This window comes from Pimephales promelas, chromosome 10 (assembly GCF_988280905.1).
Source record: "Pimephales promelas chromosome 10, fPimPro1.hap1.1, whole genome shotgun sequence".
NCBI classification, from domain to species: domain Eukaryota; kingdom Metazoa; phylum Chordata; class Actinopteri; order Cypriniformes; family Leuciscidae; genus Pimephales; species Pimephales promelas.
The window spans coordinates 37,229,384-37,301,472 of record NC_142778.1 but is presented as its reverse complement, the minus strand read 5'-3'; the positions used below and the strand labels follow the sequence as shown (position 1 = coordinate 37,301,472).

At 37.4% G+C, this 72,089-nt stretch overlaps 4 protein-coding genes across 5 annotated transcripts in view; 1 reads left to right on the top strand and 3 right to left on the bottom strand.

Moving 5' to 3' along the window:
• Positions 1-731: 731 nt before the first annotated feature.
• On the bottom strand, positions 732-7,836 carry LOC120487642 (collagen and calcium-binding EGF domain-containing protein 1). The gene is made up of 11 exons (XM_089116654.1): positions 7,596-7,836; positions 7,072-7,152; positions 5,054-5,106; positions 4,624-4,758; positions 4,397-4,519; positions 4,113-4,240; positions 3,932-4,052; positions 3,751-3,863; positions 2,775-2,810; positions 2,643-2,678; positions 732-1,562 (listed from the first exon to the last, which is right to left on the bottom strand). The coding sequence occupies exons 1-11, from the start codon at positions 7,676-7,678 to the stop codon at positions 1,374-1,376; spliced, it is 1,098 nt and encodes a 365-aa protein (XP_088972780.1). The 5' UTR covers positions 7,679-7,836; the 3' UTR covers positions 732-1,373.
• A 6,712-nt stretch (positions 7,837-14,548) lies between these two features.
• On the bottom strand, positions 14,549-22,847 carry LOC120487647 (uncharacterized). Its single transcript, XM_039683892.2, has 5 exons — positions 22,291-22,847; positions 20,207-21,057; positions 17,647-17,815; positions 16,971-17,131; positions 14,549-16,163 (listed from the first exon to the last, which is right to left on the bottom strand). Exons 1-5 carry the CDS (start codon positions 22,307-22,309, stop codon positions 16,014-16,016), a joined length of 1,350 nt encoding a protein of 449 aa, XP_039539826.2. The 5' UTR covers positions 22,310-22,847; the 3' UTR covers positions 14,549-16,013.
• A 3,231-nt stretch (positions 22,848-26,078) lies between these two features.
• Positions 26,079-49,599, top strand: LOC120487662 (semaphorin-7A). Of its 2 annotated transcripts, none has more exons than XM_039683930.2 (14): positions 26,079-26,207; positions 31,112-31,242; positions 31,474-31,518; positions 32,185-32,280; positions 32,357-32,435; positions 34,858-34,950; positions 35,074-35,207; positions 38,214-38,377; positions 38,702-38,807; positions 41,020-41,194; positions 45,079-45,188; positions 45,883-46,028; positions 46,560-46,588; positions 47,668-49,599. In XM_039683930.2, exons 2-14 carry the CDS (start codon positions 31,183-31,185, stop codon positions 48,024-48,026), a joined length of 1,596 nt encoding a protein of 531 aa, XP_039539864.2. In that variant the 5' UTR covers positions 26,079-26,207; positions 31,112-31,182; the 3' UTR covers positions 48,027-49,599. The 2 variants fall into 2 exon arrangements, with proteins under 2 accessions (XP_039539864.2, XP_039539863.2); XM_039683929.2 differs by lacking the exon at positions 26,079-26,207 and adding an exon at positions 26,712-26,847.
• Positions 49,600-56,725: 7,126 nt separating this feature from the next.
• LOC120487663 (AT-rich interactive domain-containing protein 3B) overlaps positions 56,726-72,089 on the bottom strand; it is a 43,545-nt gene continuing 28,181 nt past the window's right edge. The window contains exons 5-9 of the mRNA XM_039683932.2: positions 62,199-62,382; positions 60,660-60,895; positions 58,495-58,821; positions 58,331-58,420; positions 56,726-58,008 (exon numbers count right to left, since the gene is read on the bottom strand). Of these exons, the coding sequence (XP_039539866.2) occupies positions 57,842-58,008; positions 58,331-58,420; positions 58,495-58,821; positions 60,660-60,895; positions 62,199-62,382 (1,004 nt within the window). The 3' untranslated portion in view covers positions 56,726-57,841. The remainder of the gene's footprint in view (positions 58,009-58,330; positions 58,421-58,494; positions 58,822-60,659; positions 60,896-62,198; positions 62,383-72,089) is intronic.

Below are 72,089 nucleotides of genomic sequence, written 5' to 3'. Positions count from 1 at the left end.
TTTAAATCGCAATTCTGACTTTTTTCTCAAAATTAAAACATTTAATTTTTTCTTGTAATTCAGACATTTTTTCGCATAATTCACTTTTTTTTTTTTTTTTTTTTGCAATTCGCAGTTTATTTCTCGGAATTCTGACCTTTTTCCTCGCAATTCGCAATTTTTTCCTCGGAATTCTCTCAATTCGCAATTTATTCTCGCAATTCTAACTTTTTTCCTCGAAAATCTTTTTTTTTCTGGTGCAACTTTCTCACTATTCTGACCGCATTTTTTCTTACAATTCGCATTTTTTTCTCGGATTATGTTTTTTTTTCTCGCAATTCACAATTTTTTTTTCTTTCTCAAATCATAACTTTTTTTTGTCATTTTTTTCTCACAATTACGACTTTTTTCTTAGCAATTCACATTTTTTTCTTGCAAGTTGCAATTCAGACTTTTTTCTCGCAATTCACATTTTTTTCTTACAATTCTGACTTTTTTTTCCTAATTCTGCTAATGGGGGGGGCATGAATGCCTTTGAAACAGTGATTTCGAGGCTCTGAAGATGTTTTCTGTCTTTCTGCGTTTTTCTGTCTACTTAACAATGCAACAGTGGGAACATTTTGTCCACACACAGACGCTCAGCGTGACGGGCGGATCAGCGAACACATTTCACTCCGTAATTGGACCCCAATACACCCCAATACACACTCCAGACTCACACAGCTTTCCTGCATCTGTACGTTAAAGAGGACCTGTGATGCTTTTCTCCATCTTCATCTCTTCAGTGTGTGATGAGGAGCTCCAGTTCTCCTCCTATATCAGAGTCAGTGTTTCTGAACTCCTGAAACGCCTCCATTGTAGTCTTGAGTTTCTTCGGGGAACACGTCACAATATTCCACACAGTTTTGACTTTTTTTCCTCACAATTAAGACTTTTATCCTCATAATTACGACTTTTTTCCTCTGACTTTTTTGCTCACAATTACGACTTTTTTGTTACGGCACACTATGTAGGATGCAATATTATAAAAAGGAGTATGCAACAATATTTAATTTTTTAAGCAAGTTTTAAGTAAAATTGCCTGAACTTTTGCAAGTCTAATAAAAAAACGAGTCAAGAGAGAGATGTTAAAAATATTGGAGTTCATTTGTGACAGAAAACGGAAGCTGAAGTTGAGCTTTACACAATCTCACACAGTGACTGTAATACAGAGATGAGTATGCACACTGTGCACTGTAAGAAGAGGAGTGTTATTCACATCGCTACTGTCTTTCAAGACTCATCTTACAGTCTTTTAGGTAAAGCATTCATTATGCATGCTTGATTTGATCATGTGAAGCATCTGATGATGTGAACTGTACATCACCCCCTGTTCAGGGTCATGTCTGATTGGCTCACGTGTTCGGGTTCAGCTCGCCCTGTCCTGACGCCCAGTCCTCAAGCTCCGCCTCTCCGCTGGTGATAATGGGCGTGTCCACCGACAGGCCACGCCTCTTCCCAAACACGCGCTCCTGCAGCTCGATGATGTCATGACGGATATCTGCCATCATCAGTAACAGGAAGTCGAAGGACCCTGGAGGCCCCTGAAGAGAGATGCAGTGTCTACATTTTATTCAGAATATTTCATAGTTTTTGTCCAACAGCAGCAGCAAAATTATTATTAATTATTAGTGTTGAAATGTCAGGTTTGATTCTTTGCTTCTGTGTGAGTGAAAGTCGCTGTGCGGGGTTAGCATTAATACCATAAAAAAAAAACATTTTGGCTACTTGAAATAAATTGTCATCTGAAATTAAATAAAATAGTTTAAAATATATATATTTTAGCTAGCTCCCAAGGATTTCTCATTAAGTTGATGTGCTAAAATAACAAAAATAAAATAAAATTAATAAAAACTATTTATTTATATACATTTATATATTTTTTTATATGTAGAAAATAAGAAAATATGAAAACTTAACAAAAATTTAAATAAAATATAAAAATAAAAACCAATTCAAACTATTAATAAAAACTAAACTGAAATAAATTAACATTAAACAAACATGTACGTTTAGTTTAACAATACACTAAAATAAACTAAAACTGAAATCAAATTAATATATAAATGTAATAAAAATGTATTGTAATAATATAAAACATAAATAACAACAAAATTACTAAAACTTTAACAAAAATTAAAATGAAAACAAAAAAATAAAAACTATAATAGTATCTCAATGATACTAAAATAAAGAGATCACGTCATCATTGCTGATTAATAAAAGGCCTAATCTAATAAATTAATAATAAACTTTTTTTTAAAACAATCTCTTATTATCTATAATGACTACATTCTTTTATTTTATTTACATTCATTCATTATTTTATTTAAATAATATATCATAAAATCATATATAAAAATGTATATAATAAATCTTAAATTGCATAAAAAGTATAAAGTTCACAACAAAAGACCAAAAAACTAAAAACAAAGAAACACTGAATGTACACAAATGTTAAATGAGTTTAGTTCAGTGCTTCAGCCCCAGCTGATTACATCAGTTTAATATTTCGCTTTAGAGCAAACCCTGACTCAGAACAATCAACACTGCAAACTGCACAAATATTGAACATTTCAAAATAATATCATAAATAATATTCCCGTGTGGAGTGAAGAACGTACCGGAGATCCTCTGGGTCCAGGAAAACCTCTGTCTCCCTGCAGAGAAACATTCAAACATCACCATTCATCTGAGACAACCAGAATCATCATCACAATGCCATCATAGTTTAACATGGAGTTCGAGACACATACCTTCTGTCCGTCTTTCCCCGGCGCTCCTGGAGATCCCTGTACACACACACACACACACACACACACACAGTAAACTCCCACAGAAAACTAATAAAGGAGACATGGACATCAACCCTGTAAAGCCTGATATATGATATAGACAACAAGTATCATATTTATTTCCTAACTCGTATGATCCAGGCTTTACAGGGTTAAATGTGGGTTAGATGTTCTGGTCCAGCATTGAGGACAGAGAGAACAAAATAAGACTCCTGGACTTTTCTCACACTTGAACCACAAATACACACAAAACATTGAATGAATTCGAGGAGTTTTGTGGTTTAAAGTTAAAAAGTAGCACACCCTTCACTCTCGGGTCAGTCTGAATGCTTCAGTTCACACCGAGAACACTAAACATGCTCAAAATTATAACTATTAATGCTAAAACTTTCCAAAACATGATTTTATACTGGCTTTCGGACCCAGCGGGACAGCTCCTCTGCTCATATAGAGATATAAGCCCATCTAGAGTCAGCAAAGATCATCTGTTATTATTATTATTCCACAAACACACTCAATCTAGGACATTTACAGCTGAATTATAAGGGTTATGAAACTTATAAAACTTAAACTTTGTTATTTATTAATTTAATGAGCGATCGTTTCACTTGATAAGACCCTTATTCATCGTCTGGAATCGTTTAAAGCCCTTTGAACAGTTTGCACTGAAACTGTCTTTTGGACCTTGAACCGTTTGGTCCCCATTGAAGTCCATTATATGGAGTAAAATCCTGGAATGTTTTCATTTCTTTTCGACTGAAGAAAGAAAGACATGGACATCTTGGATGACACGGGGGCGAGTAAATTATCAGCTAAAGTTTTTTCAAAAGTGAACTACTCCTTTAAGTTCACTTTGACCCCTGAGGAAAGGATGTGTGTTTGTAATGAAACTCCTCTGAGATCTGAGTGTGTGTGTGTGTGTGAGTGCCAGATTCACCTGCGGCCCCCGCCGGCCCGTCTGTGTGTGCTCCAGATGCGCTGCGGGCCCCACTGGACCCATGTCTCCTCTGGGCCCCTGTGGTCCCGCCGGCCCCTCGACCCCCCTCTCACCTGAAACACACCAACATGAGCTCAAACACTTCATCTAAGAGTGTGTGTGTGTGTGTGTGTGTGTGTACCTGGCAGACCAGGGGGTCCCGGAGGTCCAGCAGGTCCAGTGACGGTGACAGTATCAGGATTTTTCCCAGTTCTCTCGTGAGCCGGTTTGTGGCGGTTGCTTTCAGGACTGGGAGACAAACCCTGTGCAGAAGAGATGTGTTTAAGCTGATCAGCAGTGTGTGTGTGGTGTGTGTGTGTTACCTGTGCAGGTGTGTGTCCCAGCAGGAGTGTGATCTCCAGTAAACTGCTCCTCATGTTCATGAAGTCTCGACAGCTGAGAGAACATGATCCAGAGCTCATCTGAGTCTCAGACTTTACAGAGGAAATCACTGACACACACACACACACACACACACACACACACGACTGCACATATTAATATCAGGAGAAATAAAAGAGAAAAACTTTAATGTTTTTGAAATAAGTCTTCTGCTCACCAAGGTTGCATTTATTTGAGACACACACACACACACACACACACTTACAGACGCATGAGCGCTGATCTGCTGTCAGTGTGTATCCAGCATTACAGCTGCAACGGAAGCTTCCAGGAGTGTTTTCACACACATGTTCACACACATTGTTTGATTCCTCACACTCATCCACATCTGGACCACAGCGAGCGAGCGAGAGAGAGAGAGAGAGAGAGAGAGAGGTGGATGAGTGTGTGTGTGTGTGTGACCACAGCATGCTTCATCATGTGACTACTGACCGATGCAGTATGGGTGCAGGTGTTGGCGATGTCTCTCGCGGTGGAAGCGGTAACCATGGAAACACGTGCACAACACTCGCCCGAAGTTATCCGTGCACTGTTGCTCACAGGGAGAGCCGGCACACACATCCACACCTGCACACACACACAGGTAAAATAAATAATGCAATAAAATAAAATTAATAAATGTAAATAAACCAAAATAAAACGTAAAAAAAAAGAAACCCATAAAAAGAAACTAATAAATAGAAAACAAATAAACATGATAGAATAAATAAATGTAAATATATTTAGAAAATGTAAACATGAATAAAAATAAACAAACAAACAAAATGGAAGAATGATCATTTCTGGGTGACTATTCTGGTAATGTACGTTTCATCATATTAAAGACATATCCATATGACTGAAGAGCTGAAGATTCACCTACTTTCTGGCACACACTGACCCATCACAAACCTGAAGCCTTCACAGCACTTCCTCCTGCAGACACACACAAGAGCTGCACTTACTGCTCCACTCACAGGAAGTGGACAGCATACTCACATGCATACTCACTCCATCCATACTCACATGCATACTCACATGCATACTCACTCCATCCATACTCACATGCATACTCACTCCATCCATACTCACATGCATACTCGCTCCATCCATACTCACATGCATACTCGCTCCATCCATACTCACTCCATACTCACATGCATGCTTGCATGCATACTCACTCCATCCATACTCACATGCATACTCGCATGCATACTTGCGCCATGCATACATACTCACATGTCTACTCCCATGCATACTCACTCCATGCATCCTCATATGCATACTCCCAAGCATACTCGCTACATGCTTATGCCCATGCATACTTGCTCCATGCATACTCCCATGCATATTCCCATGCATATTCACTCCACACATCCTCATATACATACTCGCTCCATCCTTACTCATATGCATACTTCCATGCATACTTGCTCAACGCATACTCATTTACATACTCCAATGCATACTCGCTCCATGCCTACATACTCACATGTCTACTCCCATGCATACTCACTCCATGCATCCTCATATGCATACTGCCAAGCATACTCGCTACATGCTTATGCCCATGCATACTTGCTCCATGCATACTCCCATGCATACTTGCTCCATGCATACTCCCATGCATACTTGCTCCATGCATACTCCCATGCATACTTGCGCCATGCATACATACTCACATGCATATTCCCATGCATATTCACTCCACACATCCTCATATACATACTCGCTCCATCATACTCATATGCATACTTCCATGCATACTTGCTCAACGCATACTCATTTACATACTCCCATGCATACTCGCTCCATCCATACTCACATGCATACTCTCTAAAAACCATCACAGTCCATTAAAATACACTTCAAAAGAAGGCACTCTGATTGTGTGTGTGTGTGTGTGTGTGTTTTCTCAACACTTGTCCTGCAAGTCAGACCCAAGAGACGGTCTTTCCTCTTTTCATCACTCCATCATTTCAGTTTTTCCCACACTTCATCTCTCAGACCAAAACAAACGACAAAAGCACATGACGTGTCGAGAACATGTCAGATCTGTTCCTGTGACCCTTGACCTCCTGACCTCTGCTGCTCCTTTAGGAATCTGACCTCTCTCAACACACATCTCTCTCACTGAGGGACATCATAGACTTCTATTGTTGTTTAAATCGCTGATCATCATGACTACAGAATAACCAAAACCCTAGAAGAAAAAAAACGAAATATTATTTACTTAATATTTATATATAAAATAATTTTACTTTTGATGATGTCGTGTCAGATTTAGCTAATTTCAGCTGACAATTTTGTCCTCAAATAAACTTCAACAAACGCGCACACACACACACTCCTCTGGTCTCCATTTGCACAGAATAACACACACGGCTCAATCAGATCTTACTTTTTAAATATTGATCACTGTACAAGGATATAAACTCAGTATAAATATTTATCATATTATCGTCATAAGAACTGAGAGTGTATAAAGCACAATTGCTATTTCTACTACAGACTGTGTGTGTGTTTCAGCACAGACAGACAAAAGCAGTAAATGAGTGTGTGAGAGTTTGTCTCTGGTTGTTCTTCACTCACACCTCGAGAACACCAGCAGTTTCCCATAATGCACTGCAACACGGCAGCTGTGATCACAAGAAGAGGATTTACCTTCGGAAATCCTGCCAGGAACACACACACACACACACACACACGCACACACACACACTCTGACGTATGAAGCATGTATGATGCTGTGTGAAGTATGACGTTGTATGAAGCGTGTATGACGTTGTATGAAGCATGTATGATGATGTATAAAGTGTGTATGATGATGTATAAAGTGTGTATGATGATGTATAAAGTGTGTATGATGCTGTGTGAAGTGTGTAACAGTGGTGTGTGTACCTGAGACAGATGCTTCTCTGACCGCCAGCTCTCAAACACGGATACTCCACCATCAGCATCTTATTCTCTGGACAATCCTGTCTGCAAGAGAAACACACACACAAATCATATGATTTTTTGTTTTTTTTTTGCAACTTACTGGTAATAATGATTCTCTATTCTCTGTTAACAGGAGAATACAAGACAATCACAAGAGCCGCTTTACTGATGAGAGACTTTCATCAAAGCATTGTTGAGAGTATTAATGTCACTCATAATAATGACATGATACTGGAACTGGAGAATCAAATCAGTTCTCTTTAAATCAACTCATCAGTAACACTTTACAATCACTCTAACAATGATAAAGCAATAATTAATCTCAACATTTAATTATTAAAATCAAAAGTTGTATTTGTGACACATTGACGTCTATTCATCCATTCAACATTTGTATTAACTAACATTAATAAACGCTATGAGAATATATTGCTCATTAATGTGCCTGTAAACGTTGAGATGATCTAGGATGCACAAACACTCACCGCGAGGCGTCAGACGCGTCCACGCCGCGCGTCCACAGAAACACGCACACGACGCCAAATGTTGCGCGCGAAAGCCGCGTCATTTCCTTCCCGGATTCACTGTCACGACTATTCCACGCGTCCCACGAAACTAAAGAACTTAAAGTAAGAAAGAAAAGAGAAATTCAGTGTGTCATCTGTCAGCTGAGCGCGCACTGACACACACTTCAGCAGAACACACACACGACAGATGAAGCCCCGCCTCTCACACACACCTAACATCCAGTGCCCAACTTTAATTGAAAAACATTAACTTTTTATATGAAGAGTTCAGATGCAAAAGCCAAATGCCATTTGAAATTTTCTTCTTTAATGATGATTTTTATCAAACTTGTATAGCCTATATTTAAGTTCAGTAATTTCACTTAAATAACAATTAATAGGTAATTATCATTACCATTTAAGTGAAATTACTGAACTTAAATATACAAATTTGATGAAAATAATCATTAAAGAAGAAAATTTCAAATGGCATTTAGAGGCTTTTGCATCTGAACTCTTCATATAAAGATGCATGCATTTTTTATTAATATTAACCTTATTTTTCTTTCACAAAATCGCTCTTGTCCTGTAAAGGTTACTCTCACAATCACTCACTGCACATTAAAAGTGGAAAGATTGATTCAGATTCTGAAATATTGACTGACTATAAATATAACAATATAAAATGACATTTGATTGATTGATTTTTTTCATGTGTAATCAGTATTCTGATAATAATCCCGAACAACACACATCAGCATCACAAAAATAATATCGCAAAAATAAATATTTTATACTATAAAAAAATAGATTTGAAATTACTAATTGCTAATTACTGTATACTACAATATGAAATCATTTTTTTCCTGTATTATTTATCATCACAGTTCCAGTTTGAGATGGAAACCGTTCCTTTAAATGGATCAAATATTCATCTTGGAGCATTTTCAAGATTAATTTCACGACTAATGAGTGTTTTTGAGAAGAACCGCCCAAACCACACATACACACACACACACATAAAATGGACAAAAACCCTCAATTCTCCTGCAAAATTAAACTTTACATTCAAAACAGTGTTATATATTCTCAAATGACACACACAACCCATCATATGAAGACATTAATAGTTGAACACTGATGAGCTCGATGGAAAACACTTCTCCATTCATCAGAATCACCTTTGTTTTGTTCAGTGTTACACTTACAGACAGTTCGTACAGGCTACATGTGTTGTAAAATAGTTGAGAATATTGTTTTATATTTTCAGAACACACAAATACACACCTTTTTCCCACAAAAACAATGTACACAGTGTACATCCCAACCAACACACAGTTGCACATACAGCGAGTCTAAAAACAAAACAACAGAAATATTTACTGTACAGTTACAGTAGTTTCGGTCTTTATGCTAAAGCTCTGATTGTTAATTGTAAAACTGTGTGATGTGTTTGCCCGTGTGATGATCAGTGAGCAGATCTGAATGCCAAAAGCAGAGAATTGTGTGTAGTGTTTTGAAAAACGTGTGTTTTAGAACTTCAATTTGAGTGTAAAGAAGGAACTGTCCTTGTATCACTCTTAGAAGAAAAGGTTCCATATAGAACCTTAAAAGGTTCTATCAGCGCTACGTATTTGGAACCCCTAAAAGGTTCTATACACTCTTAAAAAAAGGGTTCCACTGGGTTCTATATAGAACCCTGGGGTTCCATACTTGGCCAATAGAACCTTTTACAAAAAAAAAACTCCAAAATGAACTCCAAAAATAGTTCTATATATATGAAGAGTTCAGATGCAAAAGCCTCTAAATGCCATTTGAAATGTTCTTCTTTAAGGATGATTTTTATCAAACTTGTATATTTAAGTTCAGTAATTTCACTTAAATAACAATTAATAGGTAATCATCATTGCCATTTAAGTGAAATTACTGAACTTAAATATACAAGCTTGATAAAAATGATCATTCTAGAAGAAAATTTCAAATGGCACTTAGAGGTTTTTGCATCTGAACTCTTCATATAGAACCATTTATTTTTGGTACCAGTTCTGCTGAACTCACTCTTAAAAGAAATGGTTCTATTTAGAACCAGAAATGATTCCATCGCTTCATATAAATATGAAGTGGGGTATGGAACCATTTCTGGTTCTAAATAGAACCATGAGTGAGTTCAGCAGAACTGGTTCAGGGTCGTGTGTGAAATACATGTTGTGCTCATCGTGTCTCAAACCAGAACTTGTGTGTAAACAATTGAGAAGAACTGTAATATAAAATGCTGAATAAAATGTCACACATTATTTGTAAATGTTTTTTCCGTATTTCCTCATCAACAGATGCAGAACATCTGCACTAAACACAGAACTCTGCGCTTTATGGAGACCAACACAAACAATTCATGAAACACCAATAAAAACATTAATGGGCCACAAATGAACTTCCAGAGAATTTACAGAGAGTTTAATAGATAAAGTCACAGAGGGAGAGAACACACTCAGTCGGAGTTCCTTTACAATTAAACCAGGAGAATTCATTAGTTTCATCGTGATAAACAGATTTCAGTGTGGATATTAATTTCTGTTACACAAACAGTGAATTTAGAGTATTAAAACTAGAACTAACGTCTGTCACAGAATCAGAAAAATCAACTTCATTCAAATGGAAAACAAGATTATTTTAAACTCACTTCATTTTCATAAACCTTTCAGTAAACAAGACCTGATATCTTCAGTAATTTCACTTCTCCAGTAAATTTATCTTGATTTTTGAATGATTATATTTGTGCTGGAAAACGACACAGAAACTGAGGAAGAACGTCGTGTTTGGACTGTATTTGTTCACTAACGCGCCAAACTCTCGTGAACTCAGTTCGTTCAGTTAATTAGAAATGTAGGAATGCTGATGGATATGAAACTATTTGTCCCACAGCTCCAGACGAGCCGCAGTGTTTAACGAGTCGTGTTTATGAGTGTGAAGGAGCAGAAACATGTTCATATAACCTGTTTATGTCACACACACAATCTACTAAACAAGCGCGTCTGAACCCAAATACGCAGATTCATCGATTTACTTAAAGTAAAAACATCAAATTAAAATGGAATATTGGGAAAAAACAAAACAGCCACAGCGCAGTGACGTCAGCGACCTGCAGGGGGCGCCAACACATCATCCCCTCAGATAAACAAGAGTGTGTGTGTGTGTGTGTGTGTGAGAGAGAGAGAGAGAGAGAGAGAGAGAGAGAGAGAGAGAGAGAGAGAGAGAGAGAGAGAGAGAGAGAGAGAGAGAGAGAGAGAGTGTGTGTGTGTGCGTGTGAGAGAGGACACACTGTCACACTTACTGTCACACATAGGTTTACTCACTCTCTCTCTCTGTTTATCCTGGTTCAGAAACACAAGATCTGAAGGGAAGATCACTCTCATCCTCTCTCTCTCTCTCTGTCTGACACACACACTCTTTGCCACACACACTCACACAAACATACAGATTCACTCATCTCTCTCTCTCTCTCTCTCTGTGCGTCTCACAAACTCACTCTTTGCCTCACACACACTCACTCTCTCTCTCTCTCTCTCTCTCTCTCTCTCTCTCTCTCTCTCTCTCTCTCTGTCTGTCTGAGTCTGACACACATACTCTTTGCCTCACACATACACTCAAACACACAGACTCACTCTGTCTCTCACACTCTCACTCTTTCCCTCACACACACACACACACACACACACACACACACACACACACTTTAAATCGAATGAGAGTGACATTTGTCTGTAAAACACATCGTTAACAGCACAAATCATCTGAACGAAAGGCAATGTGACTCATGACCTCCATTATCATAGATGAGGAACACCTCGCCTACACTTCCCCCACAAACAAAACATCCCACACACACATACACGTCACAAAAACACCTGAGTTAAAAACACACACACATTCTGTTGATAGTGTGATTTCCATATGGTATTTTGTATTTCCCAATATTTTGATATTTTCCAGTATGGCGCCGCCCATACCCCCCACAAACCCGTTCTTCAGAAAGTCTATGGGTGACGTCACAGACACTATGCACTGTAAAAAAATATTGATGGTTTAACTTAAAAAAGTAAGTAACCTGGGTTGCCTTAAAATTTTAAGTTGATTGAACTGGAAAAAGTGAGTTAATACAATGGAGATTAATTTAATCATCGGAAACTCAAAATTATATGTTATCTGAATTAAATAAATTATTTAAGTTGATTTGACAAAAGAAAAAATGTTGTGATTACTACACTGTAAAAAAATATTGTTGGTTTAACTTAAAAAAGTAAGTAACCTGGGTTGCTTTAAAATTTTAAGTTGATTGAACTGGAAAAAGTGAGTTAATACAATGAAGGAGATTAATTTAACCATCAGAAACTCAAAATAATAAGTTCTCAACTAAATAAATTATTATAAAGTTGATTCGACAAAAGAAAATATTTTGTGATAACAAATCTTGAAAATATTTTTTTACAGTGTGGGTTTGATGTGAATTCGTGTAGTGGAAAAATCTGAAGTTCTGCGTCAATTCGCGCTGCGTTAACCAATCAGGAGCCTGCTTGCTTCACGTGGCAAAGTAACATTATAATAAACTCCTACTCAAAGTCAGTCATTCGAAATGGAGGCGAAGTTAATTTTAGCTGTGAGCGGATACCCGGAGCTTTATGATTCAACCTCATACTTTTATAGAGACGGAAATAAAAAGGAGTGAGGAGATTTTACAACCTGCTAAGTTGCAAGACGTACAAAATTTCACTTTTGAGTCACGTTATTGCTAGTTACTAACCAGCTAGCAAGCTGCCGTGCTGCTATTTTACAACTATATTCTCACTAATATACAACTGCTTTTCGCTAACAATATAATGTGTTTATTCAGAGGATGTCTGCCATAAAAAGTGGAAAAGTCTCAGGGACACTTACTTGAAGAAGAAGAGGAAGGAGACAGAAGAGGAGTGGGTCAGCAGCAGCAGCAGGGTTAGGGTTCCTCGACAGCAACATGGAGGGGGTCGAGACCACCTCGAGGACCAGGGACACCAAGAAGAACCATCAGGGGAGACAGTGACAGGTGTGTTTCCTATAAAGATTACAGAGCCCCCCTAGTCCCACTTTGGCAAAAAAAAAATTAATTATAACTATCTTGTGGCCTCAAGTTTTATTATGTGATAACCACATAAAACTAGATGGATGGAAACACACTGCAGCCCGTGACTCTCAGATGCTGCTGTGTGTTCTGACCGTGACCTCTGACCTCTTTCGTGCAAGAATGATGGGATACTGATCTCGAGAGACAGCGGCGATGAGCGATCGATACTCTGACGGAAACGAGAACAAGTGAATCACCGAAGAGAGAATGTGACCTTTCACTGGGAATATTCATACTTTTATAAATATCAGACCACTCACACTCACACACACAACCACCCTCTCCCTCCCTCACACACACACACTCATAAAATCAGAACCAAAATCTGAGTAAAAAGGCACAAACTGAGAAAAATGTAATCTTTAGAGGAAAACTCATGATGAAAAGCCTGATGGAAGTAAAAGAAGAAAATGACAAAGACTCTCTTATATTCATATTTTGTTTATATAAATATCAGATCATATGACATGCAACAGATTTTTGTGTAGTTCTGCAAACGGCTTTTTTGCACACTTCTTTAAAAAGCGTCACAGAGACGTACAAGTACAGCACTGGCACAGGAACTCGAGAAGACGGATTTGAACATTATTACTGATGACACCAGTGTTGTGTGCTTTTACAGTAACCGAGGGCTTGTGCAGTTATAGCTAACATGTTCTCTATAACACACGTCTGTGCCAGTGCAACACACACATGCTTCATACACACCAACGTAAGGCATCAAGCTACTTTTCTACCGGAAAAAATGGACTTCATCACCTCATACACACGGGTCTTCACAACAACCCTGTCAAAATAAAAGTCCCGTTTAAGTTGAAGAAATTATGACAGAAATATTACCATCGCTCAGTAGTGTATTTCAATAGTAGTACACTGTAAAAAAAGTATTGCTGGTTTAACTTAAAAAAGTAAGTAACCTGGTTGCCTTAAAATTTGAAGTTGATTGAACTGGAAAAAGTGAGTTAATACAATGAAGGAGATTAATTTAATAATCAGAAACTCAAAATATTAAGTTATCTCAACTAAATAAATTATTATAAAGTTGATTTGACAAAAGAAAATATGTTGTGATAACAAATCTTGAAAATATTTGTTTACAGTGTAGTAATAATAATTTGATTTGATTTGAGATCTTTATTTTGAACATGTAAATAATAAATAAAAATACAGTTATTAATCAATGAAACAAGAAATATTAATTAAAAGAAAAGAAAAAAAAAAAACCAACCCTCTATTTACATGTGCAAAAAGGAGTAAAACTTATGTACTCCTTCCCCCCTATACCATATTTAAACAAATACCTAAAAAAATAAATAAAAAAGAAATAAATAAAAATCTAAATAAGTAATCAATCTATAATTGAGTATTGATTCAGAAGTTCTATACACATAAGGATGTTTCCCGATACATGACAATATTTATACTACGGGTTAATTCAATATAAGCTCAAGTTAACACTATGTTTCTCTGTAACTCTGGAATATAATTTCTTTGAACATCTTTTTAAAATGAATTATGTTTGGTCATTGCTTAAATTCATTATTTAGATTATTCCACAACTTAACACCACAGACAGACAAACAGAAACTAAAGTAAAATAATTAAATATAAATAATAAATAATTAATATAAAGTGAAATAATTAAAACATTATTTTTAAGAAGCTTCACACAAGTATTTATATTTTAATTTCAACTGTAAAGTTTCCAAAAATAACACGAATTATTGAATTTCAATTTGATTACATTGTTAACTAATTTGTAAGTGTTATAAATTGCAAATTTGTATTTGATATTAAAATATTTTTATGTTCTATGTCCATCTGAGTTTAATAAAACCCTATAAACTCTATAAACTGTGATGTACCACAAAAACACCAGAATCTTCCCTACTTTAAAGTTGAAGATAAATTAAACAAATACAAACATGGTGCACCTTTAAAACTATATTGTTCTTTTCATTACAATTGCCCAAACTCCAACATAACGTTTTATCATTCTTTCATATTGGAGCTCAATTATTTGACACCAGCATTAGCTCAAGACATGATTGCATTACAGTGTGTTTCTGTGAATACACTCAGTCTGCACATTAAATCTTGCAGAAATGCAGAAAGACGATATTCAACGAGCGACAGACACATAAAGGCCATTCTGCATGCGTGCAATTGCATTAAAGTACAGTCTGTGGCTTCCATCTACACTTCCATGAGCATTTGGAGATTTACAAATAGCTGGATCTCAAAAGACACAATTCTGCTATCACTTTAACTGATATGCATGCAACATTGCATTTGCAACATAAATGGAAATGCAACGTTGCATTTTTCCTCAGATCTTTAATTTGGCCAAACCCAGTTATTGTGATTTGCCATCTCACATTTCAACGCAGAGTTTATCGCAACTACAGCATGAAGTGATCAACAGGTCAAACAAACAATCAAAGAAATCGTTTGCTTTAGTTTGACTGAATCTTTCAAACCGTCTTCATTTGACGTGTCATGAATAAACTAGTGAAACACACACCACAACATCATGATTGTCCATTAACATCAGTTTTAGAATTAGCCATACTTAATTTAGTTTGTTGCCAAGACAACATTTCTAATTTTCGAACTAATGTTTTTCAACTGATATTATTTTATTTCTTATTTCAATTATCATTCAGTGTTAGTTTACAGCAACGAGACCCCAGACAGCAACAGTTTCAGATCCGGCCCACTTGTCTATGATTTATGTTGTTTTTATCTAATTTTAATAAAATAAATTCGACAGTGTTATTTTAGTGTCACTATAGCTTTTATATTTTGCGTTTATTTTAAGTTTGTATAAATTCTGTAGTCTGTTTTTTAGATTTTGTTCATTTTTTTAGGTGAAACTCGAAAACCCCAAATTCAAAATTAGAATATTGTGAAAAGGTTTTCATAAGCTGTAAGCCATAATCATCACAATTATAACAAATAAAGGCTTGAAATATCTCACTTTGCATGTAATGAGTCTATATAATATATTAGTTTCACCTTTTAAGTTGAATTACTGAAATAACTGAAACTTTTTCACGATATTCTAATTTTTCGAGTTTCACCTGTACTGTATATGCCCACAGGGCCCAGATGTGGGCCGACATTATGATGTTTTAACTAACTAATCATGACACCCTGCAGTGATATTTGCAGTGGGCTCCAGAGCTGTACCAGGGAGCGATCTGATTGGTTCGGGGGCATGTCAATCACCCGCTGCTGGCCTATGAGGCGTCAGGCAGGAGCTCATGCCAATACGCCGTCTCCAGCTGCGCCCTGTCACACATCTCCCTCCAGTGCTGGTGTCCCACATCAGAACCCTCCTGGCCAATCAGAACACGGCCCAGAATGCAACTCTTCGTGTATCGCCTTCCCTGTCAATCAATAACAGAGCCATGTCATTAAATGTAAATAAACGAGTAAAACAAACGATTATCAGTTTAAACTAAAGCTCAGACTCTGTATAGCGTTTCTCACGACTGACCAGAGATCCGGTGATCGTGGATATCGACATGCGGCAGGAATCGTGTTTATGTTTTATAATTTAATCATTATAGATCTTAAATATAATCGATCATATTTTAAGAAATCATTATTATCGTTTTGATGGGTTTACCATTGTTATAATTTGAAAAAAGTATGTTTTAATGTTTGCTAATCTTTATGGCTCAAACGTACAGTATCTGAGTGAGTGAGAGTGAACTTTTGTTCTTGTTGTTCAGATGAGGGGAAAAGTCAAAGTCTCCGATGTCTCAGAATAAAGTGGTAAACGCATGTAATCTCAGCTAAACATCAGGCAGTGTAGGCTAACACTTAAGAGTGTGAAACACGAACACTAGATGTGTGTGTGTGTGTGTGTGTGTCTAGCGTGTCTGGAAAAGAGGAACTTGGCTCTTCCGGTAAGAAACTATAATATGGAGATTAAATAAATTCAGGTTTGATTTACAGAAATAAATTACATTTTACTATTTATTCACATAGAAAACAGACATTTTAAATTCTAATAATATTTTGTGATTTTTACTGTATTTTTAATTAAATAAATTCAGGTTTTAACACAGGAATAAAATACATTTTTTAATATATTCACGTAGCAAACAGCTGTTTTACATTGTAATAATATTTCACACAACACTACTGACTGTATATCCAGTATCAGTGCAGATCACACACACACACACCTGCGTGACGATGAGCTCCAGCGACAGGGCACTGGCGTCTCCGGCGGGAAGGTCGAACAGGAACGGTGTGTTCCACACGGCATTCGCTCCACTCGCACCCTTGGTCTCCTTAGTGCTGATGACTTCACCATCCCGACGAAGGTTGAGCACTACATAGTGATCTAAGCAGACCGATACAGCAACTCCAGGGATTCACGAATATCAGCAACTTTACATGCTTTTCAAATATACATTTATTCATTTATCAGATGCTTTCTTCCAAAATGCAATGAAACATGTTCTTACAAGAAAGATCTGAATATCCATCCATCTACACACACATATATATATATATATATATATATATATATATATATATATATATATTTATATATTAGTCCATCCATAAATCCATCCATCTTTCTGTCCGTTCATCCATCGTTTCCATCCATCAGGTCTGAATACGAGTAATTTTAAATGTATCCAGTATTCATTTAATTTATCTGCCGCTTTTTATCCAGTCACTTATGAAAGAGAAAATGCAAGAAACATATTTATATAAGACAGACAGATGGATGGATGGATAGATGGATGGATGGATGGATGGATGGATGGATGGATGGATGGATGGATGGATGGATGGATGGATGGATGGATGGATGGATGGATGGATGGATGGATGGATGGATGGATAGACCTGGAGTCCCGGGTATCCTGGTGAGTTTGGGCAGGTTCTCAGCTTTCCTCACCATCACCTTCATGCGATGCGCCGGCGTCTGAAACTGCAGCAGAATCAGGATCTGGCCCAGAAACCCCCGACTCACACACGGCCCCACCGCCCGCACTGCATCATGGGAGCTCTGGCTCTGAAAGCACAAACACACGTGATCTAAAAGAGCTGGCGTGAAAATAAAAGAAGCATTTCAGATTTATGATGTCATAGGGATCTGGTCCGTCCTAGACATGAATCGTTCCAGATCTGAATGTGTGTGTGTGTGTGTGTGTGTGCTGATGTCTTCCACACTCTCCTCATAATCGCATCACACTCTCAGAGGAAGAACAAACTCTCTCACACTACATCTGAACATCGCATTCAAACACACTGAGGTGTCTTCAGAGTTGGAGCCCACGCTGAATCAACCATCATCCATCCATTCATCTGTCCGTTCATTCATCCATCCATCTATCCATCCATCCATCCGTTCCTCAATCCATCCATCCAACCCTCCATCCATCTGTTCGTTCCTCCATTCATCCATTCAACCCTCCATCCATCTGTTCGTTCCTCCATCCATCCATCCATCCATCCGTTCCTCAATCCATCCATCCAACCCTCCATCCATCTGTTCGTTCCTCCATTCATCCATTCAACCCTCCATCCATCTGTTCGTTCCTCCATCCATCCATCCATCCATCGTTCCTCCATCCATCCATTCAACCCTCCATCCATCTGTTCGTTCCTCCATCCATCCATCCATCCATCCGTCCCTCCACCCATCCATTCGTCCGTTCCTCCATCCATCCATCCATCCATCCGTTCGTTCCTCCATCCAACCCTCCATCCATCTGTTTGTTCCTCCATCCATCCGTTCCTCCATTCATCCAACCAACCCTCCATCCATCCGTCCGTTCCTACATCCATCCATCCATCCGTCTGTTCCTCCATCCATCCATCCAACCCTCCATCCATCTGTTCGTTCCTCCATCCATCCGTCTGTTCCTCCATCCATCCATCCAACCCTCCATCCATCTGTTCGTTCCTCCATCCATTCGCCCGTTCCTCCATCCATCCATCCAACCCTCCATCCGTCTGTCCGTTCATCCATCCATCCGTCCGTCCATTCCTCCATCCATCCATCCACCCATCCATCTGTCATTTCTCCATCCATCCATCCGTCTGTCCGTTCATCCATCCATCCGTCCGTCCGCTCCTCCATCCATCCATCCACTCATCCATCCATCCATCTGTCATTTCTCCATCCATCCATCCATCTGTCCACTCATCCATCCACTGATTCATCTATTCGTTCCTCCATCCATCCGTCCGTCCGGCCGTCCATCTGTTCACTCATCCACTCATTCATCCATCTGTCCGTTCCTCCATCCATTCCTCTATCCATCCATCCATCATACAAATCTCTCAAACATCCCAAATTTTCCAACTATGCAACACTTATGTCTTTAAACTCAGGGTTTTTTTTGTAAAGCCATCATTCACAGTTTTTCCTCTCCTCTCCGTCCCTCCTGTGCTGCATTCCTGATCTCCTCTCAGAGACGCAGCACTGGCTCCAGGCCACACACACACACACACACACACACACACACACAGGTCACGCAGTCCTCCATCTCACTGCAACAGCTCTGCAGAGTTTCTGTGATGAAGATCTGTCCATCCATCCATCCATCTATCAATCAACCTAATATCACTTTTGGTTCACCAATTCATCAATTAATTCATGCTGACAGCCATTCAGAATATTTGAGATGTATTTGTATGTCTGAGTAATGTAATATGGGGAGAGTTTATAAACCTGTGTGTCACTCTATCACACTGTATGGGCCCTATTTTAAGGATCTAAATGCGTGGTCTAAAATAGCAAAATAGAAACGCGGCAAAAATGTGCCAGACCAGCAGCCCATGGGCACGCAGATGGGCGCAAATACTTTTGATATTTAAACGTGGCGCAGGACGTGAAAAAGAAGACTGCGTCAGGCGGAAACTAGCAAAACACTTTGCGCTTGGTTCATGAAAAGGCCCTTTGTTTGTCTCTCCGTCACACAACTCCTCTAAGGCCCCGTCCACACTACTGCGTTTTCGTTTAAAAACGGAGAATTAAAACGAATACGATCTCCGTCCACACCAGCGTTTTTTCTGCGTATTAGAATTGATCTCCGTCCACATTAAAACGACTGAAAACGCAGATCACGTGACCATTCACCAACACTGGGCATGCGCGCGCCGGTGTAAACAGTGGTTGGCGAATCAGGGAAGGACACGTCATGACTGATGACACCCAATCATAGAGCCGAGCGTGAGCCTCTGCGTCATCGTTTGTAAACTCCTCCGTTTTGTCTCGTCCACACTAAAACGCCCTCCGGAGATTCAAAACGCAAAACGCAGCTGCAGCGTTTCTAAACTTCTCCGTTTTAGGTCTTCGTTTTTCCCGTTTTAGTGTGGACGGGAGGTGCAAACGTAGCAAAAGCCTAAGGTCTCTGTTTTTAAACGAAAACGCAGTAGTGTGGACGGGGCCTAATACCTTCCTCAGCCTCCGTCTCGCAGGGTTGAGTTGACAATTGAAGGTGACGGTGGAATCGGGTTCCCAGTGGATCTCCGCACACGCCAGCTCCAGTTCTCCCACAGCCGTCTCCCTCAGACCGGAGAAATCCCTGCTGGACGCCGTCAGTCGGAGAGTGCAGGTCTGAAGCTCCTCGAGCGATCTCACCGGAAACGGGATCACCTGGAGTCTGCGTGTCGGCGTCGGGAAGATCGGAGGCAAACAGGCCCGGATGGAGGATCCACTCAGTTTCCTCGAGCCCCGATAGAGACCCAGGACCGCGACGGTGAGTGTTCCCTCGGCCGGCGAGAAGAGTGCAGTGAAGTGAAGGGATGGTGTGTGTTTGGGAAGGTTGGAGCCGTAATGTTGATTGTTATCCCCATTAAGCCTGTCCGTTTCCGCATACAACACGTCATTATTGCGTTTTTGTGACTTCGCAAGACTGAGTTTAGGAATGTTTGGAAGCGAGGAGCGGACGCGAACGGCATATTTTGATGAAACGACGGGGGAACTGAGTCGACGTAGACTGAAACGAGACTTCGAAGCGCGAGGAAGAGATGAGAAGGAAAGGTCTTCTGAGGTGCTGTTAAACGACGGAGAGTCAAGGACATCGCCCTCAAGCTCCTCATACTGCTGTTTGATTGGCTGAGTGTTGATGGAAGGGGCGGGGCTAAGAGTCAGGGTCACATGATCTGCAGGTAGAGGAGGTGAGGGTAGCTCCGCCTCCTTGTCATTCGTGGCATCGGATTTCTGATGCCGGCAGCAGATTATGCAGCCAATCACCAGGCAGAAACAGAGAACGGCTAAACCAACAGCCAATAAGATCTGGAGCACTAGTGAAATAAACAAACACACATAATCAATGTAAAGCCTCAAGTTGAAAAGAAATAGCAATTTATAAAGACTAAGATTATTGGGGCATTTTTCCCAGTATCTGTAGTCAAATTTAATTTAATTTAATTTACTCTTTTTCTTGCAAAACATACTCCAATAAATCATTTTTATAGTGAGGACTGGGTGGTGTGATGGAAAAACGTGATTATATATATATATACACAATGCAGCATGATTTTACAATAATTCAAATGACTCACAATATGATTTAAGACTTTGGTCGTGCCAAAGCAATATTAAATATTCTGCTGTAGTGCGTTGAAGGAACACTGCATTACACGCTCGTCTTGTTTCCAGTCCGAATATCTAAACATTCTTAAATCCAGAAGCATTTACTAGAGAAGTAAAATGACATAAGATATTATATCTTGTTTTCTGATAAAAAAAATAATAATTAAAATTTTTTAATAAAGTGAGTTTTTGCTTAAAACAGCTCAATTATCTGCCAATGGGGCAAGAAAAAAAAAATCAAATTTAAAACAAGAAAAAAATCTTAATTCAAATGGAAATTTTTATTTTTCTTACCTGATTGGCAGATAATTAGCTTGTTTTAAGAAAAAAACACACTTAATTGTATTTTTTTATTATTAACAAGATAAGAAATTCTGTCATTTTAAAGGCTTCTTGATTTAAATACTAAGTAAGAAAGGCATTTTTCTTTAAGTGTAAGAAGTTATTCTTCCACGTGATGTGAAAACTATTATGCTAAACACACTCATAATAACTGAGGGTTTGTTTACTGCATTTCCTTTCCTTCAGAATGCAACTCATCATCTCTGATCGCATTAAAGCCCAGAGGAAATGATCTGAGTTCAGGCATCATCATCATCATCATCATCATGATCAGAACCAGACCTCAGACAGTCACAGATCATGATGATGATGGTTATGCATATGACTCAATTAATCTAATCCATCACAGTCAAATATGAAATCACATGTCTGCTGTACACAACTGTATATGCATATTTAGTAAGACCTCTGTGAATCTGTGAAAATAAAACCAATTCAGTCATTAAGTGAAATTGATTTTAAACATCCTGTACATTTAAATAATCACGTATGGTGCCGCTGTTGCCTTTATATATTATTAGCATGACATTTTCCTATATAACAATAACAAAATACTCATTAAAACATAGCTGAAGCAAAAACTGAACATCATTTCATACCTTCAAGTTCCACATGCATGTTCCCAGAGACTGCTGACTCCTCAAATCTGACTAACTAGTGCTGTCTGGTCTGCAGTCATGCTCCCTATTGAGTGCTCACGAGCCTCTCTGCGCGCTCACAGACACGAACAGACTCAACGAGCCGAACGTGAACGCGCGCTAGGCACGCGCACCGCAGAAATCAATTCGGTTTACCAATTTTAGCAACTCAATGCTTGATGATGATGAAGATAATTCCACTTAGTGAAGAAATGCATTTTTAATACGGTGAGATTGGGATGTATAGCGTCGTATTTATATTTAATAATCTTCCGGGTAAAATTGAATAAATCTCTCATATCCCGAATGTAGTGGTGGTAGTTTTTTTGAGGTGGTAAACTTAAAACGGTTTACTGGTTTTAACTGGCTTAAGATGGTCTCCAAAACCCTCTAAATCGAGTAAACTCGGACACAAGCTCTTTTTAGCAGGGCACTTCGTCGCAAATCTCAGGTTGGGGCAAGTTGTCACAATTTCATTATACAGTTACACGCATGCATTAGCAGACACTTTTACTCCAAAACGACAAAATACAGCAGGTTCATTATCACAGTTTAACACACACACACACACACACACACACACACACACACACACACACACACACACACACACAAACTTTCTCATAAACACAGTCTCTCTTTCTATATCTCCCTCACACACACCATGAAGGAAATCCTAAAAGGAAATTTTTTTTCATGATATTTTTCCTGTGGTACTTTTGTAGGATTCCTAAAAAAATATTATTGCATTATGTAATCCAACAGGGCAGTACGTAAACAAACCTACAAGAAAAGGAAAGTACCCAGTTCTGCACGCACACACACACGCACACACGTGAAACAGATTTTTTTCAGTATACAAAAACATTAGATTTCATATTGACCACAAACAGTTTGATCATAGTGTACATGGACCCAATAATGTCTAAAAGGCACGACTAGAAATTGATCAAGATATTTTCTATTAGATAAGCTACATTACTTTGCTTTAATTTGATTTTCTTGTCATCGTGTAAACAACCAAGTTACAATTACTGGAATAAAGACAAGTGTCTGAGTTTGACCATGCAGGGCAGATCTGAAGTCTATTATTTTATAGAAACACAATCCTTTAAATTACAACACAAATACATGTTTTACGTAAACGATACTGAGTTGGAAGAGCCCGATTGCAACAGAAGTCAATCTGACCAACTAGCAAATAACCTAGTTATTTTTGGTACTTGTATAAGCGGATTATGACACCAGAATGACCCAATGTTCGGAGAGATCGAGCATGAGTCAGTCTCACTCTCTCTCTGGCATAACATTGCAAATTCATTAAAGTAATTCAGCAGCTGACGGATGAATTCATTTGGCCGGTTCAGTGCAGACGCCGTGAGTTTCATCAGTTTAAAGGAGTCTTTCACTTCAGAATTAAAATGTCCTGACAATTTACTGTCCCCACATCATCCAAGATGTTCATGTGACTTCAATGGAGTCATACGGAGGCGTATTGCATTCACTTGAAGAAAAAAAAATCTACTCTGTTTTTCTGAATTAATTTTTGAGTTAATTTTTCATGAGAAAATTTATTTTTGCTGTTTTTCTGAATTAATGAGTTTTTCATGAGAAAATGTATTTTTGCTGTTTTTCTGAATTAACTCATTAATTCAGAAAAACAGAGCAAAAAAAAAAATTCCATTAAAAATTAACTCATTAATTCAGAAAAACAGAGCAAAATTTTTTTTTCTCATGAAAAATTAACTCATTAATTCAGAAAAACAGAGCAAAAAAAAATTCTCATGAAAAATTAACTCGTTAATTCAGAAAAACAGAGCAATTTTTTTCTCATGAAATATTAACTCGTTAATTCAGAAAAACAGAGTAGATTTTTTTTCTTCAAGTGAATGCAATACGCCTCCGTAGAGTCAAACACCATTTACAATAAAATAAAATAAAAATAAAAGGGTAAAACAACAATGTTGGACGATTTTGAAGTTCAGATGAAAATGAGATTTTCGCCCAGCATTTTTGAACCGGAACACGCGTGACCTTTCGTAATGTGTGTCGCGTCAAAACTATAGTGCAAGATGAGCATTTGTGATTATTAAGTATATAAATGTAAATTTTTGTTTTTAGAAAATGGCAGATGGTCTCGCTAGCAGGTCTAGGGCTGGTGATACACTAAAGACAGATCAAAGAATGATCAGTATACCTATGGAATAGATACTAGTATCTAAAAGATAGCATGAAAATAGATACTATATACTATAAGGATTAAATGTTAAAACGGCTTGCCATAGGTCAAAATAATTAAACATATGTATTTATCTGATCACAAAAAACTATACTGTAATGTTTCGGCCAAACTCTTTGTGAGAGACCGTGTGCGTCTGCGGCTGATTATGGATTGCTCGTCAACTGAGTCTTCCTCGGTCAGAAGGAAAATCCAATGGGGCAGTTCAAGTATTTATTGAGGGGTCAGGTACATGGAGGATAAGAGTTTGCAGGTATCAATATGACACAATATGTGTGGATGTTTGTATGTGTGTGGTTATCTGAAACAGAAATACAATAAAGTGTATATTAACAAACATGTAGGCTATGGTTTCATGCAGTTGCATAAAGAAATGGACCGTAGTACAACCAAAATCCTCTAGAGGGAGCTCTAACACTATAAATGAACTTGCATAATTACCACACATTTCCACACAGCAAAAAATGCCAAATAAAAACAGGCAATCTATGCATTAAATATAGTATTTGGGTTATTTGCAAAGCAATAATTAAAGTATACACAGTAAATGACTACTATATGAGGGAATGCAGAGCGCTTTAGAATAAGAAACAGTATTAGTATTGAGTTACACGATTAACAATCTCCTCATCTGAGCTAATAACTCTGTATTAAACATAATTTATGCCAAACGCCATACTTACAACTCAAGGACGCACACAGCGCTCTTACACACAATATTAGTGCATGATTAACAAAGGATGGCAATTATCTGCTCTGAGGATGCAACTTCTCATAACACAGACTAGACCCCAGTGAAAGTGAAAGCGTCTCACGCAACCGCGAGCGATCGGAACTACAATGAACGCATGCATTATGGGTAACGTAGTCTATGTAAGGGCACGGACTTTTAACACTCTTCATCAGGGCAAATCTTTTGCCACGAAAGACAAAGCCAGTGTTAAAAAGCTGTATTTGCAATCCAATATTTACTTTCATAATGTGATGTATTTATGAGAGAAAAAAAACAAACAAAGATTCTATCCAACAAGACCAAGTCCTTTCATATAGAAGACTATAAATTATATATACTGCTCAAAAAAATAAAGGGAACACTTAAACAACACTTAAAAAGTAAAAACAAGAAAAAGTATTTAATAAGATTAGTTCATTCATTCAGATCTATGATGTGTTATTTTAGTGTTCCCTTTATTTTTGTGTGTATATATATATATATGTGTGTGTGTGTGTTTATTCAGGAACTTCGTTTTTATTAGCAACCAATTCATATTTTTCCTTTTTGCCATAATAAATACCCCCCACAAAGAATTCCCTTTTTATTTCTTAACCCTGTGTTTAGCTAAAGAATAGTTTACAGACTGAGGACATGTCAAATCTAGGCTATATATAATTTGTAGAATTGTATATGTTATACAATAGTTTAATCTAAATCCAGCTAGCAAAAAAATAATAATAAATAAATAAAAAATAAAAATCCACCTTTTTTTTTTTTTTTTTAAAGAGGACTTTTGTTTTGGCGTGCGCAGTTCATGTGCAGTTCAGTTCAGCATCAAAAGAAGTTACTAGGGTACAGACTAGCTTTTCGGTGTATGATAGAAAGAAAAGTCAAAACATGGACCCTAGGCGAGAAGCAGACACGGTCAGTTTATTTATTTATTTATTCGGGTTTTTTTTTTTTAAGTTCTTGTCATTTCTGATATGTGAATCATGTGATGTTCACTAATAATGCGCTTAAACCATTAAAATCATACACGCGTCTTCTCTGACAAATTATGATGATGATGATACTTCGCGCTCTTATCTTACTTAAATTCGATTTATTCTAATTCTTTATTTTAATTCATTATTCAGTCAACTTGCTTTCGACCGTTAAGTTAACGGTTTAACTGCCATCTGGCGGACGCTCAGCTTACTCGTCAGTCACACATGTCGCATTAAATGAGAACATCAGTAACGTGTGTAAGTCACTGTATTGCATTTATTATACAACTGAGTGTTTAATTAAAGTTATTTACTTGACATTCAGATAAAGAACTAAGCATCCACCATCCCACTATCAAGTGCACTGCACACACCCACAGTGACAGATGGCTAAGTTAACATGAAATGAAACCGCCCCTGTAAGGAAATTTGACAGACGTATATTAAAACTCACCCAGTCTGTCAAGACTCGCTTGTTAAGATGGACTGGACGGGTTTCTGTGTGCTGTTGTTATGGATTTCATGTGTTTGCTCAACAAAACTGCATTATGATGCTCGAGTGACGGTGAAAAACGAAGGTAATTAAGGGAACATTTACCTCTTATATTCTCATAATCATCGTTTGTTTTATATATATTTATATATCAATCGCGTGTGATGATATATATATAATATAAAATATAAAGTATAGGCTATTACATAAAATAAAGTATAGGCTATATAGGCTATTACAGTCAGTAAGAATAACAGGGCTGCCAACTTTTGAGTTTAGAGCTTCAAACATGGACTGAGAATTATTTTAATATCTAAAATTAAAATCATTTAATTACAATTACTTTTAAATAATATTAATTTTATAACATTACTATAATATAAAAATGGTATATTAAGTGATTTTATACAATTAATACAAAGTTGTTTTTATAATAACATTTTTCTAACGATATAAGTGGAAAAAAATAGAATGGAAATGTAATATAGCTAGTTTATTTTTGAATGGCTTTTCTGAGGTAAATGTGACAGTACGTGACATTGTTTACAAGATGTTTTATTGTCATGTTTCTGCGACGAAACACTGATTACCAGAGACATGATTGATATCAGTTAGTTGTTCTGTATATTTTAACTTTCCTACTGATGTTGATTCATGTTTATTTAACGCTGTAGTAGTACAGAGGAAGAGATGATCGATTCAAAAGCCAGAGGAACTTAAGCACATTAATACGGAAACCGTATACCGTAAAGATAAGTGCGACTTGTTTACATCTCACAATTCTGATATAAAGAATATAAACTCGCAATTGCGTTAAAGTTAGAATTGCGAGTATATATCGTGCAATTTTGACTTTATAACTACTCCCTTGCCTCATTTAGTATTAGCGGTTTTATGAATATGCAAATGTGCCCCACCTCCACACACTCACATTAGCTGAAGGATTCGCTCGTTGACGATCACACGTTGATCTGATTGATTACAAGATGGTTTCTGACAACAGAATCTGTTACGACTGTACGACTGGACGCTGTGTCGATTTGACGCTATGGGGAACGCCTCCACGTGACCCGGTGTCTGAAACGCTTATCTAAATCACGGCAATCCTATTGGCCACAACAGCCTATGACATCACTAGTAGTACGACCCGGAAGTATATATAATTGGAGCATGGAGAACATGTCAACAACTTATCGTCTGAAGAGACTGTTCAGCAACACAAGTCGTAACCTAGACGGTCCCTTTCGAAAGGGAACTTGCACTGCGTCGATTTGACGCTATGGTGAACGATATACCGACGCCACCATGCTGAGGGGAGTGCACGAATTTCACGCGCGTTATTTGCCGCCTCGTGACTAAACAAAGGGCGCCAATGTGAGTGTGCACACCGACGCGTAAAACACCACGCGTAAAAGTGTCATTTTTAAAATAAAAAAAACGCCTCGGGTTTGAAAAAACTATCCGCCCAATGAGATTGCCGCTTTTGCTCGCGTGTTTGGAGCTTCTGAAGTTAAAACACAACTTGGGGGCGCTCAAACACAAAACGGTCTTGCAGAGCACACATACGGAACGGCGAAGAAAATATACGCCAAGTAGCGTCGCCGTCTACACAGCCAGGAAGAAATAAGACGAGGAAGATGCGAGGCAAGATGAATGTAAAGCTGCTATTCTCGTTGGTGTTGGAACATAAAGAACTATATGACAAACGCGACAAGGACTACAAACATCTTGATAAAAGAGAACTGATATGGAGTGGTATTGCAGAGCAAATTGGCGCCATCTAATGTCAGGGAATGAATTTGCATGTTCACTCGGCTCATCGTCAGCGAAAATCACTTGGGTGTGAACACAAAACGTTTTGAAAAACGCTGACGAATAACGCGCGCTGATATTCGTCCCGGTGTGTACGGGCCTTAACTAGGGTTGGGTATCGTTTGAATTTGAACGATTCTGATTCCGATTGCTTGTTTTGATTCCGGTTCCTAACGATTCTCGATTCCGATTCTTTTAAGAGGCAGGGTAAAAAAAAATTAGCTAATCTTGCTAACCAACGGCCTTTCTGAAGGAAATACTCCTGTAAAAATACTCCTTTTGTCACAAATTTTGCATTTTACCGAGATTTCGTTATTTTTAGAAAAGTGAAGCCACACTTTGGATCGCCGACGTAAGGTACTCATGTTCGACTCGCGTGGTTATACCAACATTTCCGGTAGACGCTTCTTCGTTGGTGTTGTTCAACGGTTTCTTCTTCCGCTCGGCGGACTGTGAATATCGAAACTAGGAATCGAAATTTTAACTTTTGAACGATTCCGGGAAAAACGAAAAGTTAGTCCCGGTTCCAATCGATACTCGATTCTCGATACCCGACCCTAGCCTTAATGCTCCCGGACTATCGAGGAAGCCTACAACTTCGAAAGTCACAAGCGTCAGCCCAGGCAGTCTCTCTAACATTACTTGCCTCACTTGTAGAGGCGTCCGACTGCAGTAATCGCTCATCATAGAGACGGGCATCCTGAAGAGTAGATCTCAGCATAGCCTTTCTAAACCTTGCGAACAAGACGTAACTCTACTCAATCCTGGATCTACACAGTGCTTTTGAGTGTCCTTTGACCTTCCGACCAGACTCAGGGAGCTAAGTGACCATACAGAACGATCCTCAGATAGATTCTGGAAGGCTATATTCAAACCTGATAAGCATTGACCAATCTCTGGGCTAGAGGTTTGTGCGTTGATGGTGATGAATGCGCGCTGAATACGGGTTCTTCTTGTGTAGATCGGGCAGGAATGGAAGGCTAATGAGAGCTGCTACGGCTGTAAAGTCAGTAAAGCCATTCGTCCGTTCGTCAACCATTCTTCAAGTCAGCGCTTTCCTCCGACGGAAGTTGAAGCCTTGGGATGGGGCAGGGTTGCTGTGAGGGTTCATGTTGTAAATTCTGTTCTCATGGGCTGGTTGTTTTTAGAGCCAACAGAGCACTTCTTGCTGGATCAGAGGATGTTATTTATTTATTTATATTTAATAACACATCCTCACTCTCGCGATTCTCAGGGGGCGTGAGAGATAAACAATTATCCGCTCTCAGCCTGATCCGCCTGGTACAGAGACCTTGAGCGTTTTCTCAAGGGAAAAACTCAGTTGACACAAGCAGATCCATCAGGAACTGATCCATCCTGCTCTCAGCCCAAACAATAAACACACAAGTTGTGTGTGTCATCATTCAGGTGTCAAATATCATGACACCTGATGACATTAAATATAAGACACAGATGCACACACTTCCTGAAGCATTTTTTTCAAATGCCATGATTACCTTTTTGAAGTTTCAGGTTGAGACACAACAGTCCCCGAAGATGATACTTTGTTGACATGTTCTCCAGGCTCGCCTTATATACTTCCGGGTCGCACTAGTAGTGATGTCATAGGCTGTCCCCGGCCAATAGGATTGGATAAGCGTTTCAGACAATGTTTCACGCGGAGGCGTTCCCATGGCGTCAAATCGCCGCAGTGCGAGTTCCCTTTCGAAAGACAAACCAGCGATTTCAAAGCGTCAACATGACATAATGACTTTTGCATAAACATACACACCACTTTCGAGTCAAGTGGCGTGTTAGCTCTACGCGTTTTGAGCTATCCGAGTGTATGTCTACGCCATTAACGTCCGAGTGATTCCGCGTGTCTGTACACGCCGTCAAATGTCCAGTCATAAATGCCATTGACCCCAGTGACGGGTAGGTTTAGGGACGGGGTTGAGGTAAGTCATGTATTTATATATACACAGTAATAACGTTAAGTCAACGGCGTTCATAAACACGCTGAAAAGCGATTTTGCGTCTTGATAGCGCGCCAAAAATGGAAATACGAATTGCCGTGTCATGAGATCAGTCTGGTTTTTGAGACTGTCTTTGGTTCACTGCAGTTTTAAGGAGGAAATACTCAGCAGCAATGCGGTCCACTTATCAAATTACACACGGTGTGTGTTAAAGCGTATCGAAAACACCACATAGACACATAAACTACATTAAACGTTTGATTTTTTCACCAAAGGGGGACTTTAAATAGTTTGAAAAATATATTACATGGACGGGTGTTTTATAGCCTATCCAAATCTAATATTTAATAATCAAATATTCACATTTTCATCTGTCAAAGCCTCACTTCATGTTCACACGTATTCTCATGAACTCTTTGGTAATTACCCAGAAACACCTCAGGGCTGTGTTTCCTGGAGCCAACTAACTTGCAACAACTACATTAGTTTAGCTAATGATGCTTTTGGGCAATGCAACCCTAGTGTTGTGCATTATTAAACTGAATGCACACTTCTTAGATATTATATCTCTCACTCTTGCAGGTATAACCAGGTTTTCTTTTGGAAACCACTATAGTGGTTTGGTTAAGCTGGTCTCCAGTGGCGTCATCTGGATGGGAAGAAACGAGACCCTTTATTCCATCAAACCAGCACAAGACTTCAAACCCAAACTGGTACCTTATAGAGACAGAAGATATTTTACTTTAAACGATTATGCAAAACCGTATGTAACTTGCTCTGATGCGAAACATTGAAATTAAATTCAAATACTTTGTTCTTATTAAGAGTTTATGGCTGGAGAGAATCGCAAGTTTGACATGATTAGCAAGTTTGAAGGTCATGTTTGTCTAGTGTCTTGTAACAGGTTTACAGTAATAGACTTCATGTCTGTTTGGATCCTTTAGGTAAACGTGAGTCTCTGTGATGATGGAAGAGATCCAGACAATTCAGTAAGTGTTAAGAAGAATTTACACAATTTTGGCCGATAACCGATAATTCTTTATATTTGAAAGCCGATGAACCGATATTTTGGCCGATAAATCTAAATCTAAATTTTAGGCATTTTTTGATTTTTTTCATATTAAAAGCCAAGATACAAACACAATTATTCTTAATGTTGTGTAGCCGATATGACAGACTTGCGCTGCACATTTTGCACTTTAACTGGATTTTCCTTTTTTAAAGTGATTTCAATCGTATTTCAAGTGATTTAAAAGCATCATGTTGAACAGTGCACATCTAAAGTGCCTCAGCTGAAGGAAATAATACATTATTTATCGGCTTTTAGATATCGGTTAAATGTTCTTGTTGGGCTGATAATACCGATAACGTGGCCGATATATCGTGCATCCCTAGACTCTGGTATTTACCAATATGCTTATTCCATTTTTAGTTTTAAAACCACTGGTTTCAATGTAAACATGATTTTCTTGCTGGGTTGTAAGACTTGTTTCGTCCTCTTTATATAGAAAATATTTCTATAATACTCCAATTAACGACCCATCACATTTTATTATGCAAAATCGATCATTAACGTAAATATTTTCAATGTTGTTTCAGGAGCTTCTGTTGTTTTCTGTCGCATTAAAGGCCACTAACCACTGTTGATTTTTCAGGAGTGTCCGTACAGGCTCTCTCTGCTCAGTCAGGGCGCTGATGGAAAGCTGTTCTTCTGCGGATCTACTAAGGAAACTACAAAGTGCTGCAACTTGGTACGTCCTGTTTTTACTGGATGCTTGTTAAACTGGTGTGAACGTATGAAGCTGAGAATAATATGTTTTGTTCCAGACTTCCAGTTATTCCCTGACTGGCTGCTTCGAATTAGAAAATTATAAGCCAATTATTACAGAGCCGTCATTACTTGTTGGTGAGTATTACACACTGGGTTGAGTATTGGTGTATGCGTTTGTATCCATGCACGTAGTAAGCTTGCATTGGTTTGAGTCGCCACTGATAAGAATTGCAACAATAATGATCATTCATATCGTGTTGAATATTTGTGCTATTGATGGGCTGGTTTCACCTTAAATGCTTCTGCATGAACACCCACTCAGATTCTTCACAACCAAATGTCTTGTTCATTGTTTGGCACAATGCTGACCACTGTACGATCATTATTAACTGTTCATAAAAGAGGGATTGTGCTTGGTTTGGTTCTCAACTCCAACTTTCCCTTCTGCTCCATCCCTGTCCTCCATTGTTCAGTGTTGAGGAAAGTATATCAAGGCACTAAATCTTCAGTATAGAAGCTTATTATGAAATAGCGTTCCAATATGATTTCACACAGGGTTGCGTGTTTGTTCTAGCAGAGCTTCAGGAAACCGCCGACGTGTTGAAACGCTGTTCTGTTACTGAAGCTCATGCTGCAACTTGCATGCATTTGCATATGATAGCATTTATTGCTGATAATACATATAACTAACTGTCAATGTTCAACTCGCACTCTTAGAAGAAAAGGTTCTATATGGAACCTTAAAAGGTTCTATCAGCGCTACGTATTTGGAACCCTTAAAAGGTTCTATACACTATTAAAAAAAAGAGTTCCTCTGGGTTCTATATAGAACCCTGGGGTTCCATACTTGGCCAAAAGAACCTTTTACCAAAAAAATGGTTTTATATAGAACCATTTTGGAGTTCCATATATGAAGCGGGGGATGGAACCATTTCTGGTTCTAAATAGAACCATTTCTTCTAAGAGTGCATATTCTGGAAAACTAACAGGAAGGTTGATGGATATTATGTTACCCTACGATTAAAAATATCGGATATACGATCCAAACAAATGGAGAAGTTTAGAAGAATGTTCATGCTGCTCTGTTCCATATCATCTATGAAAAACAACAAAAACGCACCATAAAAGTGTAAAGCAGGTCATACGATATTACAAGTATAGTGCAGTCATTTTGATGAACACACTAAATTGTTATTCACTGAAAATAGAAAGAGCGGATTAGACATTTTGCTATAAATATCCCTGGAAAGTCATACAGTTTTCAAAATGTTCAAAATGCTCACGTTTGGTTAAACTACAGTGTCACCAGAAGAAACTGGGTTTCAGCACATTTGTTTGCTTCACCAAACTTTGTGAGAGGAACTGAGAGAGGAACTGAAGATTTCCATGTCTAGTTTGTCTCCATATATAGATCTGACAGATGGATGTTGACATTTGATTGGTGTTTCAGTAAATTACTTGTTTAGCCAATAGGAATAGGTTTGGTCTGTGCTGTCTTAACCTTAAATCTGGTTGCATCAAGCACAAAAGGGGAACAGATTTTCTTACAAATCTCAAACCTGCTGCACACACTACAAGATTTGGACATTTTGATGCATCACATAGCGTAAGATATTCTTAAAGTCCTTTTGTAATCGATAATTGTATCCCTTCATCACCAAAATGACATATTTCAAATTTTTTTCATTGGAAAAAAATGTTTTTGAACATTTTGAAAAAAAATGAAAAAAAATCTTCATGGCTTAAAATATTTTGAATGTAACTTGACGCCCTCGCCTCATTTAGCATGCGCGGTTCTATGAATATGCAAATGAGCCCCGCCTCCACTCACTCACTGGTTGACGATCACACGTTGATCTGTTTGGTTACAAGGTCATTTGTGACGTCAGAAACACCAGCGATTTTGCTATGAGATTGTTAAGTGTGGCTCTGTGGTTTCTTACTGGTTCATTTACTGGAGTCTCTTCATTTATGAGACTTTTGGTTTGAGTTCCTCACTGAAGTTTAATACTTGGTGTTTCACCCAAAAATTAAAATTATCCCATAATTTTTCTTCTTTCAGCCGAACACAATCTGAGTTATATTAAATAATATCCCGGCCGGGTCTTCCCAGTAATGACATTGAATGGAGTTTTTGAAGCTCCAAAAAATGAATCAATCCATCATAACAGTAATCCACACGACTCCAGTGGGCTAATAAAGGCCTTCTGAAGCAAAGCCATGGGTTTTAATAGCTTATAAAGTTTTAAATATGGATGTTTTTCTTGTAAAAACCCATTGCATTGCTTCAGAAGGCCTTCATGGCCACTGGAATTACTTTTATGATGGATTGATTCACTTTTTGGAGCTTCAAATGATCAAGTAACATAAAGGTCCAAGATCATTTTCACACAACTCTCAACTTTCAAACTGGTTTTAACTGTACAAACTGCACGTCTCGTTTTTATTCTGGTAAACATATAATATGACATTACCCTGACTAAGGTCAATATGATTGACTAGCAAATGTATTATGCTACACGTGACGTCCATGATCGGTCTTTATTTTACCTTTCAGATGATATGCTGTACTTCACTACGTCTGCGATGGGATTGTACAGGGTAAACGAGGACAAAATGTACAACATTTGGTCTCAGTCGACTCAACTGGGTGAGAAATCGGATTAAACGCAATACTACTCATATCTAAACCGTTTCATTTCACTTTCTCACTGAAATGAGTTTCATTCTGAAAACGGTTCTGAAAACTGTTTTTTTCTCGTGTAACCTTTAGAGCAAAAGTACTTGAAGCTGGTCGCTGGTGAAGGCAAACACAAGGACAAAGTTTATTCCTTCTTTGCCGAGAAACAAAAAAGTAAAGATGGCGAATCGGAGCAGTGGATCCCTCGAGTCTCTCAGAGCTGCAAGGTGAGCAGAAACACACAGATCTTGTTTTATTTGTGTGTGATTGTGTTGTACAGCAGACGTGTGACCCTGGACCAGAAAAACAGTCATAAAAACCAGGCTGAAATTAAGATAAACGCATCGTTTGAAAGCTGAATAAAGGACAATATTTGGCCGAGATTTGCAAAAAATTAAATAAATAAATAAATAAAATCAAAATCAAAACATTGAGAAAATCGCCTTTACGGTTGTGCATAAAATATATTTATATTATATTATATATTTATATTATATTATATTAAAATATATTTTTTTTATACATTTACAGTTGGAAATTTACAAAATATCTTCATGGAACAACAACTCAATATCTAAATGATTTTTGGCATAAAAGTAAAATCAATAATTTTGAGCCAAAAAATGTATTGTTGGCTATTACCACAGATAAACCCGTGCGACTCGAGACTGGGTCAAGCACCAAGTCCAAGCCTATCATTTTCACACACACATTTTTGTAGGTCACTTTCATTCTTACTAACTTTCTCTAATTGAAACTCCACCCATAAATTAAAACAGTCATTATTTACTCATGCTAAAGTCGTTCCAAACTTGTATGATTTATGTGGAAAACAAAAGATTTTGAAAAATATAATGTCCATAAAAGGAGCGTCGAGATGATCCAAAACAACAATGGGCCCTAATCATCGCCAGGTTTACGTGACACTCCTAAAAACGTCTCCTTTTGTGTTCTGCAGAGGAAAGATAGTCATTCAAATTTAGAAAGATATGCGGGTGAGTAAATAATGACAAAATTATTTTTGATGGGACTATCCCTTTAACATAAAATCTAAAGAAACCGCCCAGTGACATCTGTCTGTCCCTGAACAATGCAGACGTAATGCAATTTAAATTGACTTTCTGAGTTAAATTGAGTCTCTTCTGCTCACCAATGCTGCATTTGTTTGATTACAAATACCACACACACAAAAAAACAACAGTAATTTTGTTAAATATTATAACAATTTAAAATAACAATTTTAATATATTTTAAAATATAATTTATTCCAGTGATCAAAGCTGAATGTTCATCATCATTACTCCAGTCTTCAGTGTCACATGGTCCTTCAGAAATCACTCTAATATGATTTGATGCTTAAAAAACATTCATGATTATTATCAGAACAGTCATGTAATTTTTTTTCTCCCAGGATTCTTTGATTTAATAGAAATTTCAAAACAACAGTATTTCTTTGAAATATAATCATTTGTAAATAATTGGAATAACAGGAAGAAATTACATTTAAATTGTAATAATATTTCACAATAATACTGTTTTATTCTGTATTTTTAATCAAATAAATGTAGCCTTGGCGAGCAGAAGAGACTTCTTTTAAAAGCATTAAAACTCTTACTGATCCAAAACCTTTGACTGGTAGAGTATATAAGATATTATCTCATATATATCAGTCAGTAAACTCCATTAAATGCAGCCTGATGGTGTTGCATCTTGCACAGAACTGTCTGCATTTCCTTCTGCATTCTTTCACCTATTTTAATAGATGACAAAATATTAATAAAGATGTTTCTCAGTAACTCACAGGGAAGGGAAATGTTCTATAATTATAAACACAGGTGCGAATGACACATCTAGTGTTCATGTCAGAGTTTTGAATATATGCATGCATGAAAGAAATTAACCAGGAAATGTCTCAGAATCTTTGCAATTATGAAAGCATTGACTGAACATCAAATCTGGTTCTGTATGAAATCAGGACATTGCTGTAGATGGTCCTTGTTTCAATTTCCTTGATCGCATTAGATCATTTGAGAAATATTTTGTAACTTTTTGCAATCACAGGTTGATGCAAAATAACATGCAGAGCTTATTTTATTGTTGTAATAATTTACTCACTCTCATCATCAGTCCAAACGCATTTAACTTTCTTTTGTGCAACACAACCGATATTTAGCTGAATGTTCATATTGCTTTTTATGTACAGTATAGACACACAAAGGACAACAAACACCTTAAAAACTTCATTAAAGGGGTCATCGGATGCCCATTTTCCATAAGTTGGTGTGTTTCTTTAGGGTCATCATGTAAAGTTTGTAACATACTGTGGTTAAAATACCTCAATGTTTGTGTAAAACAACAGCCTTTTTACCTCCTAAAAAACAGCTCTGTTCACAGCGACCCGTTTCGGTGCATGTCTTTTTAAATAATAAGGCGCATGTCTCTTTAAATAATGAGGCGCATTTCTCTTTAAATAATAAGGGCCATGCATCTTTAAATGATAATGAGGTGCATTTCTCTTTAAATGATAATGAGGTGTATGTCTCTTTAAATAATGACATGCATGTCTCTTTAAATGATGAGATGCATGTCTCTTTAAATGATGAGGTGCATGTATCTTTGAATGATAATGAGGTGCATGTCTCTTTAAATGATAATGAGGTGCATGTCTCTTTAAATAATGAGGTGCATGTCTCTTTAAATAATAATAAGCTGCATGTCTCTTTAAATGATAATGAGGTGCATGTCTCTTTAAATGATAATGAGGTGCATGTCTCTTTAAATTATAATGTGGTGCATGTCTCTTTAAATTATAATGTGGTGCATGTCTCTTTAAATAATAATAAGGTGCATGTCTCTTTAAATGATAATGAGGTCCATGTCTCTTTAAATGATAAACTGCGGTGACAAGACATGTAAAGTGATGCCTTGTCGGAAATATGCTAACATGGGAAATATGGTAATAAGGGAAATATGCTAATACGGGACAGTCCATCAGTGGTCGTGGGCGGAGCATAAGCAATACGACATCATATTGCTCTGAAAATCCAAACGGCTCGATTACTGAGAGTGTTTAGGCTTTTTGAGGATTCAAATAAATAAGTGACTGGACTTCTTTATTGTTTGGTGGCTGTGTCCTCACACTGCAAACACATTTAAATGTAAACTCTATATAAAAGTGAATTTGGTATCCGATGAGCCCTTTACGTGCACTGACCCGAGTCGATGCGTTTCAGAATGACCGTGGCGGTCCGAAGGCTCACCTTCAGAACAGCTGGACCTCGATGATCTACGCCCAGCTGTCCTGTGGGAGAGGTCAGGACTTCAGTCAGCTGATAGATGTGGCCACGCTACAGACGGACGACGACATCAAAATATATGCGCTTTTCAGAAACTATTGGTAAGGCAGACACAAAGTGGCGTGACCGATCATCTCTTCCTCTTTACTACTGTAAGGGATGTTGAAAGATACAGAACAACTTACTGAAGTAGAACAGCACATTCACTGACTATATACTAAATAATGACACTAGAGAGGAGCGTTTGCATTAAATATATCCAAACGAATCAACATGAAATAGATTCACATCAGTGTAAAATGCTAACATGACTGACGCCGAGTCACATGATCCTGCGGATTAGATGGTTTACATGTTGTCTGTCGTTTCCCAAACACAGAGCTTCACACTTCACACAACTTCTCTTTTTGTTTCTCAATTTACAGGAACATGAGTGCTGTGTGTGTTTATAACATGACTAAAATCAGCAGTATCTTCAGTTCCTCCGCGTTCAGCTCCACCCCCGACTTTGCGGGTCACCGGCCCGGAACGGTGAGAACGTGCCGTCGCTGCTTTACCGCTTGTGGAAATCATTAACTGAGAACTAGATTATCGCCAAACTGTAGTCTGCTATAAGGCATGAAGATATTAGAGGATTATTAACATTAACATCTAGAATTTATACAATAACATCTATACAATAACTTTGGCTTGTACTAATATTTTATGGAAGCTTGTTTCCACCACAGAATAAAAAAAGGGTAACTGCGACTTTTTATATCGTCGCAATTGCGCGTTATGAAGTCAGAATTATAAGATATAAAGCAATTGTGTGTGAAGTCAGAATTGCGCGATATAAAGTTGCAACTGTGTTATAAATTCAGAATTGCGTGATATAAAGTGACAATTTTGTGTTACAAAATCAGAATTGCGAGATATAGTTGCAATTGTGTGTTACAAAATCAGAATTGCGTGATATAAAGTGACAATTTTGTGTTACAAAATCAGAATTGCGAGATATAAAGTTGCAATTGTGTGTTATAAAGTCAGAATTATAAGATTTAAAGCAATTGTGTGTTACAAAATCAGAATTGTGTGATATAAAGTGACAATTTTGTGTTACAAAATCAGAATTGTGTGATATAAAGTTGCAATTGTGTGTTATAAAGTCAGAATTATAAGATTTAAAGCAATTGTGTGTTACAAAATCAGAATTGCGTGATATAAAGTTGCAACTTGCAATTGTGTGTTACAAAATCAGAATTGCGTGATACAAAGTTGCAACTTGCAATTGTGTTATAAATTCAGAATTGCGTGATATAAAGTGACAATTGTGTGTTATAAATTCAGAATTGCGTGATATAAAGTGACAATTTTGTGTTACAAAATCAGAATTGCGAGATATAGTTGCAATTGTGTGTTATAAATTCAGAATTGCGTGATATAAAGTGACAATTTTGTGTTACAAAATCAGAATTGCGAGATATAAAGTTGCAATTGTGTGTTATAAAGTCAGAATTATAAGATTTAAAGCAATTGTGTGTTACAAAATCAGAATTGTGTGATATAAAGTGACAATTTTGTGTTACAAAATCAGAATTGTGTGATATAAAGTTGCAATTGTGTGTTATAAAGTCAGAATTATAAGATTTAAAGCAATTGTGTGTTACAAAATCAGAATTGCGTGATATAAAGTTGCAACTTGCAATTGTGTGTTACAAAATCAGAATTGCGTGATACAAAGTTGCAACTTGCAATTGTGTTATAAATTCAGAATTGCGTGATATAAAGTGACAATTGTGTGTTATAAATTCAGAATTGCGTGATATCAAGTTGCAATTGTGTTATAAAGTCAGAATTAAGATATAAAGCAATTGTGTGTTACAAAATCAGAATTGCGTGATATAAAGTTGCAACTTGCAATTGTGTGTTATAAATTCAGAATTGCGTGATATAAAGTGACTATTTTGTGTTACAAAATCAGAATTGCGAGTTATGAAGTCAGAATTGTGTGATATAAAGTTGCAATTGTGTGTTATAAAGTCAGAATTATAAGATATAAATCAATTGTGTTACAAAATCAGAATTGCGTGATATAAAGTTGCAATTGTGTGTTATAAAGTCAGAATTATAAGATATAAAGCAATTGTGTGTTACAAAATCAGAATTGCGTGATTTAAAGTTGCAACTTGCAATTGTGTTATAAATTCAGAATTGCGTGATATAAAGTGACAATTTTGTGTTACAAAATCAGAATTGCGAGTTATGAAGTCAGAATTGTGTGATATAAAGTTGCAATTGTGTGTTATAAAGTCAGAATTATAAGATACAAATCAATTGTGTTATAAATTCAGAATTGCGTGATATAAAGTGACAATTTTGTGTTACAAAATCAGAATTGCCAGATAAAGTTGCAATTGTGTTAAAAAAGTCAGAATTGTGTGATATAAAGTGCAATTGTGTATTATAGACTCAGAATTAAGAGATATAAAGCAATTGTGAGTTATTCTGTTTTCTGAAACAAGCTTCCATAATATTATTCTTCATACAGCTCAGCAATATCCACCTTTCGTCTTCAGCAAACAGAGTATGCTATGCGTCATTTACTTTCTGTGTACTTTGTGAGGGTAATGTTTGAACTACACGTCTCATAAACCGAATGATGTAATCCAGTCAGTCTGGGCTTTTATATCATCACTTCAACTCTTGATAGAGATCCGACTGTTTCCCTTTCCTTCTAACCAACATCTCGTCGTTGTTTTAGTGTGTCGCTTACAGTGCTGGTCTTAGCACTGAGGTCCTGAAGTTCATGTCGGGGCGTCCCGAGATGAAGGATCGGGTGATGCCGGAGAACGGACCCCTGCTGTTTACACACCGCCATTACACACACATCCAGGTGGACCGAGAGCAACACGACACGGTCCTGCTTCTGTCTCTCGGTACGTGAATCTGTCACTGAAGATGGAAACCTTAACCATTCAGCTGCATGAACTTAGACACTGTGTTACGACCACTTTTTAAAGGGATAGTTCACTTTAAATTGAACTTAATTTTTGATGTTTTATCTTACCTCAAGGGCATCCAAGATGCAGGTGTCTTTGTTTTCGCAGTATTTTCAATTTTGATATATTTAGGTCAAACCGTTGTTGTCTGTCAGTTATATAATGGAGGTCTATGGTCACCACCTCAAAAAGCATGCATAGAGAAGTCCAAATCAAACATGATTTAATGACTCGTAAATGTAAGTACACATTGATGGCCTAAGACACGAAACGAGCGGTTTGTGTGAGAAAACGAACAGTATTTATATCATTTTTACCTCTTGTAACCACAGCCACGAAGCACCCGCGCCCTCAGATCACTTGGATGTGGCTGTGGTTACAAGATTTAAAAACAATATAAATACTGTTCGTTTTCTCACACAAACCGCTCGTTTTGTGTCTTAGGCGATAAATGTGTAATTACATTTACGAGTCTTTAAATCATGTTTATTCTGGACTTCTCTGTGCTGCTCTTTGAGGTGGTGACCATAGACCTCCATTATATGACTGACAAACAACGGTTTGACTTAAAAATATCAAAATTGAAAATGCTGCAAAAAACAAAGACACCTACATCTTGGATGCACTTGAGGTAAGATAAAACATACCAGAAATGAATTTCAAAGTGAACTATCCCTTTAAGAACTAGATTGACCAACTAGCAGTTAGACACTAACTTTTCTTTCTTTTACAATTCAAATTAGACTGATCTACTTTTAATGTAACTGGCTTTTCAAAGTAAGGACCAGTTTTGAAGGAAAAAAAAATAGATGACTTAACTTTTAAGCAGTTTATGCAAGTCCTCAATTATACTAAAGAAGTTTCCGAAATATTCTTATGAACGATATATACAACTTTAGTATGCATTCCTCTTTATTATTCACAGCTTATCTTAAAATTCCAGCACATCATTTCCACATACAGAACGCCCACAAATATAGTTCAGTACGCCTGTATAAGAAGACTTTCTCAAATAAAAAGTCTGCAAGTTGATAAGTGGACTGAGTATTTCCTCCTTAAAACTGCAGTGAACCAAAGACAGTCTCAAAAACACGCTGGTGTTTCTGACGTCGGGGCTCATTTGCATATTCATAGAACCGCACATACTAAATGAGGCAAGGGTGTCGAGTTATAGAAGGAAAAAACGTGTAATTTTAGTGATCAAAGATGAGTTTTAAATGATTGACTATAGAGGGACTTTAAGATGGTTTGACTCACGAGTCATTAGTCTGTTTGTTTTTATGACATGCGTCTCGTTCAACATCCTGTTCAGTGTCACATAAGCAGATAAATATGTTGTAGGTGCGGTTTTATTATGTTGATTTAATCTCATATCCGTTTCACATTTATAAATGACCAGCAGTTACAGGAAAAGGCATGGACGTGTAATTGCTAGAAAATGTATTGAATCATTGATAATGTGGCGTTCTGAGCCTGAATGAATAAGTGTGTGAGGTGTGTATGACTTATCAAATGATGCAATCTACTGTAATAGTTCAAGCCCTAGTGAGTAGTGGATTTTATGCAGGTTATGCATCGATGTCTCAGCCGTACTGGATTTAATAGAGGAAACTTTTGTAAAACAAACTATTATCAAGCTTGGACTCCGTATAGTGTTTCTCACGACTGACCCGAGATCCATCCGCTGATCGTGGACATCGACATGCGGCAGGAATCGTGTTTCCTCACGTTTATATGAGCCTGATTTCCACGCAGGGGTAAAACATGAAGCAAATTTGCCTGTGAACGCTTTATAAAAACACAATATAGTGTAAATCCATGATCACTCATATCACGGTTATGTATCATCATATCAGCCAGCTCTAAAACTGGTGTCGTCTGTGTCAGTATTTATTTAAAAACGTCCAATTATGCAGAATATACGATGGTACATATTTAACTGAGGTGTTGCCAATACAATATATAGGTTGTGATTTTACCCATAATTCAGCATATCGACACACAATGGAAACTGTAATCCACTGTTCTCTGCCTGGAGTCGTAGTTTCTGTGAATCGAGGGTCCATTTGAGTCTCTGCTCTGTAGCTTTCAGCACTCTGTAAAAATATACCTCAGATTTCTTATCAATCTCAAAATCTCTTTTTCGTTTTAGATGCGTTTTGTGTGTTTTTTTTGGCATTCACACTTAAAACCGCTCAGTGTTTCTGCAACTCAGTGTGGGTGACCACTCACTCCGTGACTTAAAAAATGTGTTTCATGTGATAGCAACATGTATAGACCATTTCACAAGATGTAAACAACACTGGTCCAGAAGCACTTTCTGTTTCAGTTTTTTAACACTACATAAAAGCTGGGATAAAATACAACCAACAGAACATATAAAACTGAATCAAAAAGTTAAACAAACATCTTTAAGATGTTTTCTTTACATGCGAAATAAAGAAAACAGTTACAAACTGAAACAGGAAGTGTTTCTGGACCAGTGCTGTTTACATCTTGTAAAACGGTCTATAATCAAAGTCATACACAAAGTCATGGAAGCTTGTTTCCGCCACTGAATAAAAAAAGAAAAAAATAATTGCGACTTTTTATCTCACAATCGCATGTTATAAAGTCAGAATTGCACAATTGGGACTATATCACACAATTCTGACTTTATAACACATAATTGCGACTTTATATCACACAATTCTGACTTTATATCACACAATTCTGACTTTATAACACATAATTGCGACTTTATATCACGCAATTCTGACTTTATCACACAATTCTGACTTATAACACATATTTGCGACTTTATATCACACAATTCTGACTTTATAACACATAATTGCGACTTTATATCACACAATTCTGACTTTATATCACACAATTCTGACTTTATAACACATAATTGCGACTTTATATCACGCAATTCTGACTTTATCACACAATTCTGACTTATAACACATATTTGCGACTTTATATCACGCAATTCTGACTTTATATCACACAATTCTGACTTTATAACACATAATTGCGACTTTATATCACGCAATTCTGACTTTATCACACAATTCTGACTTATAACACATATTTGCGACTTTATATCACGCAATTCTGACTTTATATCACGCAATTCTGACTTTATATCTCACAATTCTGACTTTATATCACGCAATTCTGACTTTATATCTGGCAATTCTGACTTTATAGCACGAAATTGCGACTATATCTTGCAATTCTGACTTTATAACACGCAATTGTGACTTTATATCACGCAATTGTGACTTTATATCACGCAATTCTGACTTTATATCACGCAATTCTGACTTTATATCTTACAATTCTGACTATAACACGCAATTGTGACTTTATATCACGCAATTTTACATTAACCCTAACCCTAACCCTAACCTAACCCTAACATAATTTTGACTTTATATCACGCAATTCTTACTTTATATCTCACAATTCTTACTTTATATCTCACAATTCTGACTTTATAACACGCAATTCTAACTTATTATAACACGCAATTGCGACTATATCTTGCAATTCTGACTTTATAACACGCAATTGTGACTATATCACGCAATTTTGACTTTATATCAGGCAATTTTGACTAACACGCAATTGCGACTATATCTTGCAATTCTGAGAAATAAAGTCAGAATTGCGTGATGTAAACTCGCAATTGTGAGGGAAAAAAACAGAATTGTGAGATAAAAACTCGCAATTAAATTTTTTTATTTTTCATTCTGTGGCGGAAACAAGCTTCCACAGATTAGTTATATGTCCTGTTGTTATATCGGAAACTTTTCTTATTTTTCTCACAGAAAGCGGGGGCGTCCATAAAGTCCGTGAAAAGCCTGTTTTTGTGATCGCGGAGTACCTGCCGTTTCCACACGGGACACACATCACCGGCATGCTTCTGGACACTTCTGAGGTACGACACAAATAACGTTCACTCCCACATAATGACATGACATAAGCACCCAGATGCATGCTAAACTAAGAGAAGATGAGCATGACGACAGTCTCGCAGCAGAACACCAGTCATGTGATGCATGATCTGATCAAATGCATATTTTGAATGCAATGCATGTCGCTTTGAACTAAATGTTGAGTGGATTGTTATTATACCGTATATGTGATGTGCGAACATCTTTTGCTTTGAAATATAGTTATTTATGTTGATTTATTTTGCTTTTAATTACTCTGAAGATGTAGATTCTAGGGATGCACAATATATCGGCCACCATATCGACATGTTGATTTTTAATGTTATCGGTCTGATGAGAGAAAGCTGATGCTTTTAAATTGCATGAAATATGATTGGAATCACTTCAAAAATGAAAATATGGAAATAAAAGTTTGCCATATAACCTACGTAAAACCATCATGAGAACATTATGTGTTTGGGGGACGTGGCTGTTAATGGTGAGGCTTTTGTTTTTGTAATCAGGCCCTCAAAAATTATATAAAATTTGGATTTAGAATTAGATTTATCGGTTATTGGCTTTTTAAAATATGACGAATTCTCAGTTATCAGCCTAAATGTTCATATCGTTGCATCTCTAGGAGACATATGAAGAGTTTCGTAATTTAGTTACTAATGTATGCAGTGTTTAATTTCTCAGAAGCGTCTGTTCGTGAGTTCCAGTAATGAGGTTGTGCAGATTGACCTGCTGGCATGTAGTGTGTACGGTGATGAGTGTACTGAATGCATGTTATCTCGAGACCCCTACTGTGGTTGGAACGGTTTGCATTGCACATCCAAAGTAAAGTAAGCCATACACACACACACCCACACACACACACACACACACACACACAAGCAAGCCTGCTTCCTTCCTTCTTTTCTAGCATGAGCCGCAACCTTAAAGCCCCCGCTAATAAAGCTCATAGCAGTCTGTTCATATATTGAGAGAAATGTTTCAGCGCTCTGGCTGGTTGTGCGGTGGGTTAAGTCTCTCTGATCTTAGAGAGTTACACACTCAAGTTTCATACTTAGTTTTTGAGGTTTGTTCAAATCATCGTGAGCACTTGATAATGATGCCAGTCTTGCTTCTCTGAAGATCAAGTGATGCTGAATCATTCAGAAACCACATTATAACCACTGAAAAAACACCTCTTTGCATCGCTTTACCTACTCTGCCAACACATTTTTTTTTTTTACTCATTTCTGTTTTCCTACTGAACACAACTCCCCCTCCCCCACACACACAACTGAAACCCACAATGCATCATTTAACAAGTCTGCGTATAAAATTTGTATGGGAAGTGTCAGTGACGTCACATGTCTTGTTTTCCACAGAGGCCCAGTCAAAGACCCGCACGATTGCAGTAAGTGTGACTCTGGGTTTTTTCTTCTGTGTGATTGGTACCGAATGACATTTGATGAGTCGCTTTCACCTTTAAACGAATTTCAAATGAACTCAACCCACCTTCCCGATGCAGTGTAGGGTTCGCTACGGTGGTCGACATCACAGCTAATCCAGTGTTTAATGCTAATCATTAGGGCTGGGGATCGGTATCGATTCACAAGATCTCAATTCATTCATTTTTCACTGGCTCCCACCACTAAAGAAAATTATTAATGAATAAAAAAATGTATCCGAGTGATTACTAAGTAATTAGTTACTGTAATTTAATTACTTTTCCCTTGAAAATGTAAAGTAACGGATTACTCTTCATTTATCTGGAATTTAATTAGTTACTTCTGATGTAATTGAGGTAAATACTGTGTATAGATCAATCTGATCTCACAGAGATTCGTATGAGGTGTCTAAATCGTACGACCGCACTCGTACAAATTCGTATGAATTATTGTAAAATATGTATGAAAAAAGTGTGAAATATCATGAGATCAGACATGAAACAATAGTGGGTTTAACGTCAAAATGTATTGTCTGATGCTAAAAAGTATGTAACCTTCTCCACCTTGGTCAGTTTAAGGATAATTCATGCAATTTTTTAGTATTTATTTGAAAGAATTAAAACAGATTCATGTCTATCCTTGTATTATTCAGCTGGTTGAGATTGATACGGGATTTTGAAAGTAATTAAAAGTAATTAAATACAGTGTAAATCTAATTACACTGTTGAAGAGGTACTTAGTAACTTACTTTTTTAGAGTAACTTACCCAACACTGCCCACAATTATAGATAGATACCGGCGAAATGTAACAATTCTCAATTCCAATTTCATGGGAAACCCTAAATTTGAGTTTGACGTACTAACAACACAATAATGAGTCAAATAAAACATTTAGTTTAACCATTTCTTCTAATGTTAATTAATAAATCAACACGCTTCATGATATTATCTCTGAACCTGTGGTGTAATCTGGGATTGCTATCTAGATGTCAATTTAAATGTCAATTCAACAAAAAGTAAAATCACATGACCATCTGTCCCGCAGAGATGCCTTTAGCCGAACCATCAAAGAGCGGGTTCAGCAGCGAGATGCCAGTGGTTCGTGTCCCGGCGTCCTCTAGATACTTCCTGCCCTGCCCGATGACATCACGTCACGCCTCGTACCACTGGCACCGCGGGAACACGCGTGAGGAGTGTGTGCTCTCGGATCGGGGCTGTTTGTATCTCATCGAGAGCATGGACGCGACTCACGAGGGGTCGTACACGTGCGAGTCATCAGAGGACGGCTTTAACAGGACCGTTGTTCGATACCAGCTTGGCTTGAGCCGGTCCAACGCTCGCCGGATCACTCCTGTAGGGTTACTTCTGCTCGTAGTGATGTCACTTCCTGTTTTAGACTTTTGAAAGCGTTATCGGACCCTGACGTTTCTAAAGCGATTTATACAATAGTACGGATTACAGAAGCAAATTGCATTCAGTTGAAGAAAAAAAATCTAATGTTTTTCTGAATTAATGAGGTAATTATCTTAGAAGCACAAGATAATTTATCATGGAAAAAAATTTGCTCTGTTTTTCTGAATTAATGACTTAATTATCTCAAAAACTCATTAACTTCAACTGAATGCAATGCACTTCCGTACAATAGAGATAGTTTCACAAGTGACATTGTTCAGCTTAAAAATTGGCAATATGCTGATTAATAATATATATATATATTTTTTATTCTAACATTTTTTTAAAAGATTATAAAAATGTTGGTATTTACAGTAATTTGCACTGATGAATCAATCATAATGTGACCTGGAATTTTTAAAATAGATAGGGGAAATATTCCAAAATATACCAGATATTTACAGTATATGAAATGTGCAATATCATAAGAGTCATCAGTCATAAGAGTATGAGAACACCCGATGTTGATGAGGGAGAGAGGATCTGATGATTCGACATCATTTTTACAGGATGTGGACAGATTATTATTATTATTTGTTGTTGTTTATCAGCAGTGTTTCAGACATGTGATCTACCAGTCAAACATTCAGACACAAAAAACTCAATTTATGTTCCCCTCTTTATCTAAACGAGTAACTAGAATAAAATAACTTTGCAGAGCTAGACAAAGAAGCTCAAATATAAGAGTGTTCATTTGTTGCATGTTTGGATCACATCATTCCCAGAATTCCAGTTGTGTTATTCCAGTTTATCAACAAGCATGTGTCTGAACGTTTGACTCCATGTGTAGCGTTGATATTTAAAGTATTAAGACTAACAATTTATTTATAATTTAATATTGTTAAATGTAGATAAAAAAACCAGAAAGAGGATTTGATTAGATCAGTCGGGAGGACTTTCAGAACCGCAGCTTGAAGTGTTTATTATTTCTTAATATCTAAATGTCATTACATTATGAAATATCAATTTTACTTTCGATTTTTGTAAAGAAGGAGTGTTGAAGATAGTGATAACCATATCTTTTTTATCACTCGATTAGATGTTTTGATTGTAAGTGACTTGTTAAATTTCTCAGTTTTATTCAGTGTTATTTCACAAAAATCATTGGTTTAGAATCAGGTGTTCAGTATCTATATATATATATATATATATATATATATATATATATATAATGCTGACGCTCAAACATACAGTGGTTCACACTGTAAAGTCTTGACTGTGTTTGTATGGAGTGATGCGACTGAAAGTATTTATTTTGAGTGAAAGATATGAACGGACTAATAACTACTGTGAATAACTTGGTTTATAAATACTTTTCTCTCTTATACTTCCTGATATACATTTAAATTTTATTGCACTGAACTTCCACTTTGGTACACGAGTATTGTTGCAACTCTTCCTGGAAAAAATGTCTTCACATGTTATGATGATGATCATCGCTGGTGGGTTCACCATTTCACACACTGTGAAAGGTCTTTAAATAAAGACTCAAACGCCCCAGCCTCTCTCTTGGTCAGGGTGAATATTACAGATGAACACACAGGACGTGACTAAACATCTGAAGCAGTTTTAAACACTGAACTTTTAAAGGAGTAGTTCACTTTTAAAAAAACTTTTGCTGATAATTTACTCGCCCCCATATCATCCAAGATGTCCATGTCTTTCTTTCTTCAGTCGAAAAGAAATTAAGGTTTTTGATAAAAACATTCCAGGATTTTCTGCATATAATGGACTTCAATGGGAATCAAACGGCTCAACGTCCAAAAGACAGTTTCAGTGCAAACTGCAAACTGTTCAAAGGGCTTTAAATGATTTCAGACAATGAATAAGGGTCTTATCTAGCAAAACAATTGGTCATTTCAAACATAAATAACAAATTTAAATTTTATAAGCTCAAATGCTCGCCTTGCTCTGTTCTGTGATACGCGTTCGCGACTGTCCTGTTCGAACTCGTACATCAAAATGAACAAATCTTTTTTCGTGTCATTTGGTTCATTCAACAAATGAAATGAACAAGTTGACTCTGGAAAAGATTTGTTCATTTTGATAAACGAGTTCGAACAGTTGAGTCACGAACCCGCATCGTAACCCTAACCGAGCAAGCGACCATTTGAGCTTATAAAACTTAAACTTTGTTAATTATTAATTAAATGAGCGATCGTTTCGCTTGATAAGACCCTTATTCATCGTCTGAAATCGTTTAAAGCCCTTTGAACAGTTTGCACTGAAACTGTCTTTAGGACCTTGAACCGTTTGGACCCCATTGAAGTCCATTATATGGAGAAAATCCTGTAATGTTTTCATCAAAAACCTTAATTTCTTTTCCACTGAAGAAAGAATGACATGGAATGGACATCTTGGATGACATGCAGGGGGTGAGTAAATTATCAGCAAAAGTTTTTTTAAAAGTGAACTACTCCTTTAATGCGTCACAATTCCTTTCCTTTTCTTTTGAAATCTCATACAGATGTTGAGTTACTGTGGGGCTATTTTGAACCTTGTTAGTGGTAATAACTAGCGATTTTTATTTTTCATTTCTCTATGCCCTATATACTAGCGTTATAGAGATGGTCCTCACTGCGGAACATGAAATCCATGGGGAGGAGTCGGATCCAGATCCAACTCCTCCCACCTTACATACACCTAAACCTAACCAACTCCGCCCCCTAATCCCTAAACCCAACCCTAATCCTACCCATCTCCACCCCTTGGATCGTGATCCGACTCCTCCCCGTGGATCTCATGTTCTGCATTGAGGTGCTACTGGCGTTATAAGCTAAAAAAATTTTAGAGATAAAACTCTTAACATTCAATTATCATGAAAACAAATCTCAGAGATATATATGTATATAGCCACTCTGGAGTACACTTTGATGTCATTGTCCAGCTCAGATCAGTTCTTAAGTAATAGTGTCAATGCAGGAGATCAATGTTATTGTTGAATATTAAATTAATTAAATGTTAAGTTTAATGTTCGCAACTAAGCAAGCCAAGCCAATGGCAACAAAGGCGAGAAAGAAGACGAGGAGGAACCAGAACTCCATCAGTGACAGAATGGAGAAATAAGCCTTGGGTGAAGCCAGACTCAGTGTCTCAGTTCTCTGGCCAACGAACGAACGAACAGTGTGTGATTATGATTCAGGCAGCATTACAGGTCAGAGGTCAGATTGGTTTGTAACAATCAGAATATTACCCAGTTCATCTGGATGAAGATCAGAGTCATTACGCCGATATGGGACGGAGTTGTTAGGATCAGTGAGAGATGACACGATCTCTGCCGATACGTGTCGTGGTCATGTATAGGCGCAGGTCCTCGAGGGTGTAGAGTTACATTTAAGATATTTAAATTAAAGGCAGGAAAAACATTTAAATGTCATTTTGGTGATTAAAGATGAGTTAAGGCAGTGGTTCTCAAAGTGGGGTCCGCGGGCCCCTGGTGGTCCGCGAGCTAAAGCCAGGGGGTCCGCGAAATAATTTACAACCTAACGTTTTTTTCCATGCTATGAGTCATGTTTTCTTTATCATCTGAAAACATGCTGTTTATTCCTAAGTAACTTATATAAAGCATTTAAAATAAACAATACAAAATAGACACTTAAAGTTTTCTATAGATGGATAATCTATGTCTTTGCGTCAAGTAGACTATTCGCTGCTGTTGATTTTGCGGGACGTGCGCCAGAAAGGAGACAGAGAGACGGCATGAACCCGCATCCGGTTCTTTTCTGTATTTTTAAAAGGCATGACATTTTGTAGTCATTTATAATGTAGCCTATACACAAATAAAAAAATGGACACTTTACCGTTTCGGATGATGCACTCTTGTCTTATCTATGACCATAAATAAGAGTATTCCTGTTTCCACTGCTGAGGAAAAATTCCCATGTAATTGCGCGCCGGCGTCTCGCGTGCGCGCACAATAGTCAGTTCTAGCACTGCTACTGTAGATTTGACATTAGAAGTCTGATCATTATCAAAATAAAAGTGCATAGTGACAGGGCCGTACCCACAACTGAGGTTGCAAGGATGCACATCGCGATGATACTGACCTTCTCGTCTGAGGTGCTTCAGCAGACTAACAACGATAGCTCGTCAATGTCAAAATGTTTGAGTCGGAATGAACTCAAAGTTCCCCGCACGACGTTTCAGTCAACGGTCATAAAGTGCGAGATAAGATGTAGGCCTTAATTAACTAAACTAAACAGCTGTTTTAGATAAAAGTTTTAAAAAACGACTGAAACAATCCGTTTGCAAAGTATTAATCAAGCTCAACTTTAACAAAGGAAAAAGCAGGTCAATAGAAACATACTGTGCCCATGAGATTAACATTATGGATTCATATATTTAACATATACTGTATGTTTTTTTTAGCTAATTACAGTAGCTCAAATTAACAACGCACGCACCTATTAAATATAATGCCGTTATCATTGTATTTATAGGCTTATGGGCTTTATTTGTGTGCAGAATAGGCCTAATTATTGAAACATTTCTCTTTTAAGGCCATTCCTGATTGGAATATGTGATTGTGTTTCGTGACATCTTGACAAAAAAAAAAAAAAATGTATGCCACTGACTGACATGCTTCTACTAAATCTATAGTTATCCAATTGTGGGGCCTTAAAACACCTTAAAATGCACATGTGTAGATCAAGAACATCAAAAATTCCTAAGTGAGGGATCCTAAGTGATTCCTAGCAAGATCACTTTCGTTACCTCTAGCTGTTTAGGAATTCCTGCATAGTACCCTGGGTGGAGACCATTCATTTTGTGCAAAAATATTTCATTTGCCGCTCACACATTAACTTTGTGCTCAATAACTGTTATAAATATGAGGGGGGTCCTTGGAATTTTTTTTCCCCTGAAAGGGGTCCCTGGCACCAAAATGTTTGAGAACCCCTGAGTTAAGGGATATACAATACAATTATTGGCTACAGGAGGACTTAAAGATAAGTTAGTACACTAACTACAAGTAGTGATTTATGATAGTTAAGTAGTGATTTATGATAGTTAGACTTTTATATTAAGAAGAACATTCTTAAAAAGTACTTTTTGGAATACAAAAAAAGTTTTTAAAAAAAATGTTATACTTTATGAATGCAGTCCCAAGTTTGACATCAAAATGCCTTTGGTTCTGAAGTTTCTAGAGGACAAAAGTTAAAGTATGTTCCTCGCTGCACACAAAGCTGACTGAATATGGAGTCATATGGGTTTACTGTGATGGGGTTTCACAATCTGTGGTCGTGGAGTTCATGAACCTGAAATAGCTCATGTTTAAAAAGTTTAAGACTGCTAAACATTAATCTAAAATAAAAGCCATATTGAAAAATGAATAAATAAATAAATAAATACCACAGAAGATATAAAGTAACTGTATCTTAATGTTTAAAGCCCTGTGCTCAACTTTAACATACACAAAGTTCACACACACACATTTGCATGGGATATTCTCCAAAATGTATTTTAATTAAAATTAAACAAGGTTGTATTGTAGTCATGATCACAAAATTATAGAACACATGCACAAACCCAATGTGTGACGTCACATATAAGGTTTAGGACGATAACTATAGGATTTAAACATTCAAGAGTTAAATATGGTAATCGATAAGCACTCATCTGCAAGTAAAAAAATCATACACGAGGCCTGAGAAGCACAAATCTCCTGAGTGATGCTGTTACAAGAGAAAAATACACTCAAAAACTACAGCTGAACAACTTCAAAAATCACGTGTCAGTCTCTCTCAATCTCTGTGCACGAGCGCCACCGCGCGGTTCACCAAGTTAAGTCACTCGACACAGGACGTGTCATTTCTTTCAGTTCTAGCAATCAATAAAAACATATAAAGGCCTGAATATATGAAAAGATATATTTAAGCAACACAGGTTCAACATCCATCAACTGTGCCTGTTAAAAGCCTGTTAAAATGACGAACTACTTTCGTCTAGGCTGTCATTTAGACTTTTTATGTCACAAATAATTTACAAAAATCTTGTTTCTGGTCTTCACACATTTCCAGACTGAAAATCTCACAAATATCTAAGGTTATGAGAATACTTTCTTTGTATTTTAATTTCTGAGAACGGTTTTTCACATCACGTGCACGACTCAAGAGACAAGATCATAGCGATAATTTTCTAACACACCACACCCATGTAAATAAAGTATAGTCCTACCTATTTGTAGCTCATTTCATCGGCTGCCTGTGGCGTTAAACTCTTCGTCTAGCCGAAAAACATAATGCGAGTTCATCAGTTACCGACCGTCCTCAGGAGACGAAAACAACCAATTTGCCGCCGAAAAGCACCCGTGACATCACGTGAACATGGCACGTTAGGCCGTAAAGCGGCGTCAGAGCCGTTAAATATGAAGTAGTGCCTGTACATGGGTACTTTTTTTGTTGTGTTTTTATATTAATTGATGTGACTACAACTTTTATGTCGTGAAATCTTTAAAAAAGTGTAGAGAAAGTTTGCAGGTGCCACTTAAGTAAATGGCCGCGGGCGTCACGTGACCTGGACGGGATCTCAATCAGATTATTTATTATATTTATGCGAAAATATAATTGAACAACAACAAAACGATGTGTCTTGCAGTGTATTGAGCTTTTAATGTGTCACTCACACTTCAAAAATTATTTTGATGGAACACAGTGAGAATAAATGCTCCCTGATTTTCGTGGTGCATTGTGGGAATTAATAGGAGGCAAACGTTTCAGAGCACACTGTAAGGATTTTGCGATTGAGACAGCCCTTAATTTGATGATTCCCTAAGGAGATGATTGAGACACACTATTGAATCAGTATCTCTTGAGTTTAACATTGTTTGTTTCACATGGATAGTTTCGTTTCTGACCCTCAGGAGTCGCCATATGTTCAAAACTTGTTCTGATGGTCCACTGATTCGAAGCTGGAAACCAAATTTATAGCTCTTAAAAGCCTGATTAAACACAATCACAATAAAACAGGACAGAGAATCTGCACAATGTTTTTAATCCAGTTCAAACAGAAGAAGAGCTGCAGCAAACATGGAGAATCAGAGCTGGAACAGAAGAATCAGTGTCCTGAGAATAGAGAGAAAGCACATCAAGATGGCCTTGTGCTCGTGCATACATGTGTTTTAATGCACAGGTCATTCCCTGGTCACCCAATTCATCATCTTGATCAAGACTCAATCTGGGGTGTCGAGATCGAGATCGGTCGCTCACACACACAACTCAACGTTTGCAGGAAACACACCCCAGAAGTCGATCACAAACGTGCATGACACGGAAACACTCGCTTGTGAAAACAGCATCAATAAATGCATATGATGACCTTTGACCTGGTCTTTGGTATCTAGCTGTGCAGGGACTGAAGGCAGTTTGCTTGGTTAAGGTGAGCAGGTTTGATCACCTGATTGTACAAATGCAACAATTCACGTTTGTTTGGTTTTGCCACGAGAAAAAAAAGACAAAAAGAAAGAAAGGAGGGATTCACGTCCAGCATTCCAGATCCCGCACAGTCTTCGGGAAGCGCGTTTGCCTCCCGTCATCGTGGCAGCATGAGGTACGTAGTGTAAATCTCCACACTTCACAACAACGCTTCATGAGTGATTATATTCATAGCATCTTAAAAATAATGAGTTCACGTAAAAACATCACAGTACTTCCTGAGAGAGACGCCTTCCTGTAGCGGAAAGCCAACATGCGAGATCGGACATTAGCGAGGATGATCGTGCAGAGATTCTGCTCTGGTTTGTGGAATGATTTGATGGTTACGCTGAGAACTTCATCACACCACTCATGGGTGAATCTCATGAAACCTCTGAGGAAAAACATGATATTTATCACATGAAAATCAGCAGATATAAATGAGAAATTCTGTTTTGCATTAAGAAAATGATGGACGTTTCAAATTGTGAGGCTATTATCATGACAATGAAATGGTTCTAAAAACAGACCTAAATTTCCTTATAAAAAATGTATTATATTATAATAGTGCTGTCAAATCAATCAATCACATCTAACAAAAATTATTTCAATTATATAATATATCTAAATATGTTTGTGTGTGTGTGTGTATATATATATGTATATATAAAATTGCTGTCACATCGATTAATCGTGATTAATCACATCTAACAAAAAGTTTGTAATTATATTATGCGTTTATGTGTATATAAACATACACACAAATATATATTATATAATATATATTATATTTATATATAATTGCAGTCCACTTAATTAAATGTGATTAATCGCATCTTACATAACTTGTGGGTGTATATATATATATATATATATATATATGCATACATACACACACACACAAACATAAACGATACATATATATATTATTGCTGGCAAATCAATTAATCATGATTAATCACATTTAACATAAATGTTTGTGTATATACACAGATGTGATTAATCATGATGAATTGATTTGACAGCACTAATATATATATATATATATATATATACATATATATTTATTTATTTATTAGGGCTGTCAAACGATTAATCGTAATTAATCGAATCCAAAATAAAAGTTTGTGTTTGTGGGTGCACTGTGTATAATTATTTTATATATATATATATAAATACACACACTTGCTTGTATATATTTAAGAAATATTTTCATGTATATAGATTTATATATAATTTTTATTATATATAAATATAAATATTTTATACATAAATAATATTTTTTTTCTTAAATATACAATGTTTGTGTATTTATTTATATACAAAATAATTATACACAGTGCAGCCACATATATTATGTAAACACAAACTTTTATTTTGGATGCGCTTAATCTCGATTAATCGTTTGACAGCCCTAATATATATATATATTTTTTTTTTCTTCATGAGATTCACCCATATATATTTAAAAGTTGCCCTGAGATCCAGATGAAATAAACGTATGAGCAGATCCCACAGCGTGCCGATCGCTCGTTCACACATCGACTGAGACATTCAGCTGGTTTCTGAGGTATTCGACTGTTGTTCTGAGAGACAGACGGGCTCCGAAGTCATCAAACGTTTGCGAGAACCGTCTAGAAGATCCCGGGAATTCCTCTTCCCTAGCGATCCCGTTCCTCGGGTCCAGACGGATGCATAGAAGAGAGTCAGTGAGGTCCCGTCATAAAACCACGTCAGCATTTCTGATTCTGACGAATTCAAATCGATACTAAAAACAACTAAAATAAAAACTCATTCAGAAAAGGTCTGAACTACAGATCCTGAGGTAAAAGACATTCCCGTAACGTTCCACCGCTGAATGCTTGAGGTATGAATGTAAAATGAGGAAAACTTGAGAGAAAAACTTAAAAAGTCACGAAAACAATCAGAAGACGGATCGAAACACACTCTAAATAAAAATCTTCAAGTTCTGTAAAACCTGCCCGTCGTTTGGCTGAACGTTCTGATTGTTTTTAGCGTTTTCTTAAACGCCGGGCGTCGTTCGTGAAACACAAGCACATTAAATCTATTCTTACATTAAATTGATTGTGAGGTTTTAGAAACATGTATATCTCTTGATTATTTTAATTCCTTTCTATGTAAAGCACTTTTACCAAAGTGAATGAAATGTGCCACATAAATAAACTTACAGTACGAGTGTTTTTGAACGGTTAACTTGTGATTCCTGAATGAGGCCCAGCGATGCTCTTTTATGCACATGCGTCCATGTACGTGAGTGTGTTTCCGAACACGCGGACAGCCGATGTCGACAGCAGAGAATGAGGTACTGATTGTGCAACAGTTTGCGGTCGGCTCGGGTTACGGGGAGCCGCTGGTGGACGGTTCCGCGGAGCTCCGCCCCTTGGGGGAAGCGGAAGAGGCGGGGCTTTGGCTGGGGGCGGAGCTAGAGAAGGGTCGAGCCGGAGGGGCGTGAGACACACACACACCCGCAGATGCAGACGCCGACTTCTGCGCGAACAGATTTCCTGTCATAGAAATACACATTAACAATAAACTGATTAATAGTGATGCACTGAATATATAAATATATACACATATGCATTCTTGATTGAACGAGTAAATGATGAAATGCCGTTCACTCACATACACACACACACACACACTAACCCGACCCCTAAACCTACCCATCACACACACACACACACACACTAACCTGAACCCTAAACCTACCCAAACCACACACACAGACACACACGCACACACACACACACACGCATACACACTAACCCGATCCCTAAACCTACCCAACACGCACACACACACACACACACACACACACACACACACCTGAGTAAATGATGCCGTTGACTTCCACTGACACGCTGATACTCGCTGCTCCGGTGGAGGAAATACTCATGGCCAGATCCTGCTTCTCTTCTGCAAAAACAAACACCTTATTAACACACACACATCAGTGCGCCTCACACACACACAGCGTCCCTCACACTGACCCCTGGCCGGCGCCCCGAGCCGCAGGTTCATGGGCATCTGCGAGGCCATGGCCATCAGGTTGTGCTGGAAGGCCTGATGCATGAGTCTCTGCTGCTCCTCAGCCAGGCGGATCATCTTCCGCTCCGGCGCCTCCGTCTCCAGCTTCTCTCGGAGATGCTCCAGCGTGGAGGCCCTCAGACCCGCCTGGGGCCCCGGATCCAGCGTGGAGGCCCTCAGACCCGCCTGGGGCCCCGGATCCAGCGTGGAGGCCCTCAAACCCGCCTGGGGCCCGAGAGCCAGAGAGAGCGAGGGAGAGCGGCCCGCCAGCAGAGAGGAGACGCCGTCCTCTGGGGGAGAGAGACCAGAACACGATTAATCGCATCCAAAATAAAAGTATTAGTTTACATTATATATGTGTGTGTGGTGTGTATAATTCATTTGTATATAGAAATACACACACATGCATGTATATATTTAAGAAAAATGTGTTATTAATATATCAAATATTTATATTTATATCTAATATTAATTATGTATCAATAAAGTATATACATGCAAATAATCCTTAAATATATACATTCATGTGTGTGTATTTATATATCCAAATTAATTATACACACCACACACAAATATATTATGTAAACACAAACTTTTATTTTGGATGCGATTAATCGTGATTAATCATTGCCTATCCCTACTATACACACACACACACACACCAAAATTAATTATGCAAACCTCATCAAACACATTCTTAAAAATAAAGGTTCCAAAAGGCTTTTTTAACTGTGATGTCATAGAACCATTTTTGGTTCCTCAAAGAACCTTTCAGTGGTCACAATTTTCTACTTAGTGCGAAGAACAATAAACAGGACACTTCTGCACTTTAGTGGTTCTGTGGATGTTCAGTGAGGGTGCAGTTCATGCTCTGGCCGACAGGAGGCGCTCTAACAGCACAGATACAGCAGCACACTGAGCTGAACACGTGGACAAACAATTGGGTTTCTTTTGTTTTAAACAGCATGAACATGTGTTCACTCGCTCAACACACCGGATATTAGTGTTCCTGAACTACGACTGAATGACTTTCAGCAGATCTACTCGTTTACAACTGGAAGAAGACCACAAACATTCAAGGCTCATGTTCTTCACAGGGGTGTTTAGTACACATTTGTGTCCAATCAAATCCTCTCTAGAGTAAGAAAGTCCCGCCTCCTAAAGCCAGGCTGTGACGATTGATTATGATTTAACTTTTTTATCTTTAATTAGTGTGTAATGTTGTTGTTCGAGCATAAACAACATCTGTAAAGACTACAACACACGGCTGGAAGAACTACAGTGAGCTTCTTCACGGATTAATGACATCACTAACCCTAATATTTACATAAACCCCGCCCCAATTTACAGATTATCATGACACAATATGCTAATCAATGACTAGAAGAGAGTTAACTCAGAAACTAGGGCTGTGCAAAAATTTATTGCGATTTATCGCATCCAAAATAAAAGTCTGTGTTTACATAATATATTTGTGTGCGCTGTATATAATTATGTTGTATATATAAATACACACACATGCATGTATATATTTAAGAAAATGTGTTATTCATATATAAAATATTTATATTTATATAATATAGATTATGTATTAATAAATATATACAGAATTTAAGCACAAATAATTCTTAAATATATACATGCATGCATAGGTATTTATATATACAAAATAATTATATACAGCACACACAAATATATTATGTAAACACAGACTTTTATTTTGGATGCGATTAATCGCAATTAACTTTTGCACAGCCCTATCAGAAACATAAATTCATCAGCCTAAACATTTCAATTTTTTTTAGCGTTTTATGTTACACACACACACAAACACACACAAGCTCTTGAAGCTCCGCCCCCTCTGTGCCGGGAGCAGCAGCTCATTTGCATTTAAAGGAACAAACACAAAAACTGCATTTTTTTTTACTCGCCCTCAAAAAGTGATGATTTTAACATGCTATAAAAAATATCTGAGGGGTATCTGGGCTGAAACTTCACACACACACACACACACACACACACACACACACACACACACACACACTGATGGAGACATCAGAGACTTATTTTACATCTTGTGAAAAGGGCATTATAGGACCCGATAATGTTTAATGTTCACTCAACTCACCCAGTCCCTTCTTCAGAGACGGTCCTGGAAGTCCGTTCAGGGCCCCGAGTGCCGACAGATGCATCTTGGGAGAGGTCATGATGTGGGGGGCGGAGCCAGAGCTAAAGCGGAACAGGCTGTTGCTGTAACTGGGCCGACGGCCTTCGCGCCGGTTGCTGTCGATGGCGGCCTGGAGCTCACCGGGAGAACTCAGCGCCTTCCGCTCACACTCGTACGGATACAGGTACTTCATATACCTGAGAGAGAGAGAGAGAGAGAGAGAGAGAGAGAGAGAGAGAGAGAGACGGACGTCAACACTACTAAAACACAACTAGCAGACACTGATGAAACCACTCTCTCTCTCTCTCTCTATTATTTTTTTTTTCAATTTCAAAAGAGCATTTTTAGCATGACAATATAAAAAATTAGCATAATAAAACAAAGAAACAAAAACAAAAAATATGTATAGATCATGTCATATGTAGCATAGTAGATAAATAAATACAATCCATCTTAATAAATGACTAGAAGTGTGTGTAAATCTCTCTCTCTCTCATATAAATACTATTCAATACTATTACCCATTGCAAATCAAGTTTTTTTAATGCAAAATTTGCAGACTTTCATGCACGCTAAAATGTGCGTTTCCACAGAATATATATTTGGTAAGCACAGATCCAATTAAAGAGAGATCGACAGGATGTTCCTGTTTCCACCCCCACACTAAAGCGACCAAATCAAATCAATAAATCAATAAATCTTTCACCTCAAGCTAATTAGTGTGAGGCAGAATCAGATGAGGAGAGAGAGAGACAGTGTAAGGTCTGTCATGTGCCTATTTATTATAATTTTGATGATCATGGCTTACAGTTTATGAAAACCTTTTCACAATATTCTCATTTTGACTTTGGTGTTTTCATAAGCTGTGAGCCATAATCATCACAATTATATTAAATAAAGGCTTGAAATATCTCACTTTGCATGTAATGAGTCTATATAATATATTAGTTTGACTGTTTAACTTGAATTACTGAAATAAATGAACTTTTGCACCATATTCTCATTTTTCGAGTTTCACCTTTTACGTGACCCTGGCTCTTGAGTCTCGAGTCTCAAGGGTGTTTCCGTGGCAACAGCCAACAATACATCGTATAGGTCAAAATGACCGATTTTTCTTTTATGCCAAAAATCATTCGAATATTAAATAAAGATGGCGTTCCATGAAGATATTTAGTACATTTCCTAGCGTAAATATATGAAAGAAATATTTTTGTGAGTGGATGCAAAATCGCAAACATAAATGCACAACTTTAAAGAGGATTTTCTCAATGTTTTTGATTTTTTTGCATCCTCAGATTCCAGATTTTTAAAAGTTTTATCTCGGCCAAATATTGTCCAAACCACACGCTTGTTTATTCAACTTACAGATGATATATGAATCTCAATTTAAACAAATTCCAGGGTCCAGGGTCACACATATATATATATATATATATATATATATATATATATAGAGAGAGAGAGAGAGAGAGAGAGAAAGAGAGTGTGTGTGTGTCGTACTGTGTGCGCAGCGTGAAGGCGGCGCTGGTGATGGAGGTGGGCAGGTTCAGACCCTTGGTGATCTCTCTCCAGATCTTCTTGTTGATGACCTCCACCAGTCCGCCCTTCTCCGTCACCAGTTTATACAGCATGAACAGATCCAGGACCTGTTTCGCCATGATGGGGATCCGGTTCACCGGAGTCCCTGCGGAAAACACACTGGCATCAGAGAGAGTGTGTGTGTGTGTGTGTGTTCAGAAACATTCAGACACTCGTGAGTTTTACTGCAACACCTGACTGCTATAAAGCAGCCCAAACCACGATCCATAAATCATCCGTGACGCGCGGAATAAACCGATAATCCTAATAAACATTTCCTCTGCCGAGTGATGGAGCTCACTATGGGCTGTGTGGTTGCTTAGCAACAAAACAATCTGAGATCAATGAACAGCACATTAATATAGAACTCAACTGTGTGTGTGTGTGTGTGTGAGTCGGTTTTGTTGTTGTTTTATAAGATAATTTTACATTTATTTGGGTTAAATGTGTTATTTTGTTATCTGACTACTATTTAAATGCAAGTTTTATTTGAATATTCAAAAGTTGTTTCCATGGCTACGAGCACGCTTCATTTCACCTCAGACTGAACCACTGAAGGCAGATGTTGCTCCAGAGGTCAGAGGTCAGCTCACACACACACACTTCAAAGGCACAGGTGGGATACGGGTGGAAACACACACATGATCATCCTCAGCTCAGGGACTTCTGCCACACACACACACACACACTAGTGTGTGTAAGACGCTATAGTTCATTTATTCTTCATACCAGTGACATTTAGATGTGATTTCTCCACTATAGATAATGTGAGAACTGTTGAAGGTGTGTGTGTGTGTGTGGTGAGATTCTTATCAACAGTGTCCTATAGAAACTCAGTCACATGACGGCTTTATGATCTCGTTCCACAAAGCAAAACATGAAACCGAAACGTGCGAGAACGTGCCATGAAAAACACTCCGAGTTCAAAGGTCACGTGACGTGCCCCGACACGCACACGTCAGCACAAAAGCACTTCAGTGTGTGTTTTTTGCTCGGCATTATGGGAGATCAGGTCCAGAGACATCTCTGCAGTTCTTTAATGCCTCTGACCATCGACACAACATCAAACAATTAGTACAACCGCAGGGGTCAAAGGTCAGGCTGAGGTTATTGATGGCTGAATTAAAGCGCTGGTCAGCAAGATGCCACACAGAGGACAGAGAATGAATGGAGGAGAGACAATAGAAACAGTCCTGAATGATTAATACTGACACACACACACACACACACCATCCTCTAGTGCTGAACACTGAGGAGAGAGCGATGGAAACAGAACATATATGTGTGTGTGTGTGTGAGAGAGAGAGAGAATACGTGTACAACAAACAGTCATGCAGCTTCATATTTTTGCTGAGAATAGTTTTTTTGATGAATATAAAGTTGATAATAACAGCATTTATCTAAAATAAATGAATCTTTTGTGAGATTACAAATGTCTTTACCGTCACTTTTGATCAAATTAGTGCATTTTTTAAAGAAATAATTCAAGGAAAATGTGACTGAGCCCAAATATAAAGCTGTATTTTACACTGGAGTCACATTAGGAGTGTTACTACACAGAAGCTCAGTGTTTCTGCCGGACAGACTCAATATAAACACCCGATTGGCCCAGAGCTTCAGTGAGGCGCCGCCGCTGGATGGAGCTGCGTCCTGATTGGCCCTCGCCTAACACTCCCATCATGCCTTGCTGGCTTGATTCTCCCAGTGGGACGAGCCCGTCAGGAGAGGACTGATTAATGGCAGGCGGGGTCAGAGGTCACGCTGCGTTTGAGGCCCTCGTACTTCTGTGTGTGTGTGTGTGCACATGAAGAGCATCGGGAAAACGTGCAAAAGCGTGCAAAACACACACTATCGCACGCATATATAAACTAAAAATATAAGCAATTCCTTCGATGCGATTCGGCAAGATAAACTAAAGGGTGACGGCGTTTGACCTTTAACCCGATCCGCTGAGAGCAGCGTTCTGCCTGAACTCGATCAATATCCTGACAGCCGTACATCAGCCGGCGCATTAAATATGGCTGATTTCACATGACGGACGTGCGGTAAATAATTCAGAGGAGAGTGGCTCCACACGACACACACACACACACACACTCTCGCGCATGCACACACAGATAAACACTCTAAAGCACGTACACACACATACACTCTAAAAAATGCTGGGTTGTTTTAACCCAATTTTGGGTCAAATATGGACAAACCCAAAATGTTGGGTTAAAAATGTAATGTAAAAATTTAACCCAACGGCTGGGTTAGTCCATATTTGACCCAAAGTTGGGTTAAAACAACCCAGCATTTTTTAGAGTGTACACTCACGCACACACAGGGAACAAGTTTCTCCAAGAACGCACGGATGATTCGGGGACTTCACACACACACACACACACACACACACACACACACACGCTCCTGCACTCAGGTTTGATTTATTTTTAATGGCAGGGACATAAAAGGTAACGCTCAATGACTGCAGGGAATCTGCTATATTTAGTCTGGCATGTACCTCATGACTGACGGATTCTCACACACACACACACACACACTATACATCAACATACACACACACTACTAGTCAAAAGGTTTGGATCGGTAAGATTTAAAAAAAGAAGTTAAAACAATTATTTATGGGTTACTCCAATGTCCAGAAGCATACACAGACATTTCAGCATCATTACTCCTTCAGTCACATGACCCTTCAGAAATCACTCCAATATGAGGAACATTTATGATTATTATCAGTGTTGTGTACAAATTTGTTTTCAGGATTCTTTGATGAATAGTAAGTAAAAAAGAACAGCATTCCTCTGAAATAGAAGCTTTTGTAACATTATAAATGTCTTTACTGTCACTTTTGATCAATTTAATTAATTAATCCTTGAGGAATAAAAGTATTGATTTCTTTTCCCCATAAAATAAAATGTTGAACGGTAGCGGTTAATGTTACAAAAGCTTCTATTTCAGAGGAATGCTGTTCTCATGAACTTTCTATTCATCAAAGAATCCTGAAATAAAAATGTTAATAACTGTATTAACACTGATAATAATAATAACATAAATGTTTGTTGATCATCAGATCCTCATATTAGAGTGATTTCTGAAGGATCATGTGACACTGAAGACTGGAGTAATGATGATGAACATTCGGGAATAAATTACACTTTACTGTATATTCACATAGAAAACAGATGATTTACATTGTAATATATATATTCATTTTTTTTGTATTTTTAATTAAGTAAATGCAGCCCTGGTGAGACTTCTATTAAAATCATTAAACAGCTCACCGATCTCAAACCTTTGACTGGAGTAAACATGCATTAATATTATGATCTGTTTGTGTTTACCAGCAATCCTGAAATCAATACACTCAAATATGAGTGAAATAGACAGTGACGCTGAGACTATCAGCCAAACAAACTCTCCGAGGATTAAACGTGACTCTTTCTCAGTGGAAAACTACGTTGAAACATTTCCATATGCACGCAAAAACATGTCATACACCACAGGAAAAAGAAAAAAAGAAATCACAAACAAATCCTGGCAGAAAGAAATTTCCATTTTCTGCATCAAATGAATCGCATTTGTTTACAAGAAGAGAAAGCAGAATCACGCTTATCGGCTTAAAATCATCTTACAGTTCATTAAAAACATCTGGATCAAAAAAAAAATCAATGGAGTTGAACTGGTAACACTTTCATTTGTTAAAGGAGTAGTTCTCTTTTAAAAAAACTTTAGCTGATAATTTACTCGCCCCCGTGTCATCCAAGATGTCCATGTCTTTCTTTCTTCAGTCGAAAAGAAATTAAGGTTATTGATGAAAACATTCCAGGATTTTCTCCATATAATGGACTTCAATGGGGTCCAAACGGTTCAAGGTCCAAAAGACAGTTTCAGTGCAAACTGTTCAAAGGGCTTCAAACGACACCAGACGATGAATAAGGGTCTTATCAAGTGAAACGATCGCTCATTAATTTTTTTTTACAAAGTTTACGTTTTATAAGCTCAAATGGTCGCCTTGCTCTGTTCTGTGATGCGCGTTCATGACTCTCGTGTTCAAACTCGTTCATCAAAATGAACGAACCTTTTTTTCGTGTCATTTGGTTCATTCAACAAACGAAATGAACAAGTTGACTCTGGAAAAGATTTGTTCATTTTGATGAATGAGTTCAAACAGGAGAGTCACGAACGCGATATTAACAATACCGTGTGCGATAAATCCAGTGATATTAACAATACCGTCTGCAAAAAATCCAGAGATATTAATATCATCTGCAATAAATCCAGTGATATTAATACCATCTGCAATAAATCCAGTGATATTAACAATACTGTCAGCAATAAATCCAGTGATATTAACAATACCGTCTGCAATAAATCCAGTGATATTAACAATACCGTCTGCAATAAATCCAGAGATATTAACAATACCGTCTGCAATAAATCCAGAGATATTAATACCATCTGCAATAAATCCAGTGATATTAATACCATCTGCAATAAATCCAGTGATACCATCTGCAATAAATCCAGTGATATTAACAATACCGTCAGCAATAAATCCAGTGATATTAACAATACCGTCTGCAATAAATCCAGTGATACCATCTGCAATAAATCCAGTGATATTAACAATACCGTCAGCAATAAATCCAGTGATATTAACAATACCATCTGCAATAAATCCAGTGATATTAACAATACCGTCTGCAATAAATCCAGTGATATTAACAATACCGTCTGCAATAAATCCAGTGATATTAACAATACCGTCTGCAATAAATCCAGTGATACCATCTGCAATAAATCCAGTGATATTAACAATACCGTCAGCAATAAATCCAGTGATATTAACAATACCATCTGCAATAAATCCAGTGATATTAACAATACCATCTGCAATAAATCCAGTGATATTAACAATGCCGTCTGCAATAAATCCAGTGATATTAACAATACCGTCTGCAATAAATCCAGTGATATTAACAATACCGTCTGCAATAAATCCAGTGATATTAACAATAACGTCTGCAATAAATCCAGTGATATTAATACCGTCTGCAATAAATTCAGTGATATCAACAATACTGTCTGCAATAAATCCAGTGATATCAACAATACTGTCTGCAATAAATCCAGTGATATTAATATCGTCTGCAATAAATCCAGAGATATCAACAATACTGTCTGCAATAAATCCAGTGATATTAATACCGTCTGCAATAAATCCAGTGATATTAACAATACCGTCTGCAATAAATCCAGAGATATCAACAATACCGTCTGCAATAAATCCAGTGATATTAATACCGTCTGCAATAAATCCAGAGATATCAACAATACTGTCTGCAATAAATCCAGTGATATTAATACCGTCTGCAATAAATCCAGTGATATTAATACCGTCTGCAATAAATACAGTGATATTAACAATACTGTCAGCAATAAATCCAGTGATATTAACAATACTGTCAGCAATAAATCCAGTGATATTAATACCGTCTGCAATAAATCCAGTGATATTAATACCGTCTGCAATAAATACAGTGATATTAACAATACCGTCTGCAATAAATCCAGTGATATTAATACCGTCTGCAATAAATCCAGAGATATCAACAATACTGTCTGCAATAAATCCAGTGATATTAATACCGTCTGCAATAAATCCAGTGATATTAATACCGTCTGCAATAAATACAGTGATATTAACAATACTGTCAGCAATAAATACAGTGATATTAACAATACTGTCAGCAATAAATCCAGTGATATTAATACCGTCTGCAATAAATCCAGTGATATTAATACCGTCTGCAATAAATACAGTGATATTAACAATACCGTCTGCAATAAATCCAGTGATATTAATACCGTCTGCAATAAATACAGTGATATTAACAATACCGTCTGCAATAAATCCAGTGATATTAATACCGTCTGCAATAAATATTAACAGTAACGCGCACTGAAGTACAGCGAGGCGTGTAACATGACTCCGGCTGATGAAGACGGCTCACCTGGACAGATAAAAGCAAGACAGCAGAGGACGGCACTCAAAAGCCTCGACGACGCGAAAAGTGAGACGGCCAATTTATGTGTAACCGGAGTGTGTGTGTGTGTGTGTGTGTGTGTGTGTGAGATCCTCCGGGGAGCAGAAGAGATCAGGATCTTATCAACACCTCATCGAAACACGAGCAGACCCTCATGGAGAAACACACTTCACACGCAGCTTATTCACATGAAACACACCCTAAGACCAAAAGGAAAGATGCTCTCGGGTCACACACACACACACCCGGAGGTCACACACACCCTGTCAGAGGTCAGATCAAGACAACAGCCACTTCCCATTATAATCAATGAGTAAAGATGAAGCCGTCAGCTGCAGAGAGATCATTAGTGCAGGAGACGGATGTTTTATTCACTGGTCTGGGGTCAGGCTGCGTTCATTTCAGCAAAAATACAGTACAAATGGGAATATACAGTAAAGTGTCATTTATTCCTGAATGTTCAGCATCATTACTCCAGTCTTCAGTGTCACATGATCCTTCAGGAATCACTCTAATATGATCAAGACACATTTATGATTATTATCAGTGTTAAAATATTTGTTTGTGGAAACTGTGATTTTTTTAGGATTCTTGGACGAATAGAAAGTTCAAAAGAACGTGTAGAACCGCACATACTAAATGAGGCAAGGGTGTCGAGTTACATACAAGAGATTTTAAGACAGGAAGAAATATGTTTCAAGGAAAAAACGTTATATATATATTTTAGTAATTGAAGTTTTAATGATTGACCACAGGGGGACTATAAAGATGTGAAGGTAGTTTTCCTAACAAGCGGTTTGTAATTGGTATGGCATTAAATTAAACTCGTCAAACAAGTTTAAGCGACGTATTACATCCACCTAGTTATTATCTAGTGGTAAATAGTATTGATGAAGCAATTCACAGACACATAATTAAGTACAATAATGTGATAATAACTATGAAAAACATGAGATTAATCACATTTAAAATCTGTGGGCGGGAGGCGAGAAGTAAAGAAAAGAGCGACGGGACATTAAACGGGACGAGAAGGCATTCATACCCATCCAGAGAGAAATGATAAATGCCTTTCAGCTTCTAACATATCATTTAAAATACATCCAGAATGTTATTTTGGACCGAAAACGCATTTACGCACTCTTATACTCAGAGATAAATATATAGGGACTAAGAATAAAGTGCTGATTCAAGGGCCCGCACCCTGTTTCTGTCTCAGATAAATCACTGGCTTCAGTCGAGGGAACTGTTGTTTAGCTATGAAGAAAGCTTCATGTCTTCCTCATGTTGTGACACTCTCTCTCTCTCTCTCTCTCTCTCTCTCAGTGTGTGTTTCAGAGGTTCATCAATCACGCTGTGGGACGTGCGCCCCTAATCCGGCCCGGCACACACACTTCATCAGGTTTCAGAGGCCCTTTCAGAAGCTTATTCTGGTGCATGAAACACACACATAATCTGATATTACAGTAGAAAACTGAACATTAACACTCGTGTTACTCCAAACCGGCACGAAACGGGATGTTTAGAAACTATATGTGGTCTAAAAACATTGACTTTCTATGGAAGCTTTTATCCGCCACAGAATAAATAATAAACAAAGGTAACAACTTTTTAAAATCAGTGAGATATTAAATTAGAATTATGAGATATAAAGTAACAATTGTGAGATATTAAGTCAAAATTGTGAGATATAAATTCAGAATTGTGAGACATAAACTGGCAACAGTGGGATAAAAAGTCGTGATTATCTTTTAAAATGTATTTTTAAAATAAATTTTATTTTGTGACGGAACATTTGGGAACATTTTCAGAGATTCCACCTTTATCAGAGCAAATGGAAAAATATTGAGATGCTGAATGTCATCAAAATTTGGAGAAAATTCACTTGAAAATATAAAAGTACAACTGCTGTTGTACTTTTTATAAAACGTTATGTGTAATATGTATTTTTAAAAATGTTATTTTTCATATGAAATTTTATGTAAACAAATATTGCATGGGGGATTTAAATATTAAAATATTTTTCTTTTATTTACTATTTTTAGTAAATTAAGACTGCTGTTGTATGTTTTTAACATGCATTATTTATTTTAAAATTACTTCATTTTTTTTTCTATCAAATGTTACATTTTCTTTTTAAATAAAATTAAAGGCTTTGTAAACAAATAATCCAATGGGATTGAATCACATTAGTATTTTAAATATTATAAATATATATATACACATACACACACGTTTTAGGCCACTTCCCATTTACACTGCTGTTGTATATTAAATATTTATATTTTGAAATGCATATAATATTTACAGTTTTAACATCTAATAAACTTAATGCGATGCATATTTGTCAGTCACACGTGTATGAAATACAAAATAACTAGATTTATACATTTATCACCAATTAAATTCAATTTCATACATTTTAACTAATTGTATATTAAATATGCATGCTCATTCTTAGCCAATTAAATAAATGCATTATATAAATATAATTATTAAAAAAAAACAAAAAAACAAATAGTCAATAATAAACAATGATTTTTTTGAGAGCAGAAATCGAACCTGTTTAATTTTTATGAGTTTAGTTTTGTTTTTGTTAAAGCTACACTGTGTAACACTGTTGTAGTTTATTCTTAGCTAAAAACACTTAGTTCTTTCAAAAATATATGTGCTCATTAATGTATATTTACTTGCAATAAAGTATTCTCGTGAGTGTATAATATGCCATTAAAAATACATACGGGTAAGGGGTTCTAATGTCGGTCGCCATTGAAAGTACATTAGCCAAAGAGGGACATACCCATTAATTCAAGCTTTTTCGCGTTTACATTTGGGTTAACATTCATGGACGAGGTCGAACTGGAAGCCATGTTAATCTTGGACTACATTGGCCACCGTAGGAGTTAAAACAAAATCGGAATTGAGAGGAACAGAAACTACAGTAATATTCACTGGATGGTCATATACCTTTTCACCACTAGATGGGGGTAAAAATCACACAGTGCAGCTTTAAAAACGGGACTTGGTTCTGTGCATGGCTGTTGATAGGATGTTGAGATGTGGGCGTGGCTCTCTCTAGAAGGGGCGGGGTGAGGGGTTTAAGAGCACTAGACTATTGGAGAATCCTGCACTTCTGGAAGATCCATTTTTGACATTTTGATTGAACATCAACGAGGTCAAAATATTTTTTTAAATACATGCAGAGACGAATTGTTGACAATAATAAGATCTATATCATACATTTAGAAAACAGATGAATTTCCATTAAATGGAGCGCTCTGATGAAGATCTGCACCTGTGACACACACATCGCACCACAACCGGAGCTGGTGTTGTGTTGAAAACATCTGTGTGACCTCCTTAACATCTCAACATGACGCTCGGGAACCGATCACTCGCATCCGGATCTTTATCAGGGCGCTTTTATTTGGGGAAGCTTTTACTTTACTACCTTCCAAAGTATAAAATTATTAGTGTATCGATGTGTGTAGTTCCTCCACCACTGTGTGAAATAAACTGAGTGCAGAGTTACACAGAAATAATGTGTGTGTGTGTGTGAGACACTCAAACAATCAGAAGCTCAAACCACTGAGAACACGGGCCTCAAACCCTGACGCTCCGTTACACAGCTGCGGAAAACCACACACACAGACGCACACTCTCTCTCTCTCTCACACACACACACACTTCCCTGTATTAAAGCAGTCGACACAGAAGTGAGATTCTGTGGTTTTCCTTCCCCAGAGTCTGAGAGTCACGAGAC

Excerpts from the sequence above, each read along its gene's own strand:
- LOC120487642 (XM_089116654.1), bottom strand. The coding sequence starts at position 7,678 with ATGACGCGGCTTTCGCGCGCAACATTTGGCGTCGTGTGCGTGTTTCTG. Across the intron at positions 4,241-4,396 it reads AGATCAGCGCTCATGCGTCT|TGATTTCCTCTGTAAAGTCT; the intron begins GTAAGTGTGTGT and ends TGTGTGTGTCAG. Across the intron at positions 2,811-3,750 it reads CGGGCCGGCGGGGGCCGCAG|GGATCTCCAGGAGCGCCGGG; the intron begins GTGAATCTGGCA and ends GTGTGTGTACAG.
- LOC120487647 (XM_039683892.2), bottom strand. Across the intron at positions 17,816-20,206 it reads CGAGACGGAGGCTGAGGAAG|AGCCAGAGCTCCCATGATGC; the intron begins GTATTAGGCCCC and ends TTGTGCTTTCAG. Across the intron at positions 16,164-16,970 it reads TGGAGCTCATCGTCACGCAG|GGAAGGCGATACACGAAGAG; the intron begins GTGTGTGTGTGT and ends ATTGATTGACAG.
- LOC120487662 (XM_039683929.2), top strand. The coding sequence starts at position 26,751 with ATGGACTGGACGGGTTTCTGTGTGCTGTTGTTATGGATTTCATGTGTT. Across the intron at positions 26,848-31,111 it reads AGTGACGGTGAAAAACGAAG|GTATAACCAGGTTTTCTTTT; the intron begins GTAATTAAGGGA and ends TCACTCTTGCAG. Across the intron at positions 32,436-34,857 it reads AGAGCCGTCATTACTTGTTG|ATGATATGCTGTACTTCACT; the intron begins GTGAGTATTACA and ends TTTACCTTTCAG.